The following is a 72,089-nucleotide window of genomic DNA, read 5'->3' on the forward strand; positions in this document are numbered from 1 at the left end:
TGTTTAATTAGGTGAGGCTCAAGTGTTTGTGGGTATCAGCGATAACAAAAAATGCAAAACATTATGCAAAATCGCTGGAGAAACCGAGTATATTGATAACCACGTTTTCGAACTGCTCAAGTCTCAAATGATCAAAACCCAACAAATCTCAAACTCTAACCCCAAATTTAAACAACGCATCATCTCTAGTACACAAAATAAAAATAAAATGTCTAAATCAAATCTACTGAATGAGATATAAACATGAACTTCTTTTTTTTTTTTTTTTTTTTTTTAGAATCGACCGATTACTTGCAAATGTTTTGTGGTAATCAATCGATTCATATCTTTTTTTTTTTTTTTTTTTTTTAATATTTCAGAACGAAAACTTATACAAACCGAAATCGAATATATACACTGCGATGCAATCACACACTTACAACACCCAATTTTTCTATTTACACCTCTAGACACACAGGTCCGTGTCTAACCACCTAAATGTTCCGATCCTACCTAAGCAGTCGGATGAACCATGTCTACCCTAATCTCTCCATTGTTTTTGCACATGTATGCACATATGATCAGTGTGTAAGAATGCATGGAGATGAAATAAAAGGGTAAGGTGTAGGTGTGGTACCAAACTATTGATGAGTCTGGCCATTCAGGATTATTAAAGAGTGGTAAAATGTGGTAAAGAAAATCCTGAATGTGTATATGGTGTACCGTTTCCTGATGTTGATTCCTGGTCAAAAGAAATTAAATTCGTTAATGGTCAAAAATAGTTGAGTCGATTACAATTCACCGAGACTTGATAAAAGATTTAAGGAGAGGTTGTTTGGTCAAGTGGTTCCTCGGTTTGTCTGCGCTAACAGTCCTGAAAAATGGCCAATATGAAATGTAATGCACAACACACAAGGAAATAGTCTAATAATCATCACAGGGTCTGATAAAAATACGTAGAGAGTTTTTAGAGTTTTTTTTTTTTTTTTTTTTTTTTTTTTTAAAAACACAATCAAATCCGATAAAGTAAGAAAATAAAAGAAATAATAGCAATATGGTACATAAGTAGCATCCTCCCCCAGACTTACTTCACACTGTCTCGGTGTAAAAATAATTCCAAGAGAGATTATCGATCTGGCGTTGCGGTCAGTGCGCCTCTTCGAGCGCCTCTCCAATGCTCCATCATCATCAGAGTCCTCCGCTGCCTCAGGTCCAGCAGCGGTGTCGTGAGCGCCTGTGTCACACATGTGTCGTGATCGCCTTAGATCGACCGATCCATACATGTCGGATCGACCGATCTCTTACATGGATCGCCCGTTCTGTTTCTTTAGGATCGATCGATCTCTGCCTGATCGTGATACATGCCTGAAAATCATCTAAAAACACAACCAAAAATCAATTCACACAAGAAAACATAATCACAAAAGAGAAAGAAAATCAAACCATGTGGGTTGCCTCCCACTCAGCGCTTGTTTAAAGTCGCGAGCCTGACTATTTTGTTGTCCTTAGGCGAGATCAGGTTCCGATAAAGGAATGTTGGTTCCTTCTTCGGGTTTTGCATCTGTGAAGTAAGGTTTTAGCCTCTGCCCATTGACTGTGAACTTCCTCCCATTCTCTTCCAAGACAACAGCTCCATAAGGTCTAACCTCTGTGATGGTGAAAGGTCCGGACCAACGAGACTTAAGCTTTCCAGGAAATAGCTTGAGTCTAGAGTTGAACAGAAGGACTTTGTCTCCAGCAGCGAAGTCTCTCGGGATTATCTTTCTGTCATGCCACGCCTTAGTTCTTTCCTTGTAGATTTTGGTGTTCTCATAGGCGTTCAACCGAATCTCGTCCAGCTCGTTCAACTGAACCATCCTCCTTTCTGCAGCGGTTTTAATGTCGAAGTTCATCAACTTCGTTGCCCAAAAACCACTGTACTCCAATTCCACAGGTAGGTGACAAGACTTTCCATAGACCAGATTAAAAGGAGTGGTGCCCAAGGGAGTCTTGTAGGCGGTTCTATACGCCCATAAGGCGTCATCAAGCTTCACAGCCCAGTCTTTCCTTGTTTTGCCTACAGCCTTCTCCAAAATCCCTTTGATTTCTCGGTTCGATATTTCAACCTGCCCACTTGTCTGAGGATGATAAGGTGTAGCTACCTTATGCTTTACTCCATGTTTCTTCAGCAGTTTATCGAACGTCTTGTTGATGAAGTGAGAGCCTCCATCACTAATAACCACTCTCGGGATCCCGAATCTTGGAAAAATGACTGTCTTGAACATTTTCTTGACAACACTAGAGTCATTTGTCTTGCTGGCTACTGCTTCCACCCACTTGGAGACATAATCAACCGCAACCAGATGTACTCATTTCCATAAGAAGATGGGAAAGGGCCCATAAAATCAATTCCCCATACATCAAAAACTTCAACTTCAAGGATGAAATTTTGGGGCATCTCATTTCTCTTACTGATGTTGCCCTTCCGCTGACATGCATCACACTTTGAGACAAACTCATGGGCGTCTCTGAAAAGTGTAGGCCACCAGTAACCAGCCTGCAGGACCTTAGAAACCGTCTTGAATGTTGCAAAATGGCCTGCGTATTCTGAACTGTGGCAGTGGAAAAGAATCCCTTGCATCTCATTCTCCAGAACACATCTCCTGAATAAACCATCTGAGCATCTCTTGTAGAGGAAGGGATCATCCCAGTAGTAGTGGTTCACATCTCTCATGAACTTCTTCCTCTCATACCCCTTCAGGTTCGGTGGTTCAATTCCAGCACATAGGTAGTTTGCAAAGTCTGCAAACCATGGGAGATCATCCTGAATTTGTCTCATGACACAGCAATCAGCCTGATCCAAATACTCATCCTCCAGCAAGGTGATCACATAGACATTCTCCTCGGGTAATGTATCATCCAGTGGTGTTTCAGCTTCCACTCTCATTCGGGAAAGATGATCTGCCACTCCATTTTCTGCTCCTCTCTTGTCTCTGATCTCAATATCAAACTCCTGTAGCAGTAAGATCCACCTTAAGAGTCTCGGTTTAGCATCTTTTTTCGTCATCAGGTACTTCAAGGCTGCATGATCTGTGTGCACAATTACTTTCGAGCCCACCAAATAGGACCTGAACTTCTCGAAAGCATAAACTACTGCCAGCAACTCCTTCTCAGTGGTAGCATACTTGATTTGAGCATCATCAAGCGTTCGGCTGGCATAATAGATCACATGGAGTTTCTTGTCTTTTCTCTGCCCCAAAACAGCTCCAATCGCGTAATCACTTGCGTCACACATTATTTCAAATGGCAAGTCCCAATCTGGTGGCTGCACAATGGGAGCACTGACTAGAGACTTCTTGAGAATCTGAAACGCAGCGAGGCAGTCAGCATCAAAAACAAACTTCGCTTCTTTGCACAGCAGACGGGTGAGTGGCCTCGCTATCATAGAGAAGTCTTTGATAAACCTCCTGTAGAAACCGGCATGTCCCAGAAAACTCCGAATATCCCTCACTGTCCTAGGAGGCTGTAGGCTGGTCATAACTTCAATCTTTGCTTTGTCAACCTCGATACCCTGCTCTGATATCCTGTGACCCAAAACAATGCCATCTTTCACCATGAAATGACACTTCTCCCAATTTAGCACCAAGTTCTTCTCCTCACATCTTTCCAGCACCTTGCACAGATTAGCAAGGCAGTCGGTAAATGAAGAACCGTAGACTGAGAAATCGTCCATAAAAACCTCCATAATGTCCTCAATAAGATCAGTAAAGATCGACATCATGCATCTCTGGAAAGTGGCAGGAGCATTGCACAATCCGAAGGGCATTCTCCTGTAGGCAAAAGTACCGTATGGACAGGTGAATGTTGTCTTCTCTTGGTCCTCTGGATGAATGGGTATCTGAAAGAACCCGGAGTAGCCATCGAGAAAACAGTAGTAGGGGTGGTTGGCTAGTCTTTCCAGCATCTGGTCAATGAAAGGAAGTGGGAAGTGGTCCTTCCTTGTGGCTGAGTTTAGCTTCCTGTAGTCAATGCACATCCTATGCCCTGTGACTGTTCTGGTAGGAATCAGCTCAGCCTTCTCATTTGTGATGACAGTGATGCCACCCTTCTTAGGAACCACATGAACCGGGCTCACCCAAGTGCTGTCTGAAATTGGGTAGATCACCCCTGCACTCAACAGCTTTAGAATCTCCTTTTTCACAACTTCCATCAGTTTGGGATTCAGTCTTCGCTGGTGCTCTATGGACGTCTTTGACTCATCCTCCAAGTGAATCTTGTGCATGCAAAGATCTGGAGAAATACCTGTAATATCATCCAAAGAGTACCCCAATGCTTTTCTATACTTTCGCAATTTTGAAAGAAGCAAAGCGGTCTCCACATTATTCAGGTTAGCACAAATAATAACAGGATATGTGGAATTCGGTCCCAAGAATGCATACCTCAGCCCAGCTGGGAGGGCTTTAAGTTCCACCTTTGGAGCATTCTCCTCACTCCAATCTGGTTGGGAGGATGACGGTTTGACGGTTTTATCGGTGCCTGAGTCTTCAAGGCTGACATAGGCGACATGCTTCTCAATCGGTGAGGCTGAATCCAAAATCTCAGAAAATCCAACCACTTCTTGGTTCATGAACCCGAACTCACTCTCCCTTTGGGTCAATGCGACTTGTAGAGGATCATCAGTGTGCAACTCTTCATCCATTTCCTCCACCAGTTCAGTCAATGTATCAACCCAGAAAGTCTGTCCATCAATAGTCGGATTTTTCAGCACCTTCTCCACATTGTATCTCATCGCCATGTCTCCTAGACGTAAGTCTATATGCCCATTCTGTACATCAATCATGGCTCCAGCAGTAGCTAAAAACGGTCTGCCCAAAATGAGAGGATCTTTAGGTTCCTCTTCCAGCTCCAGAACTACAAAATCGGTAAGCACATATCCCTTTCCAACACCAACAGGGATGTTTTCTAGTACACCGACTGGTCTTCGCACTGATCGGTCAGCAAGGACCAAGGAGATCCTTGTAGGTTTGTAGTTCGTCATGCCTAGCCTCTCAGAGACAGAGAAAGGCATTAGGCTCACTCCTGAACCCAGATCGCAGAGACTCTTCTCAAAGGTAAGTGATCCAATGCGGCATGGTAGAACAAATGCTCCGGGATCTTCACGCTTTTTAGGCATGACATTTTGTAGAACTGCGCTACATTCCTCATTGAGCATCAACACACCACGCTCTAGGCTCATCTTATCGGTAAGAATCTCCTTCATGTACCTTTTAAGAGAAGGTACCATCTTCACCGCTTCAACGAATGGCAATCTCACATGTAACTCCCCAACAAGGTTCTTTAGCTTCTCGTACTCACGTTCTTTGATCTTCTGCCTTGGTCTGGATGGGTATGGAGCCTTAGGAACATAAGCAGGAGGCGCCACATACACCTCTTCAGGTTCAGAGGAATTTGGCTTTGTTGACCGATCCCGAAGGACCGGATCGATCGATCTCCTTCCCCTTGGATCGGTCGATCTGTTCTTGAGATCGGTCGATCTCTTTCTCATTCGATCCCTCAATCGTTTTTCCACTCCTAAGTGTTACAGCATTCACAAACTCCTTGGGATTCGTCTCTGACTTCCCTGGTAGAAATCCAGGTGCTGTTCTGCTGCTGGAGGCGGTTTGAGCAACTTGCTTTTCCAAAACTTTCAAATGGGTGTTCAAAGCTTCAAACTTCCCATTAAGCTCTCCATACATGTTATCCACCTTGGTGTTTATCTCTGCAGTGCTATTCTTCTGACCTTCTAGCACCATTTGCAGCATCTTCTTAATTTCGTTATCCTGAGAAGACTGTGACGAAGAGGCATTCCCTTGATTCTGGTAGTTGTTGTACTGCTGCCTTTGCTGAAATCCTGAGTTGCCCGAGTTGTTCCCCTGATATTGATTTCTGTTCTGATATCCTTGGTTGAACACACTCTGGTTCTGATTCTGGTTCTGCCTGTTTCCTGCCTGAGGGTAGGACTGATGTTGTGGATTCTCCACATTGTTGCTCCGGTAAGACAGATTATTTTGCTGATTTTGACTCCATCCAAGGTTCTGATTGTAGCCTCTGTTGTAGTTTCCTTGACCACCAATGTAGTTCACATCAGCTTGCATATCATCTGAATCATCACCAACAGTTTCTTGTGAGGAACGATAGCCTTGCTCCTCCACAAATTTCACAGATTTCTGATCTCTCTTGAGAAGCATCTCAATCTTGGCATTCAGCTCATCTATCTTCTTGGATTCATAACCAACACCCTTCTGGCTGGTGTCAAACCTTGACTTGCGGTTTGCTTTGCTGGATGACAGGTTGTTCAGCAAGGTGTAAGCTTCTTCAACAGTCTTGGTCATGAAATCACCATTACTTGCTGTGTCCATGGCATCTTGACTCTCTTCATGAACTCCATTATAGAAAATGTTCAGCAAGCTCACATCAGTGTAACCATGGTGAGGGCAGTCCTGTGTGTACTCCTTGAAACGCTCCCAAGCCTCATGAAAGCTTTCTGAATCAAGCTGCTGAAAGCTTCCAATTCTGCTTCTCAGATATGTGGACCTTGACTTGGTGAAGAAATGCTGTAGAAAAGCAGCTCTTGTCTCTTCCCATGTAGTAAGAGATCCTGGAGGGATGGACTTTAACCATCTGATAGCTTTATCAGCTAAGGAAAACGGGAACAACCTGCATTTCAAAGCGCCTTGAGGAACTCCATTATGTCTGCTGGTGTCACAGACTCGCTCAAAATGCTCCAAGTGATACATCGGGTCCTCAGACGGGTTTCCATGAAACGGATTTTTCTCCACCAAATTAATGAGACCAGTCTTGATCTCAAAGTCTCTTCTCTCAATGGGAGGTGGGCGAATCCCAGAACGATCGGCATAGAATGCATCTGGTGTATCATAATGTGCAAGCGTCATCCTAGGCATGCCATAGTCTCCAGCCTGTTGTCTTGCAGCTACACCAGCCTGCTGATTATCACCAGCATTGTTGCCTTCTCGTTCATCTACAGGAATTGGATTTTGCGGGTTGTCCTGAAACTGGTCTTCTTGGTGTTCAGCCATTTCAACCTCTTCAGCGGACTCAAGTCTTTTCTTTTTCACTTGTCTCTCTAGGCGGCCGAGCTCTAACTCCAAAGGTATTAAATTCGATGATCCTTTGCTTCTAGTATGAAATCCGCTCATTCACCTGAAAACACAAACAGAAAGAGAAAGACAGAAACATTAGACAAAATAAAAATGCTATAGTCTTAAACTGATCATTAACTCTAGGGTGACCAAATGGTCCCCGGCAACGGCGCCAAAAACTTGATGTGTCGAGTTTTAACCCGATTATCTAACTGCAAGTGCACAGTAAAGTACGCAGTAGTAATGCGGGATCGAATCCACAGGGACCGATGATCACACGTAGAGTTGCAGACAAGTTAATAGCTACAGCGAACAAAGATATAATTTTGATGGTTTTTATTTAATTTTCTTTAGTGTCACAAAACATAAACAAGCTGTAAAAAGATGATTTAAACGATTTGAAAACTATTTTAAAACAAACGTTGGGCATTGGGAATTCTCAGGGATTTCTTTTTAATCAAGATACAATTAATGGCAGACACAGGGATATATTAAGAACCGTCTAGAACTCAAACACGATATTAGAATTAACCTACTTCCGTAGCGCTAATTCTCTATGTTATAGAAATCTCCACACTAACTTCCGCTGAGTTTCAATTTCTAAACAAGCATTAAGAACAGGTTCAATATGTTCACAAAGCGCAATAACATCAACTTCCGAGGGTTAAGGACACTTTGCTCATCTAAAGTATTTTCGGAAGTTCAAACAATCACTTTCGGTGCATCAAACAATCTGAAATCATGAACTAAGTGATCAATTCAGTTCAAGCAGTAAGAAATCCATTAGATGAAGAACCAAAACGTAATCCCTTAGTCTACACACGTTTTATGAATCAAAACATCAAGAAATCCCCTATGAGAACCCCTAAACCCAACTAGATGACTACTCACACATAACTAAGCAAGAACAACACGATTTTGATGAAGAAAACATGATAAGATTGTATTAAAACAGAGTAAAGGTTCAGAAGATCTTCTCCAAATGGTTTTGAGATGAACTCCTTTACAAATCTTCACAAATCACACAAAACAAGTACAAAACTCTCAAATCTCTCTCAAGAACTTGTAAATCTCCTTCTTGGTCGCCCCTGGTCTTTTCTGAGTCCCAAAGGTCGAGTTCTTCTGTCTATTATTGAGGGGAGTGGGTAAAAAGGAGTGAAAAGCTCGTTTGTGCGTGTGGAGCCCGTAGAGCGTGGGATCGGTCGATCCACATGGACCGGATCGGTCGATCTAGTGCATGAAAGCGTGGGATCGGTCGATCCACATGTACCGGATCGGTCGATCTCACGTCCTGTGCGATCAATACTTCTCATTCGGTCCATTGTTCGGTCCATCTTGCTTCTGAATAAATTCCGAATGCGTTCTTTTCTTGCAAGCTATCTAGTAACCTGCATATTACACTTAAGAACACCAAAACGCATCAAATAGACCAAAACATTAATTAAAACCGACCATTTAATTTCTCCAAAACGAGTTTAAAACCGTTAAAAACACGGAATATCAACAACCCGTCCCGTGGACTCCACATGTCCAATGGACCCCAGATTGGCCTTGCAGAGCATCGATTCCAACCCTTAAGTTGTTGGTATGCTTGACGTTCCTCGAACCCAATACCTCAACCTTTAACAACATTTCCACATGACAAGTTGTCACCAGTTGATTTGCAGATCAATTGGTGACAACTTATCCCGTGTAAAGGGTGAAGTCTTGAGTTCGACGAACGCCAAGCGCACCAATAACCTAATTATCGATGTTTTGCAGGGTCAACCTAGAGTTTATTGGATGGATTATAGATATTGAGTGTAATGTTTTATTAGAATAGAGAATGTACAACATATGTACTGTGATACAAATGTGATTGAGAAGGCAGCAGTAATGAGAGAATATACAAGGTTACATATATGAGCTAATGTTATCTAGTTTTCTTATCACGCCCCCTCAAGCTGGAGGGACTGATGAAACTCTAAGCTTGACCCGAGATTGCTGAAAATGTTGTCTTAAGAGAGGCTTTGTGAGAGTATCAGCCAATTGATCTCTTGTAGAGACATGTTGAACTTGGAGAATACCTGCTTGTATCTGCTGTCGAACAAAGTGATAATCCAGAGCTATATGCTTCATACGAGAATGGAATACCGGATTTGCACAGAGATAGGTCGCACCAATGTTATCACAATAAACAACTGGAACGGCAGGTGGCTTGAAGCCAAGTTCGGTGAGAAATGCTGTGATCCAGTTGATCTCTGATGTGATATTAGCCACAACAAGGTACTCAGCTTCGGTTGAGGAACGAGAAACACCTTTTTGTTTCTTTGATGACCAAGATATGGGGTTACTGCCAAGATAGTATGCGTTGGTGGAAACATTGTCATGGGAATCTCCAGCCCAATCAGCATCCGAGAAGCCATGTAAGGTCATAGGTGTTGCAGCTTTGAGGAAGATACCATGCCAAGGTGTTCCAGCAAGGTATCTTAGAACCCTCTTCGCACCTAGCCAATGTCCATCTGTTGATTTATGCATGAATTGGGACAGACGGTTCACAGCGTACGTGATGTAAGGCCTGGTAAATGCAAGATACTGCAAGCTTCCTACAACCGATCGATATTGACTCGCATCCTGGAGAGGCTTGCCGGTGCTTAGTGTGAGCTTTGGCGACGATGGTAATGGTGTAGCTACTGGTTACGCTTCCATCATATTGTTTTAGCAAGTAGATCAAGTACATACCGCCATTGCATCAGTTGAAGTCCGGTAGCCGTTCTTGTAGCCTCAATGCCAAGGAAGTAGCGAAGGTCTGTTGGGTCTTTAATAGAGAAACGCGGAGCAAGTGATTCAAGAACCTTCCCGATGACAATGTGATCATTTCCAGTAACTAATATATCATCTACGTACACAAGTACATGGCGGCGAATAGAACGAAAAGAGAAAAAGGGGTTTTAGGTTACTAGGTATCGTTAAAGCTCTGATACCATATATATATTGAGTGTAATGCTTTATTAGAATAGAGAATGTACAACATATATACCGTGATACAAACGTGATTGAGAAGGCAGCAGTAATGAGAGAATATACAAGTTTACATATATGAGCTAATGTTATCTAGTTTCCTTATCATGGATAGGGTCCACAGGACGTGTTGTGACAAAAATAGTCACGAAAAAATGTGATTAACAGCAGATAATCAACAAAAATATATTTATGCCAAGATTTAGTTACGAATTTTGTGATTATTATAAACTAGCTAAGAATTTGTCACGATTTTTTCTTGACAAAGTAACTCTCTCTCTCTCACACACACACACACACACACACACACACACTATTAAGATAGCAGAACACATGATTGGGTGTTCTAATAATAAACAACCAAACGGGGAGACAAGTAAAAAGATAAAAGAAATCAATAATAAGAAGAACAAAATGTAATAGGAAAAGATCCCTAACTAAAAAATTGTACGACCTTTGAATTTATTTGGTCAAATTATTCGCACTGTTGGTAGAACTCCACGGTGGGATTAATTCGCTCAAATCAAAGTTGGAGACTTCAAAAAAGAATATGGGGTCCTGGGGATTTGTGTAGTGATTATGAGTAATGATCAAAGCAGCTTCTTCCACCCAGCCTTGCCAAAGGTAAACATGAAAAGCACAATGCACATCACAAAAACACCCAACACCAAGTAACCAAAGACGCCATTTGTGCTGTACAGCGGAATCGGTATGTTCATTCCGAATAAGCTGACGACTAATGTCCCTGCAGATATTGCAAAAGAAGCTCTACTTATCATCAGCTTAAACACAAGCGAGCGGTTACGTTTATCTTTCTGTTTTATCTTCACGTAGTCTTCTGTGTCGTCAATGTATTTCCTCATTGTATGGAGCTTGTTCCGCGTTCCCTCCACTTGTATCAAATATGCTTCCAGCAACATCTCCAGATCCTCCACGTCCTCTTGCTGGCTCTGGATGACTTTCCTTGTTAAGTAGAATTCTGCCATGTCTTTATCATCATCTAATAAGTGTTCAATTTCATCTTTCACCTTTTGTACACTGGCTATTAAGCATGTGAGATTACTTTTCAAGCTTCGTACGATGCGAAGATTCTCCCTGGTGACTTTCTCAATTAGTTCAGCAAGAACAGGCAAAGCTTCTGTCTCCAAGGATGTAACTCTGGTATCAAAGAAAGAGCAGACAACCTCGAATGCACTCTCGAGGACCTGAAATTCAAATGGAAGCTCACTCTGAATGCCCTCTTCAGCTTCTTGCGAAGATTGTATATCTTCCGGTACATTCCTCTGAGGAAACTGTTTCTTTAGTTGGTCAATGATGGAAAGTACTTGAAGGCGGAGAGGATCCAGCAGCAACACTTCGTTTGCGGTAACTATCGCCTTGATGTTCTCCAAATTGACAATAATAGATTTCTCCCTGCCTGCAGATGGAAATATAAATTGAAGCTATGTTGTTTCTTAATTCCCAACAAGTCAGGAAAAAAAAATTTACTAAACTATTCCAAAATATTACCGAGAATGTTCGAAGAGCTGGAGAAAAGAGGGCCACGAATCCTTAAATCCCTAGCAGGAATGGAAACACGTTTCATGATGGTTCTCGTGTCGCATTCAATCACTTCCGTGTTTCCGTTCCGAGAAAACCTCATCCACGGCATTGCTCTTCTGGTTTTCTTCTTCCCATTCCCCTCCCTTCCGCCTGCATTAATTGGTATAGGAGCCGAAGGCATCGATGTCTCGGTGTCATTCTTCACAGCACCGTCTTTGTTCTGGTGGCAGATGCTCAGATAACTTTGATTCGACATCAAATCTAGCTGTGGAACCGTACGGATCTATAATTGCTTCTTTTACCTTCCTTGAGCTCTAAGGCTACTTCTTTTTTATTATAACAAAAAAAATGTCTAATTCAAAATACTTGAGCTGAAACCGTTTTTCAAAGATAATTATATTTTCAAGGTGGAGAAAGAGCTAGAGAAAAAAAAAGAAGCAAAAGCAAAGAAGGGAGAGGACTTTCCAAGACTTTCAATGAAGGGTAATGCGTAGGGCGAACAAAGTGCAGGTGATTTTAGTTATCAAGCAAATCGGTAGCGAAAAGAGAGATAGGACTTACTAAGACTTTAAGAGTTCCAGTGAAGGCTTCTCTGTCTAGGGCAAACAGTGGAGCCGCCGATTTCAATTACACAAGTTTTTAGTAATTTTATACTTGATAAATCTCTAATTTATTTTTGATAGTCTAACTACTTGATAATTGTTGAATAATTAGCTTTTTTAATAAATAACTTTATGTACATGTTGTTTATTTCATGCATCATCATAACTTACGTGGATATGTATTGCATGTTACGTTGTTAGCAACTGATAATCCTAGAAGTAATAAATGAGTTGACTGTTGAATAGTTTTGGTTACATATTTAACTAGTTTAACATTTGCGATATGGACGGGATTTGTGCGGAATGAACATTGTATATGCAAATTAATTTATGTATTAACTTGTTTTACATTCTTTTACATATTATGAGATAAGAAAAAAAGATACATATTGAATAATTGATAAACCATTAACTATTACGTAGTTGTGCAGAATGAAAATTGTATATGCAAATTAATTTATGTACTTACTTGTTTTACATTCTTTTACATATTATGAAATAGCAAAATAATAAATACATACTTTATATGATAAAGCACGAGTCACTCAACCAATTATGTTCTGCCACATAATTTCAAAATAAGTATATTTAAAGTTATAAAAACATTAAGGTGATGATTGTTTGAATTAGTTTTTGGTTTTGGTTTTTAGATTTTGGCTTTTCATTTTTAGGTTTTTGGTTTTGATTTTCAGTTTTTGGTTTTGGTTTTTCAAAAAATTGTCAATGCATCATTTTAAAATAATAAAACAAAGTAGCAATAAAATATTTATTTTCCATTAAAATTTATTAAAACGTAGTGATTATTGTTTAAAAATAAAAATATATTAACATGTTTTGAAATTAGTTTACTTTTAAGTATCATACTAAAATATAAACCACAAAATATCTATAAATTATACAAAATTAAAAATACATAAAATTTTAAAAAATATTTATAAATTTTGTTATATATAAATATATTTATTTTTAACACTTGAATGGCTATTTTCAAAATTTATATAATATATTGTATTAATGTTTTTTATAGAAATTAATAACTAATTGTTTACAGTTAATTAATATTATATATAAATATCAAAATTTAGTTACAGATATGAGACAAATAAATTATTTTACCTTATTTTTTAAATGATATGTTATCTAAAAAAAATTGTATGGAAAATTTTTCTTTATGAAATATTATTGATTTAATTATTAATTACATAAATGCAGTACTTTCTATAAAAAAAAGAAAGAAATTTCATTTTTTATTAAAGACTCACAAAAATGGATTTTTGGTGTTTCTTCATAAATTAGTTGAAATTTTGAAAAACTAATTTCCCTAAAATTGAGGGAATCCATTTGTCAAAAATCTTGATTGGCAAATCAAATAATTTTTACAAAAAAAAAACTAAAAGCTAAAACTTGATTGGATGAAAAATGGTTTCTACAAAAACAAAAACCAAAAACTAAAGCAAAAACAACAAACAATCAACCTATAAAGCACAATAGTGCAAAAGGCTAAACATGTGTTAATATAATTTTTTTTACTTGAAAACAAAAATATTTCCTCAATCCACTTATCTGACGGTTCTTCTCCTTACACCTCCACGATCTACCAATCTCTGAATAACTACATTCACTTTATCATTTACATTTGTACGAATCTCTGAATAACTACTTCCACTACTTCTGACGGTTCTTCTCCTTACACCTCCACGATCAACGAATCTCTGAATAACTACCTCCATTTCTACTCTATTAATTTAGAGTCCTACTTTTTATCTATTTAGAAATGTTGTCAATTAAATTTTAGATGGTCCAACAAAACAAGTAACAGTATTTAGAACATCAATACTATTAAAATAATACAATTCCTATTTATCAACCTTATTCCAATGTAGTATATTACATAAATTACCACTGATTTTTCTAACAGAATTTATTCTTTCGCTAAAGTATTTTCTTCCAACTTAATTTGGTTCTGTTACTTAATTAGGTTCTAACACATAGCTATCTTTTTACGAGCTGATACTTACGAGATCCACTAATATTAATGGACACATATGTTTTTCATATACAAAGACGTTAATCCTTTAGGTTCCATTTGATGTTTATAGATTACAATTATAGCTCCAACATTTGATGTTTTTGTGTAAAAAAATTACAATTATGGCTCCAACATTATAGTATAAGTTCTAATTCCTATTACAATAACATGCGATCTGAAAACATGAAAACTATATCATCTTCAAATATTATTTCTATCCACCATGGAAAGAAAACTAGCTTCTATGAGGCTTTCAGAAATCATGTCTAGGAAAATATGTTTTCTTGCAGGCATTTTAGCAGCTTCATAATCAAAATATATTAGGCGTGATCAATATATTTACTGATTCATTGAATGTTTTTGACTTCAAAATATCTTGACCCCAAGTTATGCCATTTTTGTTGAAAATATTTAATTCAAAAAAATTAACTAAATATAATCCCTTACATAAAAAAATCATAACAAGTTTATTTGACTATGGTACATTAATATTGTAAAAAGCCATTATTGAATACCATCTAATACATTTAAGTAGTATATATATTCTTTTTTTATTCCAATATCTAACATATATTTTAATAAACTTATTTAACTATCAAATCAAAATCTTAAAAAATATTTGCTTGGTTTGTGTATTATTCAAAATGCATATTTTAACCATATTGATTTGTTATCACCATGTACAATATATTCTAACATGTAAATGTGGGAAATTTTTTTATAATTTGAAAAACTTATGCCTGCAAGAATTAGGTTATTCACAAGATCAATTTCTCATAAAAAATATTGTAGTATATCAAATATGAAGTATCTACAAATTAGACTATTTCTTTAACCATGATTTTTAGATTTTGATCAACATACAATAAGGAAACTTAACAACTAAATAAATTAGATAACCTATTTAACTAAAAATGTAAAAATAATAATTATTGAATAACTTAAATATAATACCTATCAGCAACAATTCTTAAACATCTAGCATCATATGCATATTTAATATTTATTGTGACACCCACATCGTTCAAGTAAATCAATATGTGTTTTTAGGTCTGTGCACAATTACCCGAAACGAAGAATGGAATCATATTGAACGTAAAAAAACATTGAAATCAAATTAAATTTCATAAATATCCACACATATTTTACCTCTTTTGAACCAAATAAAAATTCGAATGACTACCCGAATTTATAAGATAAGAGTTTATATACCTTAAGATATTAATAATATTTAGTTGCGCAATGACCAAATATTCTAAATACTCTTTATAATCAAAATTATTTGAAAAACAGTTACCCAAAACTGTTTATCTACTATATCTCAAATTATCTGAACTACCCAATAATTTATCCAAATACCCAAATTACCCAATTTAGTTTTTAGAAAATGAAGTATCCCTAAAATTTACTCAAATTAACCAAAATTATCTAAAAATCGGAATCAAGGAGAAACCGGATTAGATCCAAAATTTTCTCAGATATTAGTTGGTTCCAAACTTTTTTATCTGAAATGATTCAAAAACCGAACCTAAACCGAACATAAACTGAACCAAATTTTATACAACCTAACGGATCTTATATCTATGGAACCGGAAAACCAAAAACCAAACTAACCATACCAAGCCAAACCAAAAAAAATGCCCGGAGTTGGATTTATTAGGTGGCAAAATTTTGGGTCCATTCGAATAACTTACGTGTTTCAGTTCAGGTTTGGCACAACTTTTTGGATCGATTTGGTTCAGTTCTTTTCGGTTTTGGATATTTTTTTCCAGCCTTAAAACTTTGATAAAAAAAATTCATATAATCGTATGAGTTTTAAAAAAAACACGGTTTTATTAAAAAAAAGAAACATAACCCGCGTTTTAGCGCGGATCAAAATCTGGTTTATCATTTAAATTTGTGCAAATATATTCTATTGCATATTGCTTAAGAGTCACGTTTTCTCTTCTTTAATCCAGTATTCCACAAACTCGATGTGGACATGCCACTTCTTCTTATGTTATTATCCCTTAATCAGTTAATCTCTTTAGATCTCCCTGACATGCAATGTTTTCTTCGATACACTCAAGGTTATACTTTTTTCATTATGCACACCTGTTTTAGTTGCAAATATGCCAATGAAGAGGAGACACCAAACCAGAAAAGTGATCATTCTTAAAACCTTATGTACTTTTTCTAGAGTGTAAACGAACTAGAAGGTGCTTTGTGTTGGTGAGTGGAAATTCTCAGAAGAAGACGTGGCTGAGCCAGTCTAGCTAATTTTTATTACTCAAATAATTTCTCAGTCAACACTTTTGAAGCTAGGAAAATTTCCGTCAAGACAAAGGACAAAAATGGTTCAGAATTAAGATCTACATAATTACTCTACTAGATCATTATAAATTGTCTCAATTTCAAAGCAAACTGCTCGTGGAATATAATGGTAAAACATCTGAATGTCTTAATATAAGCAATGTGGGGGGGGGGGGGGGGGGGGGGGGGGGGGGTTGTTTTTTCTAGAGATCAGTTTGGATATTGGATTGGTTCTATGGTTCTATTTTGTTTTAACAATCGTCAGTGTTTTTTTCTCAACTATTTTACATTCTGTCTTTTATAAACTTTGCACGTTGCAGCATATTCAATTATTTTATCATTTTTGTGATTTCTCTTCTTTTTTGTCATCTTGTGATTTCTTTTGAAAGGGCTACTGAATAGCAAGAATATCTTTCTTGGTTTATTTACCAAATCAACATGTTTTAAATTATATATAGGTCGAATAACAGATTCCTTTATATAAAAAGTATAATATCTTCAGAACACAAAATTCAAAATTGATCTATGAAAACGTCCAAAGTAAAAGACATTTGAAGAGTTGGACGGCAATGTATTTTCCATATTATAGTTTTTTTGGAAGATGGATGTGTGTTTATAAAGCAAGTAGATATCAATTTGCCGGTGGAACTGAAGATCGATTTTTTTTAGTTTGATTTAAGTACATAGGTTCGAGTGTATATATATATGTAATTCCACATTTAGTAATGCTTTGCAATACATGAATTTCTTTATGTATATTTAAGCACAATGATCATGGGAACTAACACTGTAAACTGTTGCAAGAGAAACATAACAGCTACACAAACCTTGCAATAAAAAATGAATTTGATAAAAATGTTACTAATCACATTGCCCGTCTAAAAAAGAAGAAGATAGTTTTAATAAAATGTCAGTAAAATCTTCTCGTTCTATGCTTATTGGTACTGATTCTAGCATTCTTATTAAAATTAAGAGTTATTATTGGTTTGATAATGTCTAATAACATATACAATCCATTGTTATTCAAAAAATTTAATTTTTAATGATTCTATAATTCTATCAAATTCTAATGTTATTGAATTGGAATTCTTAACCATTTAACTTACAAAACAAAATTTTCAAAATAATGCATACATATTCAAGATTTTTAAAATCATTATAATAAAATAGTTTCATTGACTTTTTAATATAGAGCCATTTTAATACTCTTTACAAATTTAACAAATCTGTTGATTTTAAGACACTCTAACTAAATTCAATTCACACTATGTCTCCAAATTATAATAGAACTCAAGTATCATCTACAAATATTGCAATGTAATACATGGAGAATTAACATCCGACAATCAATTTTACTACAAACCATACTACTTTAACATAACAAAGTAATCATTTTTTATTCCCATACGCAGTACGGGGTAGTATACTAGTATTGAATAATTGAGAAGCCATTAACTATTATGTATATAATTAGGCGCAAGCGCATAAATAAAAACAATAACTTTTGTTTTTACAATCATTTTATGGTAAGTAAATCTAAACAATTATTTTTATTTATTTTGTATGGTATAAAATTAAATTTAAATAATGTTAAGGACATCAAAATGCTATTCTATTACTCAACCTTGAGATGGTTTGGGAATCCAGACCAAAATAGAAAAACCAACAAAAACTATATTCCTATGAAAAGCTCGAGCAGTCTTGGCTAACGTGTCTGCTATCCGGTTGTGTGCTCTCGGTATGTGCATGATCTTAAAGTCCTGGAATTTTCCATGAATTAGTGATAGCTCTCCTAGTTTTGTTGAGAAGCTTGGCCGAGATGACGGATCCCGAATCATTGAAATGATATCCTGGAAGTCTGTTCCGAATTTCTGGCATGTTGTGTGGTGAAGCATATTCTCTATGGACCAAATAAGAGCATCTAATTCTGAATGCAAATGTGATAATCGTCTCCCTTTTTTTTCGCAACCCTAGGAGTTGTTGTTTTCCAAATCGTTTAGCAATACCCAACCATACCCACTATATTGTGATTCCGAAGACCATGATCCATCTACCAAACAAATACTCTGGATATGACTTGTGCATTTTTGTGTATGCTATGGTGGTTATGCATTTTCTGAAGTTCTTTAGTTAGCATCAAACTTATGCTAGCCCGAATTACCCTAGAGCTAATCGTCTCTCTCAAATAAGAGATCGGATTGTAGTATTTAGGGATCAAATCCACAGGGAGTGTGGACACACAATAGACTATGAGAAATCAGAGTTTAGGTAGGTAATAAATATAAAAGCAGTAAATTAATAAAGCAATAAATATATGTTGTAAGTAATATGGGATAAGCTCTAGACTTAGGGTTTCAGGTAATCAAAACTATGAGTTATAGATGCTAAGGATGTGTGATTTACCATCCTAGAACTCGAATGCAATAGTAAGATATCCAACTCTCTCTGTGAGTCTAATCAGATGTCTAAATCCTATATTCCAACTCCTGCATGCGAATAAGGAACGAGTGTCAATCGATACTACAGATTTTTGATCGATACTACAGAGTGTCAATCGATACTTATTTTGACAAGCATTAACGCTCAAATCGATATGTTCATTAAAGTAATTAAACTAGCTCTCGCATGCGCCTAACAACCTAGCTCAGCATAATTATATTCAAGTAATGAACTCACTTTCCTGGTTGTTAATTATCCTAAGTCCAAGGTTCTAGTTAGCTAATCTAGAACACAAGCAGTTAGATCAATTATGTGAATGATCAAATTAAATCACCCTAGCAGTTCTATGTTTCAATAATTCATCAAAACTCTAATAAACCATAAATCTAACATGATGATTACTCATACATAATTAAGCAAGACATAAAAAAAAACTAAATGAATTTCATAAATAGATAGAGTAATAGATACTGGAGCTCCAATACAAAGCTCTGAAAGAGTCTTGATCTTCTCTCCAAACTAAACACTTCTAAATAAATATGTCTTCTAAAGCGTGTCTGCCTAAACAATGGCTTAGAAACTATATATACTAGGGGCATTGCCCCTGTGCAAGCGCGGGGTTGTGGACAGAGTTTTTTTTTCATCTCAATATTTGATAGGGTTATTGTAGTTGTGAATTTTGCGGTTTGGGTTGATCATTGTTTTTCAAGTTTTTTATTGTTATAGGGTTAGAGTTGTGATGCTGAACTGTGTAGGTATTGTTCTCCACTTATGAAGGACTAAACTGTATTAGTAATGTGATTGATATAGTTCGTGGTGTTGCTTGTTGTGTCACTGAGACTTATTTTTTGTTTGTCTTTTTAATTTGTTTCTTGTATTGTTGAGAGTACATAAATTATATTAAGGTTGTTGAGAGTATCTTTTGTTTCTGAATATTTTTTTTGCAGCTTAGTTGTGTAAGTTGTGTGTATTAAGTAATAATTTTTATTATCCTTATTATGTTTGTTATATGTTTTATTTTTATTTTTTAACTTGTTGCTTTTACCAGACATTTAAAACAAATACATGAAGACTTGTAGAAATAACTATAAAATGAGTGACAATTCTGAGTATTTGGGCCTTAATGGGTTTTAAACGAATTTATGTATTTCTCATAAGAAGACAATAGCATTGGCCTGTTGACATTGAACATGTAAGATATTTTCATAAGACAAGAGTAGTGAGCAGGTGGAGATGTTGTTGCCGCCTTTGTGTCTGTTGGGATTGTCTCTTGTATCTCTTGGTGTGCATGTGTTTGTTTCTCTTTTATTTGATGAGTAACATGTAAACAAAAATCGTTGTTAGTTGTATTTATCAGAGTTCATAACTTGCTATGCTTTTTTTGTTTAGGTGATTTCACTGATCTTGGTTGTCGTCTTCGTCTTCTTCGTAAGCATCTGCGAAAGTAAGTTTGTAGATTGTTAAATAGCTGGCTGTGCAGTTTGTATTTGTTTAGCTGACTCGATGTATGTGTCGTTGAGTTTTAGTTGAGGTGATTGGTTTGGTATATTTGTTTTGAAGTTTATTTATAAGATTAGACAAAAAAAGAGAGATGATCATTAATGATTCATATTTTTGGGGATTCTAGTTTTTGGTGTTTTGATTGTTTGGGTTGTTGTGATTTCTTTTAAGCTGTAAAATAAAGGTTTGTACGAAATTAGTTTGATGAGTAAGGGAGATAAATAGACGACCACAGATCTTGGGTATAAAATATTTTTGATCATTGATGTTAGCCCAATATATACAGTAATATGAAGGGAATTGTGTGTTGGTTGTTTCTTACGGGTCAATGAGGAGACGGATAACGACTCGAACTGTTTCTTTGGTGAGGTCAGAGCCCTAGACAGAACGGATTTGCCCATCCACATCTGCGAGTTTAAATATCAGTTATGATATCTAACAATAATATAAACTCAGCTGCAATATGATAATATACATGAGAGTTCAAGGTTTATGTTCGCAATCACTTGGAAATTGTCGAACAGCCTAATCATGACTGGAGATTAATCTCAGGAGCACCCGTGATGACTTCATCAATAATGGTTGGTGGGATGAATGAGGAATGGATGATCAGTTATCTTGTACATTCTTGAGCACCTAGCAACCTCAAAACGATCGACTTTCACAGTAGAACCGACTTTCAGAGATGGCTTGTAATGATTAGCACGTCCGGCGGGAATGTACCCATCAATCACAGAATCTGTAAACAATATTATTCAACAAAGAATAAGGAAATCAAATAAAAACAATTATGTTAGATAAGTGTGATAGATCGAAGATTAACATTGATTCTGCTAGAGTATCGTTTCCTGATGAACATTAATTCCTCTCTCTTCTCTCTTCTCTGAATCTTTTCTTTCTTTTATTTTATTTTATTTTTCCTGATGAACATTGATTCTGCTAGAGTATCGTTTCTGTTCATCCCTTTTTCTTTTTTTCTGCAAAGTGTAGGCGAAGAACGAGGTCACATGAAATTTTCTACCCCTCGCTTTCAGCTTTGTGGGATCACCCATTTGAATTAAAATAGTGGGGTCATAGGAAATTTTCCTACCCTTCTGCATCTTAGGAAATCATCTCAATCTTTTCTTTTCTTTTCTTAGATGCCAAAGTGAGGTGAGATGTAAACCATAAACACACAGACTTTTACCTTCTAGACTTGCAGGAGGAATCTGATCAAGGGAAGAGGGTGGTATTGGTTTTAGGATGATTCATTAGTTTAATCTATCCCTACTGGTGAAACAATTGTGAAGATTAATCCAATATCCAGTTTCTCTTCTGGTTCGGATTTTGCGTGGAAAGTATTATCAACTAAGTTTGCCTTTTCAAATTAGTGTTGTAGATACCTCTTCATATGTATGGACTTTCTTATCAGCCATAAGGAAATTGCTAATTTTATTGATTAGACAGAAGATTCATCCAGGGTTTGATGTAAAGGCATGGAGGATCCTTAGATTATAACTACACCTGCAATGTCAAATGTTCTTGTTGTCCATCCTAGAATGAAAATTATCGATTTCATTATAGATGATTCAAAGGAATGTGATATTGAAATAATGGAGAACTTCATTGCACAAGAAGATATATTGTGATTCAGAACTAGGCCATAAGGCGGTCCTTACATCGAAACACATATTTTTAGAGCTTTACAAAAAGTGTGATATACCATGGATTTTACCACTTTTAGACCATGGTATATATATAGTTTTAGAGTCTATTATATGTGTTTGGAGTCTGTTTTAGAGTATTTTCAGGTTCAGGTACGTTCTGGAGAACTTTGGTGATTTTGGAGTTTTTTGAGGTGCAGAACTGCATAGATGCGTTAGATGTTTAACTATGGATGGAAACCTTCCCACGGTGAGATTTATCTGATCTTGTGACACAAGGTATAGCTTTGAGTTATATTTCCAATGTCACTCGTTTGAGGTCAATCAGCATGCTATAGAATAAGTTATGCTTTTTTTTGCTGAAGAGTGGTACGTCTACCTCGCGAGAGGAAGCTGTAGAGAAAATGAAGGAGTGTCGATCGACGGCCAACCCTTGGTGTTGATCGACAGTGATTCCAGAACAAGAGCCGAGTATATTTCAAGATCGACTTAGGCCTAGAAGCCACCACAAAATTACCAGAATGACCCTGGACGATTTGAAACCCTATTTATGTGTCTTCTAAGCCATTGTTGGCGGCTAAGCTTTTTTACGTTTTCCTCTATTCATTGTTCTTAGTTTTGGGGTTGGAGAGAAGAGAGAAAATCCTTCAGATTCCTCTTGGAACTCCATTGGTTTTGGTTTATTATTGATTTTTATTTCATCTATTCATTCTATGATTTCTGTGACAACTATCATGTCAGAGTATATCCACCTACTACGTTTAGGGATTTTCAAGGGTTTGAATGAAATTATGAATTATAGGATTGCTAGGTTGTTTTTATATTCCTACACCAGGGTAAATTGTAATAATAGGATCTGGAAAAATTGGAAAAGAACGAGAGTGTGACTGATTATTTGAACCTAGAATCGTAGGACAATTGGGAGGCACTAGAGTGTAATCCCGAATCGTGTTGGATTTGATACCTAGGCGCATACGAGAGTTGGTCTAGGAATTTAGTCGAACATTATCGATCTGAGCGTTAATGCTTATCTGAGGAAGCATCGATAGATACCTAGTCAATAGTATCGATCGACGCTCATTCTTTGTTCGCATGCGAGAGCTGGAACAAAGACTTAGTCATCTGATTAGTAATTTCATGCAAGAGCTGAATTACTTATTTATTGAAGTCGAGTTCTACAATCAACCCTAAGCATCTATAGATTATAGTTCTGATAACTTAAATGAAACCCTAAGTCTAGCAACCCATCCTTCCATCACAACAAACTCCTGATTTACTGCTTTATTATTGACTGCTTATACATTATTTGATCTAGCATAGTCTGAAGCTAAAGTCTATTGTGTGAGATATCGAGTCTCTGTGGATATGATCCTTAACTACTGCAACCGATCTCTTATTTGAGAGAGTTTCTCTTGAAGGTTAATTTGATCATATCAGAGTGGTGCACTATTAAGTTTGGATAATGAGATGACATACATATCGTAAGGTCGAAGAAGATGTCGTATATTCAGAGCCAAGTATAACGCAGTTCCAAGCCTTCACTTGGAAAATTAATGCTCTTCAAAATATATGTCATTTTATATGACAATAAGTCACATGACATGTGGCTATCATAAAGAATTTGACTCCTCGTCATACGCAATATAACAATATTTGTCTAGATATAGGGAACATGATGAGTCTGTAACTCATGTTGTTTTTGAATGTCACCATGTTTACAAGCATGGGCCTTAACAGCTAGGTCTTCTAATTCGAATATATTCCTTGTCTCCAGTATAATATGGATTATATTGTTTTCTGAAGAACAATATTGAAGATTCAAAACTGGACAAAGATCATTATTTGTGGATAATCTGGTATCTCATGAAAGATAAAATGATAAATTGTTCAGAGAGATTGACTCACTTGAGCCGATCAGATATGCATGCATAAGGAGAATGTATTGTTAGGCATGGTTCACGAAAAATTCACCAGCAGTTAGTTTGAGTCAACCACTACCAACATTAATATCTCAAGCATTATGATTAGAGAATATATGTTTGATAGATGATTTTTGGACCTCCAAATCGATCTTTAGTGGCTGGGTTGGAAATATACTTCTCGATAAACCTAACTTATGGATACATAAAATCAAAGACGAAGGGAATCTGATTTGCACTCAGATATAGAAATATTTGGTTGGATAATGGGAAGCATGTTACATCACTTACGTGCCATCAGACTAAAAGGACCTCATGTATGATCGATTTTCTCAAAAAAGTTGAAAGAGATAACAGAGCTGCGAAGAAGATTTCACGATACTATACATACGTCGGAGATAGAATGCGATTAATAATTCTTTAGGTAGAACTGCACTGTTAGTTATTATATTTTGATTTATCTACCCAACTCATTTTTTGACTAATAAAATAACTTTTTTGTGGTTGACAAAAAAAAAAAAATTTGTTGTGAGGAAAAAAATTACAGAAAATAATAAATATAAAATACCACTTCTTAGAAATTAAAAGTATAAAACTCAACAACAAACGGTTACAAAGTTTGTCTTTTATTTTACCCTTCTTTATTATTTTACAGAATTTAATAATCGGAGCCTGGAAGTTAATTCTTTTTTTTTTCCACTGAAATTTTATTAAACGGGTCATGGTCCAAACTGGACCAAGCCCAACATAACAAACAAATGCCCAAACTACAGGCCCAAATATAACAAACTCCTTGGGCCGTAAGCCCAAAAGTAAGAAACCCGTTGAGGAAGGTATCCACGCGTCCCACCACGTGGACGAACGCCCGGCGTCCTGAAACACACGTCAAGGAGAGAGCAGACCGCCTTCCACCGGCGAAGAGGGGAGACTCGACGGAACTCCGCCGTCAAGTAGAGCCTTACCAATGAAGAGCAGCTCACTAAGGAACCATCTTCATGGTTGTTCAAGTTGCACACCGGATCTATGTTTCCAGAAGAACCAATCGCCTACAATCGATCCCACCATCGTCGATCTTCCTGCTAGAAAAAACTGTCACCTTTAATGATAGGTCGAAGCTCGAAGATGAACCGGCTCGCGAGGAGGAGAGGAAGCGATGACATCGAGGCTGAGGAAAGAGAGGTGATTGGGCAGAGAAGAACGGAAAACATTGATCAACGGAACCGGGAGAACCCCGGAGTAAAGCCGCCGTCGCCATCGAGAAGAGCGTGACGCGGAGTCAAAAGCCGGACAGCTCCGTCGAAGAAACCGCAAACCACCGGAGGCAAAAGCCGGCTATACTCGTCGAACTAACCGAGTATACCAGAGGCAGAGTCGCCAAAAGAAACCGGCGACAGTCAAAGGAGCTTTATCTCGATCTCTTCTTCGTGAAGGATCCTAGAAAGAGAACGAAGAAGAGAGAGAAGCCCATTTAGCCTGGAAGTTAATTTATTGTTGAAGTTTTTTTAGGAATCTTTTTTTTTAAACGGTAGTCAAAAGAAGAATCCTGCATTCTTGCCACATGTCACTGTTCCGTAAGCCAGCCGTCACTTGAAGTAACCGCTTGTTAATTTATTATGTAGGCGGTCCCCCCCAAGTCAACTCTGGCTTCTTTGCTTCCACTCAATCTGCTTACGCAACTCAACAAATACGCAGGCTCGCATCAGTAAATACATACATGTGTATACATACATATCTTTATAGAGATGCTCAAATATCAGAATCGTGCCTTTTAAGGAAATTGTAGCTTGCAGAATCACATATGTACTTATCCCATCCTATGTTTTTTTTTTTGCTTTAAGTTTTACTTATCCCATCCTATGTTTCCACAAATTCTTCTTTTTTTTTTCCTGAACACCCCACAAATTCTTCATATAATCGTTTTTCTCCACATCATCTCTTTTGTCTCTTTTCCCATAGATATTCACCAATAATTCTTGCTAAATTATTGTGCACCCGAATATTCCCAGTTTTTTCTCTATCTTCTTGTTCTATATAAAGAAATACCACAATTCTCATTATTACACAGCGGAAATCTCTTTGTCCTGAGTTTATGTTGAGAAATACCACAATTCTCATTATTACACAGCGGAAATCTCTTTGTCCTGAGTTTATGTTGTAGATCAGAATGAGATTCTTACTGAAAGTTCTTGCCTTTGTGACACTAGTTTTAGTGTTTCTAATAACAACAGAATCAGCTCCTGAATCTGCTCTTATCACCAAACTTCCTGGCTTCAGTGGCACTTTTCCTTCAAAACACTACTCCGGGTAAAAATTGAGTTCTCTGTTTTCTTTCTTTCGAGCTGTATATATTATATAGGCCGAAAACTCGAGTAACGTCATTTGAAACGTGTACAATGGCCAAAACTGAGTTCTCGTTTATTATCAATTTTGTAGTTTAGAAAACGTTCTATCTTTTTGCATTTTTGAGGTTCTATGTTATTCTTTGGTTTTGATGTTAAAGGTACGTCACAATTGATAAGGAGCATGGGAAAAATCTGTGGTATTACTTTGTTGAATCAGAGATGAATCCTTCGAAAGATCCGGTCGTACTCTGGCTCAATGGTGGTCCAGGTTGCTCAAGCATGGATGGATTTGTATACGAGCATGGTCCTTTCAATTTCGAACCAGCAAAGACAAATTATAGTCTCCCACTCCTGCATCTTAATCCTTATAGTTGGTCAAAGGTAAATTTTCGAAGTTTATAAATCGTATCAATATCTACTGTTTCCTTTCCCTAGTTGTAAATAATGTTTTCATGTACGATTGTTTTCATTATCAGGTGTCTAACATGATATACCTTGATTCACCTGTTGGTGTGGGATTCTCTTACTCAAAGAACGAATCTGACTACATAACCGGTGATATGAAAACCGCGGTTGACTCTCACGCGTTCCTTCTCAAGGTAAATCAAACAAATATTTACATTCAAAGATTGAACTTAATTCAATGAACTCATAAATATACCGTAGTATAATTTATTTTTTAAGAGCTCCTTTTTAATTAAATGTTCTGTACTTCTATTGGAAAAATAGTTATATATTTTTAAGTTTTTAAAGCTTTTCACAGAAATTACCATGAAAACTTTAACAACTAATGGAATTTCAAAAAATAAAAAACAAATAAATTTTGAAAAAGAAAAAAATGATTTTCAAATACTCATTCCAGTAACAAAAGTAACCAAAAGAGTTCTTCAGAAATTAAAATTGTTAAGATAGAAATGTATCTCTTTGAATAACCCACACCCCAAGTATTTGGGTGTTATTCAGATCACTAAATGCTTCTTCCGGATGTTACTTACCAGTGGTTCCAGATGTTTCCCGAGTTTCAGTCAAATCCGTTTTACATCTCTGGAGAATCTTATGCCGGAGTTTACGTCCCAACTCTGGCTTCAGAAGTTGTCAAAGGTAATTTACCTTCTCCTTTCATGTATAAATATAATCGACCATACATCTTCCTGATCTTTTTCCTCCATTTTGTTTGGTTATGTTGCAGGGAACAAAGAAGGGTTAAAGCCGGCTCTTAATTTAAAGGTAGCATAGAAAACGAGTTAGGATTCAGTTTCATGAATTCTCGTTTGGTCTCATACAAGGATTGGATGATCTGTTCTTTTTACGGTACAGGGATATTTGGTTGGAAATGGAGTTGCAGATTCCATGTATGACGGAAACGCTCTTATCCCGTTTGCACACGGGATGGGCCTGATCTCTGATCAGCTCTTTGAGGTTTTCTCAATGGATTCTTACTTGTTCTTCCACTCTTTTTTCTGGTTAATAAATCTAACACCTAGGGAGAAAACCCGCAGCACGTTACAAAAGCTTGCAATGGAAATTTCTACGACAATTTTAGCCCTGATTGCGAGGAACAGATGGCTAAAGTTTCAATGGTAAATATAATGTTTTCCAAGATGTTAATTTAAAGACATTAAAAAAATAGAGAAATTCTCTATCTAGGGTTATTGGTTCTATGATTTTCAAACCTGTATTTAAATCATGTGTTATTGGTTTAATGATTTATAAATTCTAGATGTCAAAAAAAAAAAAAAAAAATCTATATCAAATCAAGTGTTATTCAATCGTACGGATTTACTAATAAATTTGATTTTATAATGGATTTGAATGAATTTGTTTGGATTTTTTTTGTTAAAAATACAAAGACATTTATAAATACTATATGGATTTCTAAATCAATCAAAATATATAAACCAAAAATTAAAAAAGTTTTTGTCACAAATATAAATCTTAAAAATAAAAATGACCAAAACAGACTTAATTTTTTTATCAAAAAAGGTAAATATACACTTATATACCTAGGGTTAATTAATCTAGACATTAGGATTTAGAGTTAAGGAGTGGAGTTTAGGGTTTAGGGTTTAAAGTTTAGGGTTTAGGGTTTAGACTTTAGGGTTTAGGGTTTAGAGCTGAGGAATGAATTTTGGGGATAGAATTTCAAATTTTAAAAAATAAAAAAAATTAAAATTTTCAAAATAAAAAATGTTTTTTTGGTTATTTTAGTTTTTGAGGTCTAATTTTATGATAAAAACTTAAAAATGTCTATCTGAGAGAATTAACCTTAAGAATATTGTGTGATCAAAGTTTTCATTTTTTTTCAGGATATTGACAGGTTGAACATATACAACATTCTTGAGCCATGTTACCATGGAACATCCCTATCCGCATTTGACATCAAATCGCTGCCTTCAACTCTTCTGCAGTTAGGCAAAACCGAAAAACCTTTGGCTGTAAGAAAAAGAATGTTTGGTCGGGCGTGGCCTGTTCGTGCGCCTATTCTTCCAGGCATTGTTCCTAGCTGGTCTCAACTCCTTGCTGACGTTTCTGTTCCTTGCATCGTAAGTAAACAAGAAAAAAAATAGTGGCTCTCTCTCTCTCTCTCTACTTCATAGTAAAAGATGAAACAGTCTACGTTTTATATTTGCAGGATGATAGAGTTGCAACAGCTTGGCTAAACGATCCAGCGATTAGGAAAGCTATTCATGCTAAAGAGGTCTCAAACTCTGTTTTGATCTTATTGCTATATTATATTAAGAAAATATTACTGATGTGCTTGAAAATATTACAGGAGAGCGAGATAGGAAGATGGGTACTCTGCACTGGTAAGCTATCGTTCCATCACGATGCAGGAAGTATGATCAGCTTCCATAGAAACCTCACTCTAAGTGGATATAGAGCTCTCATTTACAGGTACTTCAAACAAAACTTATAACAATGATTCTGACGCCTGTAGTTTCGAAAATAATGAATCAAGTTTTGATTTGAAGCGGTGATCACGATATGTGTGTTCCATTTACTGGCTCTGAAGCTTGGACACATTCTCTTGGATACAAGGTGATTGATGAATGGAGGGCATGGATATCAAATGACCAAGTCGCAGGGTAAACTTTTCTTTGTGTAGTAATATTTTCTGGAGCTCAAAATGTTTTCTACAATTGTTGCATATTTTTTTGTGCAGGTATACCGAAGGATATGCAAACAATCTAACATTTTTAACCATAAAGGCACTGAATCACAATTCTCTACTGAAATTGGAAAAATGGTTGCCAAGTCTATATTCGTATGATGTTATTATCTTTGTGTTGGTAATTTCAGGGTGCAGGACATACAGTTCCTGAGTACAAACCGCGGGAGGCTTTGGATTTCTATAGCCGATTTCTAGCAGGAAGCAAGATTTAAGAGAGATCTCTATTGAAAAATAAGTACAGAGCATCATATCGTGTATTGACTCGTTTAAATAAAAAAAAGGAGCATGTGCCATTTAGCTTGTGAATGGTTGATTCTTCATTCTTCATGATAAAACACCATGCATACCTCTTCTTCCAGTAAAATGCTTGCCGTTTCTTACTTCAACAGATGGGCTCTTTGCCTTTCAGAAAAAGTCTACATATTTACAAGAATGCTCCTGATAAGTTTTTGCCTAGAATATATATATGTTGTGCCATTGTTTACACAAAAACACACACACACGGAAACTCAGAATAGGTTTTTAGCTTAAGGTTTTGGTGAGAAGCTCTAAGAACTCTTTCAGAGTATTGTATTGGAACTCGAGTTTTTCTATCTCTATCCAATTATGAAATTCATTCAGTTTATCTCAATGTCTTGTTTGATTATGTCTAAGTAAATACCTTTTTAGACTTTTGGTTTATATAGTTATGAGGAATTATTGATATTAGAACTGCTAAGGTGATAAATTGACATCATTCACAGAGTTAGGACTTATTGCTTGCATTCTAGAGTAGCTAACTAGGATCATGATTCAGGAGTTGACAACTATGAGAGTAGGCTCATACCTGATAGTAATTCTGTTGAGCTAAGTTATTAGGCGCATGCGAGCCGCTGCTTTGGAAGCTGAGAACGCTGCAGCTAATGTAGCAAACGCTGAGGCTGCTCGACCTAGAACGTTGGCTGACTACACTGCTACGAAAAACACTATCGGATTTCAAAGTAGCACGATTTAATTCAAAAATCTCACCCAATTGAGCCCGTCTAGCATATATTTTCACAGGTGCGGGATCACTATAACTCACTCCATTGAGTTCACCACCATAAAACTCGACAGTTACACCTACTTGTTCGACACTATATTTAGATTCCGCCCTTCTAAACGGGACGTCTGCTCTAACAATTCTGTCTCCGTCTACCAAAACAACCGAAAATGTTTCAAAAGAAGTAGGCATACGGCGTACAAAAAGTTCACGCCCTTCTTTATTTCTAAAGACGAGGTGTTCTAACCATCCAACAGCTATTCTATCCCCATTGTCCATTGAACCTGCTCGGAATAATCCCCCTTTTGCTGGATTATTACCAATATAATCATAAAAAGCTAATTTTTCACGAACCAAGCTTCTGATACACTTTGATTTTCAGCTAGTCCAACACTAACTCTTCGATATATTTCTTGTTGAAAGTATCCCTGATCCCATTGATAACAAGTAGGACCAAATAATCGATGGGAGTAGTTGCAGAACCATGCCACATAGTTCCAGCAACAATAAAAGCTGCAAAAAAGACAGCAGCAATACTACTGGAAATGACAGTTTCAATATTTTCCATACGTAATCCTTTGTATAGACGTTGAGGTGGACGAACACTAAGATGGAATAAGCCCGCTAATATACCCAACGTCCATGCTGCAATATGATGAGAGGCTATTCCTCCCGGAACAAAAGGGTCAAAACCCTCCACACCCCACGCCGGATTTACAGGTTGGACCTTTCCGGTTAGTTCATAAGGGTCGGATACCCATATTCCAGGACCATATAATCCTGTTACATGAAATGCGCCAAAACCAAAGCAAGCCACTCCTGAAAGAAATAAATGAATTCCAAAAATCTTGGTCAAATCCAAAGAAGGTTTTCCTGTACGTTCATAACAAAAAAATTCTAGATCCCAATATACCCAATGCCAAATAGCTGCCAAGAAGCACAAGCCAGAAAACACTATATGTGCTCCGGCTACCCCTTCGTAACTCCAAAGACCCGGATTCGTTATAGTCTCTCCTGTAATATTCCAACCTGCCCATGAATTGCTTATTCCTAAATGAGTCATGAAAGGTATAACGAACATACCTTGTCTCCACATTGGATCAAGAACAGGGTCGGAGAGATCAAAAACAGCTAATTCATATAGATCCATGGAACCGGCCCAACCAGCAACCAGAGCAGTATGCATTATATGAACCGAAAGCAAACGACCGGGATCATTCAATACAACAGTATGAACACGATACCAAGGCAAACCCATGGATATACCCCTTTATCAATGAAAAATAGACACAATGTAACTTTGTTGCATTGGAAAAAACTATGTTACGGACCCCCCCTTTTTAGGTAATTATTTTGGAGAAATGATTAATATTTGTTCTATTCTGTTAGTAATAATGGAACAATTCGATTCATAGGAAAAAAGGGAAGCGGATCTATTCTATATCCGATAAGTACCAATACGCAATGGGGGTGAATCCTATTTTATATGAACCAAGATAGCTATTGTTGTTCATCATTCAGAAGCCCGTTCCTAAAAAGTTTCCTTTAATTTTTATTCATTCTCTCTTACTTTACTTTTATTTTATATTTTATTTTAGCTTATTCAACTTCTGTATTAAATATGATTAATATAAATATGATTAATATTAATAAAGTAGGAAAAAAGGATAATATGATTAAAAAAAAGGAAACCCCAATCTTACGTTTCCACATCAAAGTGAAATAGAGAACATCATTCTCTTTTTTTTTTTCATTTCATGCCCATTGGCGTTCCAAAAGTACCTTTTCGAAGTTCTGGAGAAGGAGATACATCTTGGGTTGACATATAGTGCGACTTGTCAGATATATTGGGCTATATGGGATTTCCCCATTTTCTCCCTCGATCGAGATATCCTCTGTTTCGCTCAAAAAGATTGATTGAATTATCCAAAATTTGTAACGCGAAGCGCAAAAAATTAATTATAATTAAATGCAAGGAGTATTTAGATTGATATTAGATTATCAAATTTTTTTTATGGTTTACGTGATCGGACTAATAAAATTAAGTATCCAGGCTCCGTTTAGCAAAAATCCAATTGATAATTAATATATAATATTTTTATAATTACTACTTAATATGATATGAATATGATATCAAATTATGATAAAAATTCTATTAAAAAATACAAAAAATACAAAAAATTGAAACATGGTGATCTAAAACTGTTGATCAAATAAAATAATACAATTAAAAATTTGTTGACTATTTGACAGAAGACATGTGAAAGAAATGAATTGAAAAAAAGAAGGAGTAGTAAAAAAACACGGCATTTGGTTCATTTGTCCTATATGTGCAAATCAAAATTGGGCAAATTTTTCCTTTTACTCGGAGTAGAGCATAAACCTAAAAAAACGGAATAAAAAAAAGGAAGAAGCCCATTTAGGAACAAGAAAAAAACCATCCCCATTTCAACTGAATCTCGATGAAAAAAAATATCAATGAATCAAGTTAGTCTGACAGGCCTAATCAATCGTTTTATTATTTTATTATTAGGATTATAATATCTAATAAATAAAAGGGGCCAAAACTTATTTATTTTTTCTTTTACTTTTAAAAGGGAAGCAAGCCCTTCCCTTATTAAGTTAGAAAGAAAAGCCTTCTCTGAAAAAAGGGGGGTTGGAATCGACACATTGATTTTTTAACAATTTTTGTTGAACCGTATGCATCAAAAGGTGTCTGTACGGCTCCTAAGGAATAAAATTTTATCCTAATCAACCGACTTTATCGAGAAATATTGTTTTTTTAGGCCAAGAGGTTGATACCAAAATCTCGAATCAACTTATTAGTCTTATGATATATCTCAGTATAGAAAAGGATACCAAAGATCTTTATTTGTTTATAAACTCTCCTGGTGGATCGGTAATATCTGGAATGGCTATTTATGATACTATGCAATTTGTGCGACCCGATGTACAGACAATATGCATGGGATTGGCCGCTTCAATAGCATCCTTTATCCTAATCGGAAGAGAAATTACCAAACGTATAGCATTCCCTCACGCTTGGCGCCAATGAGTTTTTTTTTTTATTTTAGAGAAAAAATACTATACATTCGCCCTCGGAAATATGAATTAGTTAAGTAATAATAGCATGGCACTTCAAATTCAATATGAAATTTTTTAGATTAAAAAAAATAGATTATATATTGAAAGAGTAGTATGGGATAAGAAAGAGGTATTTAAAATGATATCTTCCCTATCCGGGCACATCTCAGCGTCACAAACTTTGTTTTCACACCGAAAGCTTATTTACAAAAAAAAAAGACACTTTGGGATTGCTGAATCAAAGACGTATAAAACAATGATATATAAAGCAACGAAACCATCATAGTATTTTTTTAACTCCTACAAAATAAAAAAGAAGGATGGTAATTGGATCATTTATGGATCTGCGTATAATAGAACATATATTTTGTTTTCTTTCGCCGAAAGGAAAGGTCAAAAACGTAAATTCCATTCTAGAGCCGTATGCAACGCACAAAAAAAAGCCTGTACGGTTATTCAATTTTCTCTGTTTTTTTGGTTATCTCGCCTCATTCTGCAAAATAGAAAAAGCTTTTCTATTATATCATCAGGGTAATGATTCATCAACCCGCTAGTTCGTTTTATGAGGCACAAACGGGAGAAGTTATCTTGGAAGCGGAAGAACTACTAAAACTTCGTGAAACCATCACAAGGGTTTATGTACAAAGAACGAGCAAACCTATATGGGTTGTATCCGAAGATATGGAAAGGGATGTTTTTATGTCAGAAACAGAAGCCCAAGCTCATGGAATTGTTGATCTTGTAGCGGTTCAATAAAAATAGGAGCGATTTCATGCAAATCTACCATTGCTAATTTTATATATTTTTAGATTAAAGGTTTAGTTTCATATTCTCTTCAATATATTTTTTTTATATTGAAGAGAATCTTGAAGAGAAGCAATTCAGAATTAGCCGGTTAGAACCCATCTGAACCAGCCCATTATTTATATGATTCCGTATGCCAACCATTAAACAACTTATTAGAAATACAAGACATCCAATCCAAAATTTCACAAAATCCCCGGCGCTTCGGGAATGCCCTCAGCGACGAGTAACATGTACTCAGGTGTATGTGCGACTCGTTTAGATCATAGACTGAAACACAAAAAGGAAATTCTTTTTTAAATATCAAGGATCAGTACCTGTTAATAAAATAGAATGGAGGAACTCGATTCATTATTTCAAAAAGATAGATCATTCATATCTTCGATTGTGTCTGAAACTTATGGTTTACATTGGTGCAAATTCAATCAACTCCATTTTTTAGAAAACACCCAATGATAACAAATGGTTATCAATTAAGCGGGGGAAATCCCATTTTTTATTAAAAAGGTTCCACTCTTGAAAGAAAAAAACGGACTAACAGGGTAAATGATCAAATCAATTTTAAAATAAAATACCGTTACTGTATAAAGTGGATCTAATTGTGAAAGACCTATTACTGGAATATTAATGGGGTAGAGCCAAAGAATGTGAATTGTACAAGCTACCAATAGTATTGATTAAAAGAAGGAGCTCCGGTGTATAGAGAGGACCTCACCGTTGTAGAAGTAACCATAGAAACGAATGAACCCACTATTTATCCATTTCTATTTGCTACTTTTTGTAGTTATTATATTTTTTTTTATATCAAGTACCAAGAAAATTTATCATTTCAAAGCAAAGGAAAATACCTAGACAAAAATAGTGGTGGGGAAGGTTAGAGTAGCAAAAGCCATTGGAATTTTTTTTTATACATTGGAATAATTCGTTTGGTTATTAATGACTAGTAAAGGGGGAAATAATAACTAAAAAAAGAATTAGTTATTCATCAAATTTTGATTTATTCAATGACTAGAATTAAACGCGGATATATAGCTCGGAGGCATAGAACAAAACTTCGTTTATTTGCATCAACCTTTCAAGAGGCTCATTCCCGACTTACACGAACTATGACTCAACAGAGAATAAGAGCTTTAGTTTTGGCTAGTCGGGATAGGGGTAAAAGAAAAAGAGATTTTCGTCGTTTATGGATCACTCGAATAAATGCTGTAATTCACGAAATGGAGGTATTCTATAGTTATAACTGATTCATACACAATCTGTACAAGAAGCAATTACTTCTTAATCGAAAAATACTTGCACAAATAGCTCTATTAAATAGGAGTTGTCTTTATACGATTTCAAATGAGATAACAAAATGAGGGGATTGGAAGAAATCCACTAAAATATTTGAAATAGAGTTCTTAAGGAGAATAAGCTCGGGGAGGGTAGAGTAGAAATTAGTATTATAAAAAAATCGTCAAAACAAAACGAGGGGTATATAGTCGCTAAAAAATGACTTATTCTTTTTCTTTTCGACTATTCTTTTTTTTTTATGACAGACACAGACGTAACAATCAAATTTTGATTCTTGATTGGATTTGTCGAACAAAATATTAACCGTTTTTTTAATTCCTTCAGATTAGTTATTCAATTGAAGAATAAGTCTATTTTTTCTGGTTCTAAGGCTAGTAGTTCTAGGGGTCGACTCACTTTTCAAATTGTTTCTGATTATTAAGAAAAGGTAACAAAGATAAAATACGAGCTTGTTTTATAGCAATAGTAATTAATCATTGTTGTTTTAAAGTTACTCTATTCACCCGTCTAGATAATATTTTTCCTTGTTCACTAATAAATCAACTAATTAAACTCATGTTTCTATAATCAATTCGATCCCCCGATTGGATCGGGGGCAAACGCCGACGAAAAGATCGCTTGGATTTAGTAAAAGGTCGCTTAGATTTATTCATAATTTTTTATTCCTTACCTATAAAATACTATTTTGATCGGATCAAAATAAAAAAGATTTCTATTTCTATATAGGATAGAGTTTCTATATAGAATTAAGAATATAAGATTTGATTTATTTCTATTATTTTATTTGTTTATATTTATATATATGTAATAATACATAGATACTCTCATTATTCCTGTTCTTAAAATAAAATTTGACATACAAGCACTCAATTTTATCTATTTCTTGAATTCCCCATGAATTGTATGTTTATAACAATAGGGACAGAATTTTCTTAGTTCCAATAGACTAGGAGTGTTATGCCGATTTTTTTGAGTAATATATCTCGAAATTCCAGCTGATTCTTTCTTAATATCATCTCGAACACAACTGGTACATTCCAACATAATTGTTACTCGAACATCTTTACCTTTGGCCGTGATTCACCTCCAATTTATGATTCACCCCCAATTTTCTATTTTAATTTTAGGGTCCATAAAGAACAAGAACCAAAAAAATAGAAGCTGTTAATTAAAAAAAAATGTCTTAAATATTTCGTTGCAATGAATATTAATTAGTAATTAAATAAAACGAAAATAATAAGTAATATATTTATTTTTTGAAAACTATATCTCAAATCTTTGTACAATATTTTTATTTAAGTATCTCGTAGGATACTATTTCCCTAGCAACACCTTTTTTTTTAATTGGATCCTGAACCCTCGTTTTTATGACCTTTCGCCCCCCCCCCCCCTTTTTCTAATTATTTTTTTAGAATAAAAATGAATTAGAAAAAGGGGGGGGGGGTTTAGTCCCCGATCGTTGATCGTATCTCTAATTTTTTTTATCCTTTCTGATGTTAATAACTAGAATTGAAAAAAGGGAAATGTTAATGCATCTGGAAATAAACGATTAATCTCTATTAATAAACCTGCTAACGAAACGAACCATAGAGTACTTAGTACCGGTGCTACGGAAATATATGTTTTTAGATCTCGCATTTGAAATCCTCCTTCTTTCTTCTTTATTGTATTACAATATATATAGTAATATATATAACTATAGATGTACATGTAGTTAAGAAATTCTTGTATTTGTATATGTAACCCACCCCCCCCCCCCCCCCCCCCCCCCCCCCCCCCCCCCCCCGTTTTGAAAATTAGAATTGAAATATTGTCTACTAGAACGATCTTATAGATTCCATTTTCAAATGGAAACACCTTTTTATGTAAATTTGAAAAAAAAGAAGGATGTGGAAAACAAGATAGGAATTGTTTACAATGACACTGTAAACCAATTGAAAGGGATGTAGCGCAGCTTGGTAGCACGTTTGTTTTGGGTACAAAATGTCACGGGTTCAAATCATGTCATCCCTACCTATTACTGCTCTTCTAAGCAGTAACGAGGAATCTATTTTAGATTTATCTTTTTTTTTTAAATAAAATTGGACATACATATAACTCTGAAATTTATGATATACTATGATATAGTATATAGTATATACGTACAAAATTGTTTCGAGTTAAAGAATGTCCTCTTTCTAGCATTTTCGTTTTTTTTAGAAAAAAACAAGAAAAGCGCTCTTAGTTCAGTTCGGTAGAACGTGGGTCTCCAAAACCCAATGTCGTAGGTTCAAATCCTACAGAGCGTGATGTCACTCTTGTTTATTAGATTGTGTCAAAATTCCACTGTTCGCAAATAATTGAGCAGCAATCTAAATTTGACCTCCCGCATATGAAAGCAAGAAGGAGGTCAGTAAAAAAAAAGAGATGTTTATTAATCAAAAGTCCAACTGATCACCACGTCTGTATTGTAAATAAGCAGTTACGAATAATCCAGTCAAAGTAATAGGAATTAGACCTAAGACGATTCCAAATAAAGAAACTTCAATCTTTTCAATCTTCTTTTGTTTTCATTTTTGAAACGGAGAAAAGAGAGGTACTATCTATTCCTAGCTCTTAATCTGTATTGGCGATGAATCTCAATGACCAAAATTGGGTAATTAACATGGTAAGGAACTATCGAACATATGAAATACCATATAAATCTTTTTTGATCAAAAAAGATTCATTCAATTAATTTCAAATAAGTCGAATTTTGCTTAGACCAATAAATAGAGCTGAAGTTATAGTTAAGGCTGCTAGTAGAAAACCGAAATAACTACTTATAGTAGGCATGAAGGGACTCAATAAAATATGTTTTTTTATACATATGTTTCTAAAGTACTTCCCGAAGTTTCAATAATTTTTTTTTTAAAGTAAAGATAGATACAAATACTAGTTCCAAGAATCAAAAAATTAAATTGAAAATTTGTGAGTTATCAATCATTATCGGTGGTATTAACAAAAATAGAGAAAAAGAAAAAAACTAAATTCATCGTCTTTGGCATCTGCACCATCTCAGGATTCAGAATTCACGAAACTGATTCATTGAAAAACTCTTTAAGAAATTAATAAGAAAAATAATACATAAAAAAATAACTCTATTATATAACTTCAGTTAAAACATAGAACTTTTTTTTGGATAAACATGTAAATTTTTTTAAAAAAGTTTTTTGATTCTTTTTTTTTAAGTGACCTTAGAACCTAGAATACGCCCCCTTCTACTTTATTCAAATTTCCATATCAATTCTACACCAACAGGTCTGCAATTCGTCCCCATGCTTTCCAGATGCACGATTTCGAGCTCAAGCCTGCTTACTTCACTCTTGTGGGACAAGCACCATTTCATGGCCTCTCACATGAGCACCCAATGGATCATTTGGAGCGATTCGAAGATCTAGTATCTGCTACTAAAGCCAATGGAGTCCCTGAGGACTATCTGCTTTGTAAGCTCTTCAAGTACTCACTTGCTAGAGACGCTTAATATTGGCTTAAGCAGCTGGAGCCAAGATCTCTTACGTCCTGGACTGACATCAAAATTGCATTCCTGCGTAACTTCTTTGATGATGTGCGAGCTGAAGACTTGAGGAATAAAATCTACATTAGCTCAAAAGTCTACAGAGTCTTTCAGAGACAATTGGGTTAGATTCAAGTCTAACCAGCGCGACTGCCCACATGATGGATTTAACCAAGTACAGCTGCTTAGTACTTTCTTCAGAGGCATCAATTTGGTCTACCTGATGGCTCTAGATACAGCTAGTGAAGGGAACTCAACACCAGAAACCCAAAGGAAGCAACCAGACTCATAGAAAACTTGGCATCTAGCATCAGTACCAAGAATACTGATCATGGGAGGAGGAAATCAGTTTCTAGCATCTACATGCAACAACTGGATGAAGTTAAAGCTAAGATGGATGGTGTCCACAAACTTCTCATGAGCAAGTCAGTTTCGCAGAGGTGGAATCTGTAGCTTTAGATGGCCACAAGGGAGAAGAAGAAGAGGATGTGAACTTTGTGAGTGGTGTTGGTTTTCAGAATCAGAAGTATGGGAATCAGAGCAAAAACAGAAACTTTGGTGGTTCATGCCAGATAAACAATTACAGTCAGAATTCACAACACCAGAACCCCTTCACCAGCAACAACAACTTCACAAGGAACTATGGAGCATCTTCATATTAGAACATCCCTCCACCAACTCAGGAAAGCAGACTAGAATCAATGATTGATCAAGTTCTTGAAGGGCAAGAGAAGATGGTTGTCAACTTCAATGGAAAGATAGATGATGTCTGTGTACAACAACTTAAAATTGGGAAGTTTGATACTCTCAACACCCAGGTGTAGAAGTTGGAAACTCAGGTCATAGATAACACTGAGGCTGTAAGGAAGCAGGAAGCACAAGCTAAGGAAAGAAGTGAAATTGGTCAGAGGCACCACGTGAATGCCCTGATTGATGATGATTTTTGGGAAGAGGTGAAAATAACAAACTGCAAGAAAAAGACTTCAAAGTCGAAAGCTCCATGTCGATAGGAAGTTCGCATTGGTGTCACTCGACACCACCTGCTGAGCAATGATCACACCAGATGATGAGCATCGATTTCCACCCCCGTCAGAGCAACAATCAACACAGCCAGCAGAGTCTGTAAGATCTCGAAAAACTCCAAGCATCGTTCGATCCTACTTAGATGATTATCTTTACTACACTGCAATCCCAGTATCTTGACCATGATTGCCAAGCATCGATCAACACCGTCTTTATGCCGATCGATACTCATCTTAGACAAGGCCGACTGTTGATTGGAACCAACAACCCAACTATGGTCGATGCTCTCCAGAGTATGATGCACCCGAGCCAGTAGTCTTTTCACGAGTCTGCTGATGGACAAGTTCATATTGGAAGGAGAAGGAGAAATAAGATTCCTAAGCATCTAAGGAGAGCAGCAACTGAGAAAGAGTTAGATGGATTTACCAAAAGGGTCTTGAAGATACCCATAGATAAACCGTTTAATGATGTCTACTACGCATACCGCCTCTACATGTTTCTCAGAGAAAGCAGAGAATTAGAGGAGGACATCAAGAAATTGTTCTACAAAATCAGAGCACTGCAAAAGAGAGATGTGAAGCTAACAAGAAAAGACGATCTTGGAAAATTTCTTGTTCCATGCACTGTTGCAAGACATATCTACTAGAATACACTATGTGATACAAGATTTTCAGTGAGCATTGTACCAAGAGCTATGGCAGAACATTTGGATTGAGGATTGAGCCTTATAGATATTCTTTCACTTTTGTGAATTGCTCTGAGGTGAACTCAGGAGGACTAATGATATCACTCAAATTACCCTAAGGAGTGATTTTACTCTCTCAAATAAGAGGTTCAATTGTAGTACTTAGGGATCAAATCCACAGAGATCTAGGGCACACAATAGAGTATAGAAATCAAGATTAAGCTAGGCAAACAGTTTATAAAGCAGTAAATGAATGAAATGAAGGTGAACACAGTAGTTGTTCGATTGGTGTTGTAAACAATTAGGAGAAATAGCTAGACCTAGGGATTTACCAATCAAGAGATTCAAAACTACAATTCAAGGATGCTAATGGTTTATAGATTCAATTTTAGAACTCGATTTTAATAAGTAAGCAATCCAGCTCTCGCATGCAATTGCTAATCAGATGTCTAAGTCCAGTCTCAGATGTCGCTTATTGACTTGGAGTGAGTGTCGATCGATGCTATGGCCTGAGCGTCGATCGATACTTCCTCAGACAAGCATTAACGACCTAATCGATTAAGTTCAACTAGATTCCTAGACCAACTCTCGTATGAGCCTAGGTATCTAATCCAACAGAGTTCGGGTTCCGTTAATTGATTGCACTTTCGTGCCTCTCAACTATCCTATGATTCTAGGTTCAAACAATTAGTCACACTATCGTGCTATTCTAACTATTCCAGATCCTAGTATTACAAATCACCCTGGTGTAGAGATCTATAGATAACCTAGCAATCCTAATTGATTATCAGTTTGACATTAAGCTCATGAAATCCCTAAACCTAACAAGATGAATTACTCAGACATGCAAGCAATAACACAAATCATAGTCTGAATAATATAATAGATAAGAAATCAATGATAAAACCAGTAGAGTTCCAATCAATCTCTGAAGGAGAATTGATCTTCTCTCCAAACCTAAGAGAAAACAATAGAATAGGATAATAGAATGTGTGTAGCCGTCAACAATGGCTTAGAAATACATAAATAGGGTTTCTGGTCGTCCAAGGGTATTTTGGTAACTTGGTGTGACTTCTGGGATTCAAACGGTCTTGAAATATGCTTGGACCATGTTCTGGCATCACTGTCGATCGACACCAATGCTGTGTTATCGATCGACGGTCTTTCATCTCCTCGACAGCTTCCTCTTGTAAGGCAGACTGACCAATCTTCAGTAAAACGGGCATAACGTCTGGTACATTATGTTGATTGACCTCAAACTGGTGGCATTGGAAAGCTAACTCAAAGCTCTATCTTGTGTCAAAATATGGGCTCAATCTAACGGTAGGAAGGTCTCCATCCAGAGTTAGACATCTGACATGTATGTGCAGCTCTCCACTCAAAAGGCTCCAAAAGACACCAAAATCACCACATTCCTCCAAATCGTCCCTGAACCTGTAAATACTATAAATATACTCTATATAGTAGTAAATATATATTAAAACACTTATAGACCTTGGCTAAATGTGGGTAAAATCCATGGTCTATCAACTCCCCCAGACTTATCCTTTTGTTTGTCCTCAAGCTAAACAAACGGGTAGTCTCTCTAAAAGAGGTTTGAAAACAGTAGGGACTCACATGATTTAAAACTTAGAATCATCACCTCTGCAATATTGCAATCCACATCTAAGAAGTCATAATCACAAAAGCACATTATACTATATCCTAGCTTAGCAACCAAATTCACCTAGCCAACAACTTAGCAAATCCTGTCTGACATTCCCCTCTACCAACCTCACTTCTTAGCATAAATAAAAGTGCAGGCTTTACCTTGGGAGTATCAATCACAGGATGCAAGGATTTTCAAACAAGTATCTGGATCTGCAGGTAAAAGTTAGTTTCTATCAATATCACATCTGTAATATTGCAATCCACATCTAAGAAGTCCAAATCACAAAAGCACATTATACCATATCCTAGCTTAGCAACCAAATTCACCTAGCCAAAAACTTAGCAAATCATGTTTGACATTCCCCTCTAACAACCTCATTTATTAGCATAAATAAAAGTGCAGGCTTTACCTTAGGAGTATAGATCACAAGATGCAAGGATTTTCAAACAAGTATCTAGATCTGCAGGTAAAAGTTAGTTCCTATCTTTTCTCTCTACTAATTTATCTCTTTAGTCAAAGTCTGCTTCCATTGCAGGAACATTGACAAAGATTGGACAGGCTTCCATGAATCAAGCCTTAATGGTGGTTGCCACCAAGTCATGTTCACTTCTTTTTGACATATATCCAAGAATTCATATGAATCGAACATTGATGATTGCCGCCACCAAGTCCGGTTCGAATTATTTTTGTTGGAATCCTTATGAAGCAAGCCTTAATGGTTGTAGCACCTAACTAACACCTATATATATATATATTTTATTATTTTTGTTTCTTTTTCTTTTTGTTTCTTTTTCGTTTTTTTTTTCTGAAAATAAATATCTCTACCTATAAATCTAGGGTCGAAATAGAGAGAGAAAATGTGATAAATCTACACAAGGCTTTACCTTCCAGACTTGTTTGAAGAATCCGATCTCATGTATACCAAGCCCCAAGACAAGTAGTTGTGTCAGGTTTAGTGTTGGAGGTCAGCTTTGGTTCCTTCAAACAATCTCAACAAGTGTGAATAGATGACAGGTTGATCCATTTTAGTATCTTTAGTACTATCTGCAATCAGTAAGTCTAAAATGGTGCTAAAGAGCGGTTAGATAACAAGCAAAAATCTAATAAGTTCATTATCCCCTTCTTAACTCAATAAAACTCTTTTGAAAACATTTTGATAAGACTCATAAACACACTAATATCAGTAAACATCCGCCCAGACTTAAACTACACTGTCCCCAGTGTAAATTCAGTCGGAGTTATAGTAATAACATAAACATAAGTACACAATTTAACAAGTAAAAACGATAACATGCTCGCTGATGTCAGTGTCGATCGACACAATGAAGTAACAATCGATCGTTGGATCTGAAGTGCTGTCGATCAATATCGAACTGGTCTCACCGGTCGATGTGCTAAGGAATCGTCTACTCTGATCAGTTTTTTTTTTATCTAACTAAAACACAATATTAGTTGAACCTCCCCTGGACTTAAAAACACTATCTCTAGTGTTATACAGTCTAAGATTGGTGGGAAAATAAATCATAAGGACAATATTTAACAAAGAAAAACGGTATACATGACTTTGATGTGAGTGTTGACCAACACAGTTAAGTGGCGATCAATACTCTTGAAGCTCTGTCGATCGACACAGTTAAGTGGCGATCGATCGATTCTAGTGATGCTCTGTCGATCGATGTTGCGCAGCCATCGTCGATCCTTTGCAAACTCGTCTTCCTCGGGTTTTTTTTTTGACCTGCAATAAATAAAAACTTTAATCAGTAACAATCTAAACTAAACTGAAAGAAATTACCTAATAGTGGGTTGCCTCCCACTCAGCGATTTGTTATAGTCATTTAGCTTGACTTTGGAGATGTGATTTAGTCCGGATGAGGATGTGTACTTGCTCCAGAACAAGTCTCAGTGTCTCTCTTCCTCATTTTGTTGATGCAGTTGAGAAAAGCTCTTGCAGAAACTTCTCCTTTTTCTCTCAGCTCTGGATCACATAGCACTCTAACCTTGGTAAAAGGTTCAGAACTTCCTCTGCAGCGCACTTTATACTCAAGACTTCCCTCTTGACATTGTAAAGGGACTAGTTGCAAGAAATCTGCATCTACATTCCTTTTCTTTTTCTTCTTTCTATTCTTGGACCTTCCCCCAGACTTAGACTTTTCAGTCTCGGGCTTTTCTGAAAGTCGGAGGGTGTCGACCGATGCTGAAGGCTCCGTGTCGATCGATTCTGAAGACTGAGAGTCGTCCGATGCTGAAATTTGATTGTCGATCGATTCTTAGGACTGGAAGTCGACCGATGCTGCAATGCCAATGTCGACCGACGCTGATTCTGGTATTGCAGGCTCGTGATTTGAATCAGCTGTAGGTCCTGGATCTTCAAACATCTCTATGCATGAAATAAGCTCCTCACTTTTCTTCTTTTCCATGGGATCATAGAAGACAATTTCATTAACATTAGTCAGACACATCTTATTTCTCTTAAGATCACAAACTGCCCCCACTGTAGCCATGAAGGCTCTTCCAAAAAGAAGTAGAGATGTCTTGACTGATTTGATATCCATAGCATGAAAGTCCACAGGGATAATGCATTCTCCTATCTCCACCTTAACATTCTTGATCATGCCTGCTGAGTTTACTCGGGAGCTATCCACGAAAGTGAAACTATCTTTAGAAGGTTCCATCTTCAGTCCTAATAGCTTAGCAGTGTCTATGGCCATGATGCTGACTGCAGATCCAGTATCGCATAGGGCGTTTGGTAAATGGTGGCTATGTATAGAGCATGGAATCAGGAACTTTCCAGGATCTTGTTCCTTCTTTAGTGTCCTCTTGGGTTTACGGTTGACCTTGTTGAATAGGAGCTCAATGTCCTTATCAGTCTCTCTGCTCTCTCTGAAGAAATTACCAAGTCTATACTTATGATATGCATCCTCGAAAGACATATCCTTAGGAACCCTCTTCACCCTCTTGTGATATCCTTCAAGTTCCTCTTTGTTAACTTCTCGCTTGAGGTGTTTGGGGATATAGGGTTTCCTAGATTTCACTCTCTTCTCAACTGGAATTTCTTCTTTTGTTGCCTGCTTTTCCATGGCAGGTTCATATCCGTCTGTTTGGTGTCGGTCGATACCTGGTAGAAGTCTTCGATCGATACCAGGTAGATGTCGTCGATCGATACCTGGTAGATGTCGTTGATCGACACTCTCAACGAAAGAGGTTTCAGCTAGGTTTTGTTTTTGCTCTGGTGCTTCTGCAGATTGCTGACTTATCTTCTTTGTTGTCTTAAAGCAAACTGATGTATGAGATGGATTTCAAGAGGCCTCCAAGCGGTGTGTATCAAGATCTGGTAAACGTACTCGGTATGGTATTGGCGGTTGTCGATCGCTGCTCTTCTGTTGTTGTCGATCGATGTTCCCATGTTGCTGTCGATCGATGTTGTCCTTTTTAACGCGAGCTATGGTGGGAGGATGCGGGTGTCGAGCGGCAAAATCTGAGTGGCTCTCAATTCGAACAGTTTTGTCCGATCCCAAAAGTGGTGTCGATCGATGCTTGGCTGATGATGTCGATCGATGCTCAGCTGTTGGTGTCGGTCGACACCAGTACGAGCTGCCTATGGACATTCAGCTTTCGACTAGGAAATCATCTTCTTCCAGCTTTTCCTGCTCGAACACTTCCCCAAAGTCATCATCTGAGATGGCATTAACCTAGTGCCTCTCACTTTCCACATCTTTCCCTTTGACCAGAGTTTCTTGCTTCTTCACAGCTTCTAGCATCATGACATGGGCATCTAAGGTTTCAAGTTTTCCATTCAGCTCTTTATAGAGAACATTCAACCTCAGATTTAAGTATGCACTCGTCTTCTGCTGAATTTTCAGGACCTTCTCTATCATAGATTCCATCTTTTCTATATAGCCCTGATCCTCATCCTTTCTCTACAGCATGTTCTACCAACGAGACTTCATGCACAGAACCAATCTCAGCCTCAACGATCTTGTCACTATCCATTGCAACTGATTTTATCCTGTGCATATCCAGATCTTTGGAACTCTTGCTAGACATCAAGTTCTCAATCAGTCTCTTAGCTTTCTCTGGGGTCCTTGTCTCGAAGTTTCCTTCGCTTGCAGTATCCAGCATCACATGATATCGCACATCAATACCCTTGCAGAATTTCTTCAACAGCTGAATCTCCGTAAAACCATGATGTGGACAGAGTCCCTTTGGTATCTACTAAACCTTTCCCAAGAGCTTTTGAAAGTTTCTGTAGGTCCCTGAGAGAATGTCCAAATTTTATCTCTCATCTCTTCAGCCCTTACATCATCTAAAAATTCAGTCATAAACGCAGTCCTGACATCATTCCATGTAGTGAGAGATCCTGGTGGTAGGCTTCTCAGCCAATTTTTAGCATTCCCAGAGAGAGAATATTTGAACAGCTTGCAAGACATAGTCTTTGGTTGCTTCATCCTCCTGGATGCCAGACACAAAGTCTTCGCGTGTCTCAATATGGTCCAGAGGATTTTCATCATGAAGACCACGATAAGGGTGCTGGCCCACATGAGAGAAGTGTGTGTGGTGTATCTGAAATCCCTGGATTTCTAGAGGTCGAATCGCAGACCTGTTGGTGTAGAACTGACTAGGCCTAGTCAAATCAGCTAACGATCTCTGAAGAGGAACTTTATCCTCGGCGGCAGCAGATGGCTCAAGGATTGCAGTCCCTTGTCCATCTATCTTCTGACCTGCTGCATTACACAGATGACCTCCAGGGTCATGCAGGTCTCCATTCTCATCCCTCTGTAGCACAAGTGTCGCGACCATGTCTGCTCACGGATTGGTATCGATCGATGTTCGAGTTAAACTGTCGATCGTCGCTCTGTCACAAATGTCGATCGACGTAGTAGAGGTGGTGTCGATCGACGTAGTAGAGGTAGTGTCGATCGACGTAGTAGATGTGGTGTCGATCGATGATGCGCGGTTCTCTTTGCAGATTGAGCGTTCCAAACGTGCTGGGTCTGAGAAGAAAAGTAATTCCTCCTTGCTGATTCTGGTACTGATAGGAAGGCACCTGAAGGACAAGAAATTTTTTTATGTAAGTAACTATGACAGTAAATAAAACCTAGAATAAACCTATTAATCAAGTCTAATGGCGATCAAAGCTCCCCGGCAACGGCACCAAATTTGATATCACTCAAATTACCCTAAGGAGTGATTTTACTCTCTCAAATAAGAGGTTCAATTGTAGTACTTAGGGATCGAATCCACAGAGAGCTAGGGCACACAATAGACTATAGAAATCAAGATTAAGCTAGGCAAACAGTTTATAAAGCAAGAAATGAATGAAATCAAGGTGAACAAAGTAGTTGTTCGATTGGTTGATTGGCGTTGTAAACAATTAGGAGAAATAGCTAGACCTAGGGATTTATCAATCAAGAGATTCAAAACTACAATTCAAGGATGCTAATGGGTTATAGATTCAATTTTAGAACTCGATTTTAATAAGTAAGCAATCCAGCTCTCGCATGCAATTGCTAATCAGATGTCTAAGTCCAGTCTCAGCTGTCGCTTATTGACTTGGAGTGAGTGTCGATCGATGCTATGGCATGAGCGTCGATCGATACTTCCTCAGACAAGAATTAACGACCTAATCGATTAAGTTCAACTAGATTCCTAGACCAACTCTCGTATGAGCCTAGGTATCTAATCCAACAGAGTTCGGGTTCCGTTAATTGATTGCTCTTTCGTGCCTCTCAACTATCCTATGATTCTAGGTTCAAACAATTAGTCACACTGTCGTGCTATTCTAACTATTCCAGATCCTAGTATTACAAATCACCCTGGTGTAGAGATCTATAGATAACCTAGCAATCCTAATTGATTATCAGTTTGACATTAAGCTCATGAAATCCCTAAACCTAACAAGATGAATTACTCAGACATGTAAGCAATAACACAAATCATGGTCTGAATAATATAATAGATAAGAAATCAATGATAAAACCAATGGAGTTCCAATCAATCTCTGAAGGAGAATTGATCTTCTCTCCAAACCTAAGCGAAAATAATAGAATAGGATAACAGAATGTGTGTAGCCGTCAACAATGGCTTAGAAATACATAAATAGGGTTTCTGGTCGTGCAAGGGTATTTTGGTAACTTGGTGTGGCTTCTGGGCTTCAAACGGTCTTGAAATATGCTTGGCCCACGTTCTGGCATCACTGTCGATCAACACCAATGATGTGTTATCGATTGACAGTCCTTCATCTCCTCGACAGCTTCCTCTTGCAAGGCAGACTGACCAATCTTTTGTAAAACGGGGATAACTTCTGCTACAGGATGTTGATTGACCTCAAACCGGGTGGCATTGGAAAGATAACTCATAGCTCTATCTTGTGTCAAAAGATGGGCTCAATCTTACGGTGGGAAGGTCTCCATCCATAGCTAGACATCTGACACGTCTGTGCAGCTCTACACTCAAAAGGATCCAAAAGACACCAAAATCACCACATTCCTCTAAATCGTCCATGAACCTGTAAATACTCTAAATAGACCCTATATAGTAATAAATATATATTAAAATACTTATAGACAATGGCTAAAAGTGGATAAAATACATGGTCTATCAACTAATCAAAGACCATGAGGTAGTAATTGGTAACTATGTGATCCCTGTTGTTTTTCATGTTATGGATATCCCAAATGGATGGAATACATCTCTACTACTTGGAAGAGCCTTCATGGCTACTGTAGGAGATGTCTGCAATATGCAAGATAACAAGTTGTGTCTTACACTTGTCGATAGGGAAGTTTTCTAGGACCATGTCCAAGTTTCACGAGATCACAAGTCCTACATTAGACTGGGTGATGACCAATGATCAATAGCAGCCTGTCAATGTGGCTATGAACACGAGGACTAAGAGGAGATGTTAGCGTCGATCGAAACCCAACCTTTAGCGTCGATCGACACCTGTTCGATTTTGGAACAACTCGAGGCAATGACACTCGAAGCTACTGCACGTCCCAGAGAGCACCTCCACCACGACTCAATGAGCTCACAACAGACGAGTAGGGAGACGCAAAAATTAAAGATGGAAGGAGTCTCAATGTGTCCAAGCAGGACATAGCTGATATCCTTGAGTGTGCTGAAGGAATGGTAAGTGTCTATTTGAGTTTACCACGGTACAATGTACAACAGAGGAGACAACCAGATCCAAAACAGCTAGTAACTAAAGACATGCATGAAGACATGATAGCCGGAGTGTACACATCCCAGGAGAGGATGATGGAAGACACCAATGGAAGGCTGGATGTAATTTACTATCCTATTGGCAGCATCATTGGATGGAAGATCTTAGAAACAGAGTGGATGAAGTCAATAATGTTGTGGAGAAGTTGAAGAGACAGAGAACCAAAGGAGAGAAAGCAATAAGGAGCTTTGTAGACACCTGGTTCGAACTGTCTAAGGAAGATGTGGAGGCTTGTTTCCCAAAAAAGTCATCTTCTCCCTCTGATTTCTATTCTCAAACCTTCATAAACGTCAAGCTATATACTATAAACAAGCACTGGAGCGAGGCAACCCATTATTAGGTATTTTATTTACGTTTTTATTTTTATTACTACTTATTTCGGATTTATGTGATTTCAGATCCAAGGAAGAAAAGTCTGTAACGAGAATCCCCCAACACCTTTCCATGTATCGGTAGATACCATTCGTACAACATTGTCGCTCGACACCAATCTATTGTTGATCGATACTCGTCGCAAAAAAAGGTTACCCGATTCCTTGTTACATTATATTTACTTATGATTTATTTTCTTCTTCGATCTTAGGCTGAATAACACTGGGGACAGTGTTGTTTAAGTCTGGAGGGGGGTATTACTAATACTGAGTTTTGTTTTTGATTTTTCCTTTTTGAGTCAAATGTTTTAGTGAGTCAAGAAGGGGATGATGATAAGTTTTTCGATTTATATTAGTATTTTACCATCTCTAGCACCATTTTAGATGTACTGATTCCAGAGTATACTAGATGAAACACCGCAGTGGATCACCTACCACTAACACGCACACCTGCTAAGAATTTCTGGAGAAACCAAAGTTGACTTTCAACCTTAATCAACTCCAGCTTGTTTTGGGGCTTGGTATGCACCGGCTCGGATTCCTCTTGCAAGTTTGGAAGGTAAAGCCTGTTTTTTGGTCCCCCACTCTCATTTTCTTCGGCATCTATAGAATAAGAAAATATTGAAATGATTTCTTGCGGTTAATAGAGGTAGGAATTTTTTCTGCGATCCCATTATTCTACTTTAATAGAATGATCACACATTGTTGGAATTGAGGGGTAGGTACATTACCGATGACCCCACTATTCGCCTACACTTTGTCAAAGAAAGAAAAGAAAAAAAAAAAATATATATATATGATAATGTTGATGGGAAAAGAAGATGAATAAGATGGACTGCATCAGCATCGTTGTTCATTGGAAAAGAAAAGATTCAGAGAAGAGAAAGAGAGGGAAAGGATTAGAAAAGAGTGCCTATTGGTCCAGAAACTTGTCTGAGTAAGAATCCATGTGTCTTGTGATTGATAATCCCAATATTTAGCCTACACATCTATATTTATGCATAAATGAGGTCAGTAGAGGGGTATGTCAGGAGCTATTAGTGGAGTTGTGTGGTGTATGGTATGGTTGCTAAGCTAGTGTGTAGTCATTGAATCTTTTCTAAGGCCAGTAGTCTTTCACTATCATTCATATCATTCACAGAGATCCTTGGTGATACTTTTATAGATTGTTTTGAGTCCTTGCCGTTTTCAAACCTTTTCTAGAGACTGTTCTATGTTTTCCTTGAGGACAATAAAAAAAATAAGTCTGGGAGAGTTGATATACTATAGATTTGACCACTTTTATGTCATAGTATATATCTTATTTAGAGTCTTTATGTTATGTTTGGAGTCTATTCTAGTGTATTTACAGGTCTAGGTACGTTCTGGAACATTGTGGACATTATGGAGCTTAAATGGAGCCAAACCCGTAGCTGAGCAAATGAAGAAGCGATAGAGTCTATACCCGAAGGAAGTGTCGGTCGACACACATCCTTGGTGTCGATCGACACCTGATGCGAGAAGCTTTGCGGACCAATATCAAGATTTGAGCCCTGAAGTGTACATATTTACAAGAATGCCCCTAACAAGTTTTTACCTAGAATATGTATGTTGTGCCATTGTTTACACAAAAACACAAACGGAAACTCAGAATAGGTTTTTAGCTTAAGGTTTTGGAGAGAAGATATAAGAACTCCTTCAGAGTATTGTATTGTATTGTATCTTTATGTCTTGTTTAATTATGTCTGAGTAATTACCTTGTTCGACTTAGAGTTTATATGGTTATGAAAAATTATTGATATTAGAACTTCTAAGGTGATAAATTGATATCCTTCATAGAGTTAGGACTTATTGCTTGCATTCTAGAGTAGCTAACTAGGATCATGATTTAGGAGTTGAAAACTACGAGCGTAAGCTCATACCTGATAGTAATTCCGCAGAGCTAGGTTATTAGGCGCACGTGAGAGCTGTTCTAGAAACCTAGTGAACTTATCGATCCGATCATTAACGCTTGTCGGAAGAGTATTGATCGACACCCTATAGGTGCATCGATCGATACCCGTTCAATGTGACACACGAGAGTGTCGACATAGAATTCCAACACGTAGACTCGCAGTGGGAGCTGGACAATCTTTTATTAGTATTCGAGTTCAAGGATTGATTTTCCCATGCACTTAGCATCTATATCATAATTTGGATTACCTAACCTGAAACTCTAGTTTTCCTTCTATCCGTGAAAACACATTCCATATATCCTATTTACTGCTTATTTAATATTTATTGTCTTAACATTTATTTGCCTAGCTTGATCTTACTATTCGTCTGGTTTATTGTGTGTCCACGCTCCCTGTGGATTCGATCCTTAAGTACTATAATTGATATCTTATTTGAGAGAATTACTTGAGGTTAATTTGAGCATATCAATGATCCTAGAACTCGAGTGAAATTGTACGATCTCCATCTCTCACTGTGAGTCTACATGTTTGAATCTATATTCATACTTTCATATCCGATACGGATTGAGTATCGATCGATACACTTATGGAGTGTCGATCGATTCCTCTTTCAAACAGGATTTAACGTTTATACTGATAGGTTCACCAGGTTAACTAAACCAGCGTGTACTCCACCTAACAACCTAGATGAAAAGGATTCAGTTCATGTATAAGCCTACTCTCGCAGTTGTCAATTACCTAAGATCAGGTTCCTAGTTAACTACGATAGAGTTAAATAATAATAAAAATCCTGATGCAAAATGCAAATAATCACCCTAGAAATTCTATAAATCACAAGTTCATCAAAATCCTAGAAATTCCTTAAGCTTAACAGGTGATCTACTCATACATGATAGCAAAAACACAAATCATAAACTGAATATAAATCATATAAATCAACAGAACACCAATGGAGTTCCAACCTAAGATAAACAATAGAATAAAGAATACAAAGCATAGCCGTCAACAATGGCCTAGAAAACTATAAAAAACTAAGTATCAAGTTGTCCAAGGGCATTCTGTTAATTTATTTTGGCTTCTGGGCCCTAATCGGTCATAAAATAGACTCTGACCATCTTATGAAATCAGTGTCGTTTGACACCAAAGTAATAGTGTCGATCGACACTCCTTCAAATCTTCGACAGCTTCCTCTCACGAGACAGACATACCAAACTTCAGTAAAACAATCATAAATGTAGATCTAACCTTCATATGAAACTAAAATCAGTGGCATGAGAAATCTAACTCAAAGCTATATCTCGTGTAAAAAGATCAGCTCAATCGTACTGTGGGAAGGTCTTCATCCATAGCTAAACTTTTGGCGCATATGTGCAGTTCTGCACCTCAAATAGCTCCAAAATCACTAAAGTATCCAGAGCGTACCTGAACCTGAAAATACTCAAAAACACACTCCAAACACATATAATAGACTCAATAAAAGACTTATACCATGGTCTTAAAAGTGGTCAAAACCATGGTAATCAACTCCCCCAGACTTATCATTTACTTGTCCTCAAGCCACCAGCCGCCGCCGCCCCCGCTCTGACGACCACCATCGCTGCCTCGTCCGTAAACCGCTCACGCCACCAATGTCAACCTATCACGCCGCCTCGTTCAACCTCTGTCACCTTCGATTTATCGTCTTCATCCCAGATTCATCTATGGACATAATTTATCCTCCGATCTCTTTTTCATTCTTCTTCTTCTTCTTATTCTTCTTGCTCTCATTGATTTGCCTCTGGGTGTGGCAGATCCGAATGTGAATCCTTTTTGGCTGCTTCCTTCTTATTCTATATTTGGATATGTGTCGTCGAGTAAGGCAAAGGTGAGGACCTGTTGTAGACTTTCTCTCTTTCTTTTGTAATGCTTTGGTACGTTAGTACATCGTTAACGTTAACCTATTATATCTTATTGTTGAATTATGTTGATGTGATAAGATGCTCTAGATCTAGTTGTTGATTTGTGTTGATGTGATGAAGCACATATATTGTGATAGGTTGTGAAAAGGTAAACCGGTTTTGTGACATTGACGAATGTGATAATGAGATATGGAAGAATGTGACATCGAGAACGGGTGTGGTCGTGGATGATGATGTGGTATCGGGTTTGGGCATGTTAAGATTAAGTCATACCATGCTCCATGCATGAGCATAAATGACTATGGTGACTGTGGGGTGGACAGTATCAGATGAGCCAAGGAGCCACGAGCGGATAGTGGCATGTGGGTGCATGATGGAAAACATTGGTTGAGACACCAAGGCACAAATGGATAGGTATAGATTGATTGATTCTTCGTAGGATGATATTAGAATATGATTATTTTGCTGCTGTGTTGCTTGATTTGAGAAGAACTGTAAGTTCCTTGAACATGTCCTCATCTAGTAATTCAATTTATCCACTGCTCTTTTTTCCGGTACGATCTAGGAGTTACGGGAGTAGAAGTCTTGGTGCTGTGCCGACCTTTTAGGGAGTTGCGAGATTTCTCTAAGTTTTGTCTAAAATTCTGGTTTGATTTTTGTTTGGATTTGTTTTGAAATAAGATATTTTGAAAGATTTTTAAACTAAAATTATTAGAATGTTGGGTTTTGGAATCTATACTAATAAAAGGGACATTTTGAGGCTCCATAGAGCGTCCACATCAGCGAAAAAAATTCTCCCAAAATATGACATGTGACATTATTATTTAAAAATAGAAAATAAATAATAAGTAAATTTGCAATATAAGGAAAAATATATAATAAGTAAATAAACAATATAAGAAATAGAAACATTGCATTAAACAATAATAAGTAAATATACAATATAAGGAAAAATAAATAATAAGTAAATATATAATATAATAAATAGAAATATTACATTAAACATCTATCATAATATTATCATTTGATATAAAAAAAATTTAGAATAAGTAAATATACAATTGAGAAATGAAAAACTAAATTAAACATCTATAAAATAATAACTAAATACAAAATATAAGAAATATAAATATTATACTAAACATTATCGTATTAAACATTATCTTATTAATATAATAAGTAAATATAAAAAATAAGAAAAATAAATAATAACTAAATATAGTATATAAGAAATCTATACTAATAAAAGGGACCTTGAGGCTCCATAGAGCGTCCACATCAGCAAAATATGACTTTCTAAATAATAATGCCACATGTCAAATTCTCCCAAAATATGACATGTGGCATTATTATTTTAAAAAATAGAAAATAAATAATAAGTAAATTTGCAATATAAGGAAAAATATATAATAAGTAAATAAAAAATATAAGAAATAGAAACATTGCATTAAACAATAATAAGTAAATATACAATATAAAGAAAAATAAATAATAAGTAAATATACAATATAATAAATAGAAATATTACATTAAACATCTATCATAATATTATCATTTGATATAAAAACAAAAAAAAATTAGAATAGGTAAATATACAATTGAGAAATGAAAAACTAAATTAAACATCTATAAAATAATAATTAAATACAAAATATAAAAAATAAAAATATTATACTAAACATTATCGTATTAAACATTATCTTATTAATAGAATAAGTAAATATAAAAGATAAGAAAAATAAATAATAAGTAAATATAGTATATAAGAAATAAAAAATATTACATTAAATATATATCGTAATATTATAATTGATATAAAAATAAAAAATAAGAGAAGATAAACATTAAGTAAATACACAATATAAAAAACGGAAAAACTAAATTAAACATATATATGAAAAATGGAAAGTTAAATAAATAAAAGTAAATTTACATTATAAAAATATTACAATAAACATCATTTATATTATTAGAATAAGTAAATATAAAATATAAGAAAAATAAATTATAACTAAATATACAATATAAAAATACAAAAGATACATTAAACCTTTATCTGAAAATATATAATAATGTAAATAATAAGTAAATATATAATATAAGAAATATAAATATTACATTAAACATCTATCGTAATATTATGATTTGATATAAAAAAAAAATTAGATAAATAAATATACAATATAAGAAATAAAAAACTACATTAAAAGTCTATCTGAAAATGTATAATTTAGCATTTTATTATTTTCAAATATTTTTGTTTATACTAATAAAAGAGACCTTTTGAGGCTCCATAGAGCGTCCACATCAGCGAAAACAATTCTCCCAAAAAATGACATGTGACATTATTATTTAAAAAATAGAAAATAAATAATAAGTAAATTTGTAATATAAGGAAAAAATATATAATAAGTAAATAAACAATATAAGAAATAGAAACATTGCATTAAACAATAATAAATAAATATAAAATATAAGGAAAAATAAATAATAAGTAAATATATAATATAATAAATAGAAATATTACATTAAACATCTATAATAATATTATCATTTGATATAAAAAAAATTAGAATAAGTAAATACACAATTGAGAAATGAAAAACTAAATTAAACATCTATAAAATAATAACTAAATACAAAATATAAGAAATAGAAATATTATACTAAACATTATCGTATTAAACATTATCTTATTAATAGAATAAGTAAATATAAAAGATAAGAAAAATAAATAATAACTAAACATAGTATATAAGAAATAAAAATATTACATTAAATATATATCGTAATATCATTGATATAAAAATAAAAAATAAGAAAAGATAAACATTAAGTAAATACACAATATAAAAAATAGAAAAACTATACTAATAAAATGGACTTTTTGAGGCTACATAGAGCGTCCACACCAGCGAAACAAATTCTCCCAAAATATTATATGTGGCATTATTATTTAAAAAAATAGAAAATAAATAATAAGTAAATTTGCAATATAAGGAAAACTATATAATAAGTAAATAAAAAATATAAGAAATAGAAACATTGCATTACACAATAATAAGTAAATATACAATATAAAGAAAAATAAATAATAAGTAAATATACAATATAATAAATAGAAATATTACATTAAACATCTATCATAATATTATCATTTGATATAAAAAAAATTAGAATAAGTAAATATACAATTGAGAAATGAAAAAATAAATTACACATCCATAAAATAATAACTAAATACAAAATTTAAGAAATCAAAATATTATACTAAACATTATCGTATTAAACATTATCTTATTAATAGAATAAGTAAATATAAAAGATAAGAAAAATAAATAATAACTAAATATAGTATATAAGAAATAAAAATATTACATTAAATATATATCGTAATATTATCATTGGTATAAAAGTAAATAATAAAAGAAGATAAACATTAAGTAAATACACAATATAAAAAACGGAAAAACTAAATTAAACATATATATGAAAAATGGAAAGTTAAATAAATAAAAGTAAATTTACATTATAAAAATATTACACTAAACATCAATTATAATATTAGAATAAGTAAATATAAAATATAAGAAAAATAAATTATAACTTAAGATACAATATAAAAATACAAAAGATACATTAAACCTTTATCTGAAAATATATAATAATGTAAATAATAAGTAAATATATGATATAAGAAATATAAATATAACATTAAACATCTATCGTAATATTATGATTTGATATAAAACAAAACAATTAGAAAAATAAATATACAATATAAGAAATAAAAAAAACTACATTAAAAGTCTATCTGAAAATGTATAGTTTAGCATTTTATTATTTTCAAATATTTTTGTAAGTAAATATAAAATATAAGAAAAATAAGCATAGAATATAAGATAATATTTTTTATCACATTAAACATCTATCATAATATTATCATTTGATATACAAACAAGAAAATTAGAATAAGTAAATTTATAGTATAAAAAAAAGGTAAAATACAATTAAGAAATGAAAAGACTAAATTAAACATATCTCTGAAAAAATGTATAGTAAAATAAATAATAAGTAAATATACTATATAAAAAATACAAGTATTATATTAAACATCTACCGTAATATTAGACTAAGTAAATATACAGTATAAGGAAAAATACAAAATAAGTAAATATACAATATTAGAATTGGAAAAACTAAATTAAACATATATCTGAAAAATGTATAGTAAAACAAATAATAAGTAAATATAGACTATAAGACATAAAAATATGGATCATCTTTTTTGGAGATTTAATCCAAAAATGGAGGATCACCAATTTGCGTGGATATTATGGTATATTTGGAAAGGTCGAAACAACAAAATTTTTAGCAATTTGGATGTTGATCCAAGAGATACGCTTAAACTACCAGAATTAGAATCAGCACTTTGGGCGGAGACACATGTAACAAATAATCAGAGGGTTGCAAATCAAGTACATGAAAGAATTGTACCAACAATACCAGGAAAATGGTGTTTCATAGATTGCTCACGGAAAGATAAGGAACAATTCTCAGGACAAGGCTGGTACATCACTTTAGCGGGTTTTGATGGATTGCTAGGGGCACGGAATGTCCGGGCAAGTCTTTCACTTCTTCATTCGGAGGTAGAAGCGCTAATATGGGCAATGAAATACATGAGGAATTTACGGTAATTTCAGGTCGCATTTGCGACAGATTGTTTTCAATTGATAAAGATGGTTTCGGAACCAGAAGAATGGCCAGCGTTTGACAATTATCAGGAAGACATTAAACTGCTGAAAAGAAGCTTTCTAAACTCAGAGATCGTTCATGTACCTCAGACAGAAAATCAAAAGGCAGATAGCTTAGCACGCAGTGCTAGAAAACAACCGTCTTTCGTCGTTCACATGGACAGAGTTACCGGTTTGGTTTACAGTAAAATAAATTATAAGTAAATATACAATATAAAAAATAAAAATATTACATTAAACATTTATAAATAATATTACCATTTGATATAAAAGTAAAAAAATAGAATAAGTAAATATACAATATAAGAAAAATAAAAAATAGGTAAAATACAATTAAGAAATGCAAAAACAGCATTAAACATCTATATGAAAAATGTATTGTTTTACATTTTTATTATTTAAAAATACAATAAGTAAATATAAATTTTAAATATTATAATTAGTAAATATAAAATAGAAGAAAGAATAAATAATAAGTAAATATAATATATATAAATAAAAACATTACATTAAATATATATCGTAATATTATCATTGATATAAAAGCAAGAAAATTAGAATAAGTAAATATAAAAAATAAGAAAAGATAAACAGTAAGTAAATATACAATATAAAAAATGGAAAAACTAATTAAACATTTATCTGAAAATATATAGTTAAATGGAAAAATGTATATTTAAATAAATAATAAGCAAATATACAATATAAGTAATATAAATATTACATTAAACATCTATCGTAATATTATCATTTGATATAAAAGCAAGAAAATTAGAATAAATAAATATACAATATTGAAAAATTCTCTAGGATAGCTCTTTTTAAGTTTTTGTTACAAAATAGCTATAAATGAGAAAAATGACCAAAATAAGTCTTATTAAAGGGTAAAAATACATTTATACCCTATGGTTAACTAACATAGACTTATGGCTTAAAGTTAAGGGGTGTGGTTTAGAGGATAGAGTTTCAAATTTTTAAAAATAAAAATTTTCAAAATAAAAGGGGTTATTTTGGTCATTTTACTTATTGAATGCTATTTTGTGACAAAGACTTAAAAGATCTATTTGAGAGAATTGCCTTACAATCTAAAAAAATAAAAAATAAATATACAATATGAGAAAGAAAAAACTATATCTAACATCTATCTCAAAAATGTATAGTTTTCTAATTTTTTCTAAGGAAATATGTATTCACACAAACATACAATTCATAATTTGTTGTTGTTCAGAATACAACGTTCAAAAATATAACTATATGGTTAACATTTGAAAATAAAAATAGTTTCGCGCGTAGCGCGGATTAACTCCTAGTCTATACTAATAAAAGGGAGCTTTTGAGGCTTCATAGGGCATCCACATCAGCAGAAAAAACTTATTCTAAAAGATGACACGTGGCATTAACAAAAAATAAAAATAAAAATACATATAAAGAAAAATAAATAATAAGTAAATATATAATATAAGAAATAGAAATGTTACATTAATAAAAAAGAGCTTTTGAGGCTCCATAGGACGTCCACATCAGCGGAAAAAAAAACTTATTCTAAAAGATGACACGTGGCATTAATAAAAAATAAAAATAAAAATACATATAAAGAAAAATAAATAATAAGTAAATATATAATATAAGAAATAGAAATGTTACATTAAACAATAATAAGTAAATATACAATATAAGGAAAATAAATAAAAAGTAAATATACAATATAAGAAATAGAAATATTACATTAAACATCTATCATAATTTATAATCTGATATAAAAGCAAGAAAATTAGAAAACATAAATGTATAATTAAAAAATGAAAAAACTAAATTAAACATCTATCTGAAAAACGTATCTACTTTTGAGGCTCTATAGGGCGTCCACATCAGCGGAAAAAACTTATTATAAAAGATGACACGTGACATTAACAAAAAATAAAAATAAAAATACATATAAAGAAAAATAAATAATAAGTAAATATATAACATAAGAAATAGAAATGTTACATTAAAAAATAATAAGTAAATATACAATATAAGGAATAGAAATATTACATTAAACATCTATCATAATTTATAATCTGATATAAAAGCAAGAAAATTAGAAAACGTAAATATATAATTAAAAAATGAAAAAACTAAATTAAACATCTATCTGAAAAATGTATCTATACTAATAAAATAGAGCTTTATACTAATAAAATGGAGCTTTTGAGGCTTCATAGGACGTCCACATCAACGTAAAACATTTCTTCTAAAAGATGACACATAGCGTTAACAAAAAATAAAAAATAAATATACATATAAAGAAAAATAAATAATAACTAAATATATAATATAAGAAATAGAAATGTTACATTAAACAATAATAAGTAAATATACAATATAAGGAAAACAAATAAAAAGTAAATATACAATATAAGAAATAGAATATTGCGTTAAACATCTATCATAATTTATCATCTGATATTAAAGTAAGAAAATTTGAGTACGTAAATATATAATTAAAAAAAAACAAATTAAACATCTATCTGAAAAATGTATCAATATTAATAAAATGGAGCTTTTGAGGCTCCATAGAGCGTCCACATCACCGAAAAAAAACTTCTTCTAAAAGATGACACGTGTCATTAATAAAAAATAAATAATAAATATACATATAAAGAAAAATAAATAATAAGTAAATATACAATATAGGAAAAAATAAATAAAAAGTAAATATACAATATAAGAAATATAAATATTACATTAAACATTTATTATAATTACATTAAGCATCAATCATAATTTATCATTTGATACAATTAAGAAATGAAAAAAAAACTAAATTAAAAATCTATCTGAAAAATGTATAGTAAAATAAATAATAACTAAATAGACAATATAAAAAAATAGAAATATTATATTATACAATTATCGTAATATTAGAATAAATAAATATAAAATATAAGAAAAATTAAATATTAAGTAAATGTAGTATATAATAAATAAAAATATTACATTAAATATATAACGCAATATTATCATTGATATAAAAGCAAAAAATTTAGAATAAATAAATATACAAAATAAGAAAGATAAACAGTAAGTAAATATACAATATTAAAAAAAAAGAAAAACTAAATTAAGCATATATCTGAAAAATGTATAGTTCAATAAATAATAGGCAAATATACAACATAAAAATATTAGATTAAACATCTATTATAATATTAAAATAACTAAATATAAAATATACGAACTATACTAATAAAAGAGAGCTTTTAAGGCAATGTCCACATCATCGAAAAAAACTTTTTCTAAAAGACGACACGTGACATTAATAAAATAAAAAATAAAAAAAGTATACATATAAAGAAAAAGAAATAATAAGTTAAAATATAATATAAGAAAAAAAAATGGAAATATATAATATAAGAAATAGAAACATTACATTAAACATCTATCTTAATTTATCATTTGATATAAAGCAAGAAAATTAGAATAAGTAAATATACAATTAAGAAATGAAAAAAAACTAAATTAAACATCTATCTGAAAAATGTATAGTTAAATAAATAATAACTAAATACACAATATAAAATATAGAAATATTATATTATACAATTATCGTAATATAATAAAAAATAAATATAAAATATAAGAAAAAATAAATATTAATTAAATATAGAATATAAGAAATAAAAATATTACATTAAATATATATCGTAATATAATCATTGATATAAAAGCAAAAAAATTTAGAATAAATAAATATACAAAATAAGAACGATAAACAGTAAATAAATATACAATATAAGGGAGTTTTTGAGGCTCCATAGGGCATCCACATCAGCGAAAAAAACTTATTCTAAAAGATGACACGTGGCATTAACAAAAAATAAAAATAAAAATACATATAAAAAAAAATAAATAATAAGTAAATATATAATATAAGAAATAGAAATGTTACATTAATAAAAGAGAGCTTTTGAGGCTCCATAGGACGTCCACATCAGCGGAAAAAAAAACTTATTCTAAAAGATGACACGTGGCATTAACAAAAAATAAAAATAAAAATACATATAAAGAAAAATAAATAATAAGTAAATATATAATATAAGAAATAGAAATGTTACATTAAACAATAATAAGTAAATATACAATATAAGGAAAATAAATAAAAAGTAAATATACAATATAAGAAATAGAAATATTACATTAAACATCTATCATAATTTATAATCTGATATAAAAGCAAGAAAATTAGAAAACGTAAATGTATAATTAAAAAATGAAAAAACTAAATTAAACATCTATCTGAAAAATGTATCTACTTTTGAGGCTCCATAGGGCGTCCACATCAGCGGAAAAAACTTATTATTGTATATATAATTCATATATTTATATATTTATAATATTTACTTATTATTTATTTTTCTATATATTGAGTATTTCTCTTTCTTATACTTTATATTTAGTTAATATATATATTTTATATTTTAAGATAGACGTTTAAATCTTAATGTTTTTTTTTTCATTTTTAATGTAAAACGGCAATGTTTAATAGAAAACTTGGACAAATAGTCAAATAGTTATATTTATGTTTTTTTTTTATAAAATGGTAATGTTACATTATGGAGATAAGCCGTTTTTTTAGTGAAAAATGGTAATCTTACATATGTTTAATGTAGTTTTTCCATTTTTTTTATGTTGTATGTAAAATATTATTGTTATTTTTAAATGTAAAATGGTAATCTTGCATATTTTTAATGTAGTATTTTTATTTTTTATAATGTAAAATGTAAAATATTTTATATTTTTACATATCTTAAATTGTAAAATATAGATATTACGCAAATAGAAAATATAAGAAAAGGAAATACACAATTTAAAAAAATGGAAAAAGTACATTAGTATTTAAACATCTATCTTAAAATGTAAATCTATCTTAAAATATAAAATTATTAGCAAATAGAAAGTATAAGAAATAAAAATACACAATATAAAGAAAAATAAATAATAATTAAATATATAATATAAGTAAATACGCAATTTAAAAATGGAAAATTACATTAAGATTTAAAAATATATCTTAAAATTTAAAATACAGATATTACGTAAATAGAAAGTATAACAAATGGAAATATACAATTTAAATAAATGGAAAATGTACATTAAGATTTAAACATCTATCTTAAAATGTATATTTATCTTAAAATGGTAGTAAATTATATAAAAATGGAAATATCACATTAAACAAAAAAAAATGTATAGTTTTACAGTCCATATAAAATTCATTATTCCATCAACATCATCTTCACACTATCAAGGAAAACTTCAAACCACTCGAGCAAAAAAATGGTTCCACCATCAACTCTTGCCGTCCCAAAAACCTTTAATGACTTTGAAGGAGATTTTTTATAACAACGAACTTTTTGTTAGGTGGATTCATTGTTGGTAAACCCGCAACTTCCAAAAGCCAAATTTATTCATGGAAATTGAATTGTTTTTTATAGACTCAAAGGTATTCTTACAAATTTAAATTAATCTAATCCATAATTTTATTGTTAATATTTATACTAACTCTTTCATGATCAAACCATTACATTTAATAACCATTCAAGCGTTTATCCCGAAACACTTCTTTCCTCGCCGAATCAGGTATTGGTTCATGTTGGTTTAGTATTTTGTTTTTGGTTTATTAATGGTTTAGGATGGTCCTATTGTAAATATAATTTAAGTTGGTTTAGCATATATTATGCTTAAAATAACTTAAATTAAATAATAGTAATATTATGCTTAAAATATAGTTTACAGAACATTATAGGTGATGAATTTAATTTATTAAATTCTTTTATTACTTAAAACTAAGTTTTTTTAAAAACATACTGAATTATAAATATCAATGCTGGATTAGTGAGTATAACATGAAGACAAAAATATAAATATTCCATTTTCAAGATAAGAAATTCAGCTTTTATTCAGTTACTCAATATATAATATCTTAAATTATTTTTTAAAAAATATACATAATTTATATATATAGATTAATCTTCCAACCATAAACCTTTTTTTTTGGAACTAAACTTAAAAATATACATAATTTATATACATAATATATATATATATAGATTAATATATATAGATTAATTTTCCAAACTTAAACTATTATATTATATATGAATAATGTTTTTAAATAAAAATAATTTCTGATTTAAAAAAAATAAAAACAACAAATGGTTATTTTCAAATAATGGATGTAATTTACATTATACTATCATTTAACAAGTGTTAGATACGTTTTGATATATCATTATTTTCTATTTCCAGAAAAAAATAAATTGTTAAACATCAATATCATCTAGGTTTAGTATACTAACATCACAAATTCAAACATCACAAAAAAATATTTACATAAACATTATAATACAATAATTTAATCAAAAAATAAAATTCAAAAAAACAATAATCAAAAGAATAGTTATATACTTGATATTTGAAAATCAAAGATATTTTTTCTAAAATTGTACTTACTTGGCCAAGGAGATCAACCATTTTTTACGGATCGATCGATTGTTGAGCATGTGGTCGATCCGAAAATACTCTACAGTTTAATTAAATATCTAAAACATTTATTCCAACACTCAACATATAGTTTTGCTAAATATGATAACTAGATAGCCAACAAAATTACAAAAAAAATATTTAAATAGTAAAAAATATGTTAATTTAACGTGTTAAAATTTAAAAATAAATTTTAATTATGACATGCATCTTAACATTTATATAAATATATATTATAACCTAAATATAAATAATTTAACAACTTGAATTAGAAAAAAATAAAAATCTCGGGCGTAGCCCGGGTTAATCCCTAGTCTGTACTAATAAAATAGACCTTTTGAGACTCCATATAGCGTCCACATCACCGAAAAAACTTCTCCAGAAAAATGCAACGTGGCAATATTAGAAAAGCTAAATAATAAATAAATATACAATACAAGAAATGAAAAACAACATTAAACATAAAATGTATTGTTTTCTGGTCTTTTCTAAGGATATATGTGTAAATATACAATATGTGTAATTAGATACGTTTTGATATATGTTACTCCTTATGCCATTATTTTCTGTTTTCAGAAAAAAAATCAATAGTTGAACACCAATATAACTTAGGTTAAGCACACGAACAATAACAAAATTGAAACATCGCAAAGAATGCTCACATCAATATTACAATACAATAATGTTAACCTAAAAAATATGAAAACTTTCTATTACGCAAACCATAAATATAAATCACTCATGTATTCACACAAACATACAATTCAGAATAAAACGTCAAGAATAATAGTTATATAGTTAACATTTGAAAATCAAAATATCTCCGCACGTAGCACGGATTAACCTCTAGTCTATTATTATAAAGTTGTGCTGAGAGAGACATGTCAGATTCCAGGTCACGCCATAGTGGCGACGCATGTCATGTCCGCCAAAACTCATGATATCACTTAAGTTTCAGCGTCATGGGATTTTTATGTTATCCAATTGCTAACGATTATTGACTAGAGGTTTATATGATTTTTGGCCCGATAAGATAACTTCGTCCCTGACCCTAATTCCAAAGACGAAGACCCGAGGAGATGTATGTCATCTCTCTTCTTCAACGGAGGCGCGGTGACGCCTGAGTTTCTGCATGCTAACTGAAACGGTTCGATTTGTCTTTCGTTATTAATCCCGTTAATTCAGTAGCCCAAGCTGAGGTCTTGAATGTGTTGTTAGATCTGTGGGGCAGTGTCTGTTGGGTATAAATATATGTATCTCTCACCTTGAACTCATCTTCTCTTCACATCTCTTACAGTATGTATCTGAAACTGTCCGATTGATTGCTTATGTGTTTAATCCCATTAATTCAGACGAAGGTTAGTGAGAAACTATGGTCTTTGTTCCCAGAGATCGAAGGTTAGTGAGGAACTAATGTCTTTGCTCCCAGAGATCGAAGGTTAGTGAGAAACTATGGTCTCATGTCTTTGTATTTGAATCAGTTTCTGTCTTCCTGGTTTGATGTGTGTTGTTTTGTCTTTTTAGGGATGGTGATTCACGTGGTTTTGCATTTGTTCGCCTTAAGTAAAAAGCCGAAGCTCACAAAGCAGTGGAAAGGCTTGATGGTAAGGTATTATATCAGTTTCTACACTTGGTGATTGGATTTGACATGAAAGCTTCGGTCATTGTTTCAGAAAGAGTTGTTTTAAGCTTTTAGTTTCAAGTTTCGATTTTTGATTTTTACACTGAAACCAAATTTTGTTTTAAGAGCTTTTGTTATCGACTCATGTTTCTACTTTGATATTCGTTGATCCAGAATGCGATTTAGTGTTACTTTTAATTTTTAATTTTTAATCTTGCTTTCAGTTGCTGCTACACCTTCAAATGTTTAGTGCTTTCAATGGAAAATAGTAGATTTTAGGAATTGATCATCTGATTAATGATCCAGTTTTGGGTTCTTGGTGTAGCAGAAACGATGCATCAACTCACCCCGGAGATTAATGGGGTTGATAAGAAAACACTTTGTGAAGCAAAAGTGTGGGTGAATTCAAGGTTGAACTTCAAGGAGTTGCAGGAGTTCAAGTCTGTCGGTGATGATGCCTCTATCACTACTTCTCCTATCTTGGCTACAAATAATGTATGACTACAAACAATATATATGTGTATATGTATGCAAGACGTTGATCAATTGAAAACTTTGATCAAGAAAATTTGCTTTTGTAAGGACATATGAGCATGAATGAGACGGAGGGAAATTCTATGAGATGATCCAGTACACTACTTTGCTGATCATGCTGTCAAGTGCATCCAAAAGAGATCTAAATCTCTGTTACTTTATGAACTTCAATAGGTTGTGCATGCTAACGCTGAGGTATGGATACATGAACAAATTAACGATTTTGAATTGCTAGAATGTATGGCCTATTTGGCGGTCCTGTACCTAACATACTTTTGCAGTCTTTTGCCACTTCAGGTTTGAGAAAACTTCCTGAATTCATATTTTGTTTCAACAGACCGTAAAATTTGAGGTTTACCGAGCTTCCGTAGATGACATCAGGACTATATGCTTTGGAGATGTGTGCGGATTTTTTGAGCTGTGAAACATGACTATATAGTGGAGTTTATTATATGATTTCAAACTTCATAAAAAAATTTTGCATTTTTCCTAAATATATGGTAAACTTAGTAAACATTGGAATTTTCCAAGAACTCTTTGATGTAATAACAGATGTCTTATTACTGGCTGTAAAGCTGCCTTTAGCGTGGCCTTCCTTCCGAGCTCATGGAAAAGAGTTAACAGAGGTTTTGAGTAATATTCAGGATTGGAAGCTGGAAGGGGTAACAAGGGAGTCTAATGTCCCTGCTTTCAAGTTGGCAAGTAGAGTAACTCAGGAACATCGATTTCAATCTTATGGATCTTGGGGAGATCCAGTATGGTTGCGTAGAATTCTTGAAGAGGAACAGAAACGGTGTTACCTTCCTGGTAATTGTTAGGGAAGAGGGGTTAGTTTTGTTTTATGAGACTGTTTCCTTGGTAGTGCAGAGATGGGCTCTTTAGGCTCTGTTTTTGCCTCAGTGTTTCTATGCTTTTGTTTTTGGTTTTGGACGTGTTTGTGTTTGTTTCTATTCTGGACCTTTACGTTCTATGCAATGATACCTCAGAGTTAAAAAAAAAAAAACAGATGTCATCTTATTGCTAATTTTCTTTAACAAAATATATTGGTGTTCTCATTTTTTGTAAATTTTATACTACTATTACCAAGAACTTTACAACTATTTATATAACTATTGTACGATGAGGTTAAAAAAATCAATAATATATCATTTCAATGCAACTAAAAAGAACAATTTAAATCAACTGAAACAACTTAAAATTGAAAAATTGAAAAAAAAATATAATAGATAAAATTAAAACAAATGAAAACAATATATAACAATTAAAATAATAAAACAATTCACACATATAAAAAGTATTTTATCTTATCATTCTTTTAGATATCACACAGATGAAATACTTTATAAATTTGGGTAGGATTTTTATTTTGATGCATATATATGAAGTACAAGTAATGTGTATGAACATGAGATTGAAGCAAGAGCATTCGTAAAACGGCTGAAGTAAAAATATGCTTCATAGATTCTAAGGCAAATTTAGTTATTCAGTTTAACAAAGAATTCGCTTTAAAAACTTGAGAGAATAATCGTTCTAAGTACAATCAGAATATTAATAAATACAAATGAAATGCAGTGATAATATATAGTAAATTGTTAATATATATAAATCAATAACATATAATGAGGTCAATGCTTAAAATTATATTCTAAAACTAACAGTATCATTTTGTTCCCCAAAGCTTAGTTATTTATTTGGATAACATAGTTTATTTTGATTTTTAATATAATAACATATACAAAATTCGCACAAACATTTATCTTTCCAATTAGAAACAATTAGAATTTGGTTTTGTATTGCATACCCATTTAACTTTTTTAATAATAATTTAGTCATACCTCTTTAGGATCATATAAATCATCAGATTTAATAAAACTTTATAAAATAAAACAAAACTTAATTTAATAAATAAACATACAAAATAAAAGGTTTGCGTTTTCTGTGTTAAATCTAATCGATTAAAGTTTTCAAAAAATTACATTCTACTTGCTTACAAAATAAAATTAGAACAAATATCAGAGACAAAATAAAACAGTTACATTTTATGAATTATTTTAATAGTGAAATAAGTGTATAACTAATAAAAACAGGTGAAATTTACTATAGGAAAATAGTGAAAATTAATGTTACATATAATTGAGAATAAATTAAACATTTATAAAATTTTCCCAGAATTAGTTTTGCCCTTACACTACAAGAAAACAACGGTATTCTGACGGACATTCCGACGGAAATTGAAATCCTCGGAATATCCCGAGGAATTTCCGAGGATATTCCGAGTGAACACAAAATTTGGTTTCCTCGGAATTTCCTCGGAATATACCGACGGAATTCCGAGGAATTATTAATCCGTCGGAATATTCTTATGGAATACCGAGGAAAAACGTATTCCTCGGAAAAAACCGATGAATTCCGAGGATATATTATAGCCGTTAGAGAGCCGTTGGAGAATTTTAAAAACAGGCGAGCCGGTTGATGATCTCGCCCTAATGAAGAGGGCGTATACCAACAAGAAGACTGGCCAGATTGATGACGGTCTTGTGAGGGAAGTGGTCACCCTGGTCCAAACTCAGGTGCAAGACGAAGTGTCTCAGCTTCAAACCGAGGATGACGCTTCGACAGCTTCGACCAACTTGTCCCGGTTTCGAATCAACGAAATCGTTGAATCCGTAAGTTCTTTTTTTTTAAGTTTAATTCATTTATTTCTTGATTTAAATTTGGCTATTTTCTATTTCAGTCGGTTCCAAAGAAGAAGGGACGTTTGGTCGGTTTGGGTCGTCGCACCCGGTCGGTTCCTCCTTCTTCTGCACCACCGCCCTTTGTTGATCCAGAAGTACTTCGGCTCAGTTGAAGGACAAGGATGATCACATATCTTTGTTGGAGACCCAGATGGCGGCTCAACAGGCAGGCTATGAGGCACAGAGGAGGTTGAACCAGCAAATGATGGAGATGATGCAGAGGATGTACCCGAACGAGGTGTTCCCGGACGTGCCAGACCCGTAGGTTTTTTTTTTTTCTAAAACTCGGAATGTTTTATTTTTATTTGTACAACTTTGAATATTAACTAATATGATTTCAATTTTAATTTTAATTTTATATGTTCGAATTTAAATTTCAAAAAATTTATTTTTTAAAAAAAAATTAATTTTTTTTTAAATTCCGAGGAAATGAACCCTCGGAATATACCGAGGGACATGTTCCTCGGAATATACCGAGGGACATGTTCCTCGGAATATACCGAGGGACTCTTGTTCCTCGGAATTTTCTGAGGGTTCATTTCCTCGGAATTTCCCGATGAAAATTCTGAGGAACATTTCGTCGGAACTTCCGAGGTAAATTCCGAGGACGTTCTCCCTCGGTATATTCCGAGGAGCTTTCCGACGAACTGGTGGTCCTCGGAGTTTCCTCGGAAATTTGTTTCCTCGGAATTCCGTCGGAAAATTCCGAGGGATTTCCGAGGAAAATGAAATTTCAGAGGAGTTATTTACGAGGACTTGTTTCATCGGTATGTCGTCGGAATAACGTTATTCCGACGACATACCGACGATTTTTTCCCTCAGTATGTCGCTGCTTTCTTGTAGTGTTAGATTTAAGGGTAAAATAAAATTATGTTTTATAAGTATTTCAAACACCAAAATATAAGCTCATTGTATTCAATTAATGTTAAAATTTAAAAAAAAATATGCACTAAAAATCTCAACTATAATTTCAACGCTAATATGAAAATAATAAATATATTTTTGCATATTCCAATGGAAAACACAATGTAAAATAAATGGAAAACAAAAAAAAATACAGAAATGAAATTAGATAATTTATATTAAAAAGAAATATATTAAACTATCGAGATCGACGTAATAAACATAAAACACAATCATATTAGAAAATTCAGTCAAAGCCAGTTTTAAAACAAAATATAATGAAACAAATTCCCTCGCGAAGCGCGCATTTACCCTAGATAAAAATTAGTCTATATGATTAGAAATCAGATTTATTTAAAAATAAATATATATTCCTTACAGTAACTTTAAAATATAATATTTTCTACTATATTTATATCATAATATTATTATATAAATATATTTCTAGAAAAAATATTTACCAATAAAAATCATGTTTTATTTAATTTGATGAAAATGAGGAAAACAAACAAATTTTTAACTTAAAACAAAATACCAAATTAGTAGAATGGCTAAAACAGTTGAGAAAAATAAAAAAAACATAGTTATGCAACAATGGATCCAAATAATCAGCTATAGACTTGCATGTATATATTTTCCCTCTCTATACATATAGATATGAATTGTCAAAGACTAATCTCAATTTTAAAATTGTCCTTACTTTATTTTCAGCACTAACCGATGTAATGCCACTTCAAGAAAAAAAAGAAAACCTACCTAATTATCAAAATAACATAGTTTATTTAGACTTAAAAAAAACAAGTACAGAATTTAATTACTATTTATATTTTTAACTAATAAAAATTAAAATAATTATTTACTCAAACTATTTCAATTATTTTTGAATATGCATCCCGTCTGTAGGGCGGGCCGGCCT

The 72,089-nt window shown here is 33.8% G+C and overlaps 2 protein-coding genes, 2 non-coding genes and 1 pseudogene across 5 annotated transcripts; 3 read left to right on the forward strand and 2 right to left on the reverse strand.

The window, feature by feature from the left end:
* Positions 1 to 1,006: 1,006 nt before the first annotated feature.
* Positions 1,007 to 3,994, reverse strand: LOC106417170 (annotated as a pseudogene).
* A 2,423-nt stretch (positions 3,995 to 6,417) lies between these two features.
* Positions 6,418 to 6,524, forward strand: LOC125586686. The gene has a single exon (XR_007323221.1). It is a non-coding gene; the product is annotated as a small nucleolar RNA R71 (small nucleolar RNA).
* A 3,944-nt stretch (positions 6,525 to 10,468) lies between these two features.
* LOC106428000 (magnesium transporter MRS2-4-like) lies at positions 10,469 to 13,155 on the reverse strand. The gene is made up of 2 exons (XM_013868737.3): positions 11,607 to 13,155; positions 10,469 to 11,514 (listed from the first exon to the last, which is right to left on the reverse strand). Exons 1-2 carry the CDS (start codon positions 11,893 to 11,895, stop codon positions 10,688 to 10,690), a joined length of 1,116 nt encoding a protein of 371 aa, XP_013724191.2. The 5' UTR covers positions 11,896 to 13,155; the 3' UTR covers positions 10,469 to 10,687.
* A 12,782-nt stretch (positions 13,156 to 25,937) lies between these two features.
* Positions 25,938 to 29,963, forward strand: LOC106400188 (serine carboxypeptidase-like 20). Of its 2 annotated transcripts, XM_022701031.2 has the most exons (13): positions 25,944 to 26,367; positions 26,564 to 26,786; positions 26,882 to 27,004; positions 27,404 to 27,506; positions 27,595 to 27,632; positions 27,723 to 27,824; positions 27,905 to 27,985; positions 28,712 to 28,948; positions 29,038 to 29,103; positions 29,179 to 29,300; positions 29,378 to 29,491; positions 29,569 to 29,614; positions 29,706 to 29,963. In XM_022701031.2, the coding sequence occupies exons 1-13, from the start codon at positions 26,228 to 26,230 to the stop codon at positions 29,787 to 29,789; spliced, it is 1,479 nt and encodes a 492-aa protein (XP_022556752.1). In that variant the 5' UTR covers positions 25,944 to 26,227; the 3' UTR covers positions 29,790 to 29,963. The 2 variants fall into 2 exon arrangements, with proteins under 2 accessions (XP_022556753.1, XP_022556752.1); XM_022701032.2 differs by lacking the exon at positions 29,569 to 29,614 and having other exon boundaries at positions 25,938 to 26,367.
* Positions 29,964 to 37,993: 8,030 nt separating this feature from the next.
* On the forward strand, positions 37,994 to 38,067 carry TRNAW-CCA. The gene has a single exon. It is a non-coding gene; the product is annotated as a tRNA-Trp (tRNA).
* The last annotated feature ends 34,022 nt before the right edge of the window (positions 38,068 to 72,089 follow it).

This window comes from Brassica napus, chromosome C4, assembly GCF_020379485.1.
Source record: "Brassica napus cultivar Da-Ae chromosome C4, Da-Ae, whole genome shotgun sequence".
Classification (NCBI taxonomy): domain Eukaryota; kingdom Viridiplantae; phylum Streptophyta; class Magnoliopsida; order Brassicales; family Brassicaceae; genus Brassica; species Brassica napus.

What these genes read in the sequence shown, in the direction of transcription:
- LOC106428000 (XM_013868737.3), bottom strand. Translation starts at nt 11,895, where the DNA reads ATGTCGAATCAAAGTTATCTGAGCATCTGCCACCAGAACAAAGACGGT. An exon ending in CAGCTCTTCGAACATTCTCG is followed by an intron (nt 11,515 to 11,606) that starts GTAATATTTTGG and finishes TTCCATCTGCAG; the next exon opens with GCAGGGAGAAATCTATTATT.
- LOC106400188 (XM_022701031.2), top strand. Translation starts at nt 26,228, where the DNA reads ATGAGATTCTTACTGAAAGTTCTTGCCTTTGTGACACTAGTTTTAGTG. An exon ending in CCTTCAAAACACTACTCCGG is followed by an intron (nt 26,368 to 26,563) that starts GTAAAAATTGAG and finishes TTGATGTTAAAG; the next exon opens with GTACGTCACAATTGATAAGG. An exon ending in TCTCTGATCAGCTCTTTGAG is followed by an intron (nt 27,825 to 27,904) that starts GTTTTCTCAATG and finishes GAAAACCCGCAG; the next exon opens with CACGTTACAAAAGCTTGCAA.